Here is a 72089-nt window from a genome sequence, read left to right on the forward strand (position 1 = left end):
TGGAGGTGAATGGCGAAAAGGGGCTTGTGAGTTTGGTGGTCCAAAGTTATGTTGAGGAAAGGGTTCATAGGCATATGGTGGTGGTTGTTGATAGGCCATTGGAGGTGGTTGTTTCCATGAGGATTGATCAAGTCCTTGTGGCTCCTCCCATCTTTGATTGTTCCAACCTTGATGCCTGTTCTCATTGTAATTTCTTCTTCCTGTAACATTATTGTAACCAGACTCATAGCCAAAGGGGTGAGAGTTCATAGTAGAAAATAGAAATTAAAAATAAAAACAAATTGAAATTAAAAAGTTATTTAAATTTTTTATTTGAAAATTAAATTTTAAAATTTTGAAATTTTGAATTTTAAATTTTTGAAATTTGAATTTTTGAAATTTGAAATTTGAAATTTGAAAATTTTTAAATTTAAATTTTGAAAATTTTGAAATTTGAATTTTGAAATTTTGATTTTTGAAATAAGATAAGATAAGATAAAAATTTTAAAAATAAAAATCTGAAATTTTTTTTTCGAAAAAAATTAATTAAAAATATTTTTGAGTTTAATGAGGAAAGAGAAAAACAATAAAATAACACCAAAATTCAAATTTTTAGATCAAAACGAAGAAAACAACTAAGAACAGCTTGAAGGTCAAGATGAACGTGAAGAACAACTTGAAGATCAAGATAAACACTAAGGACAAATTTTTGAAAAATTTTTTTAATAACTAAATAAAAACAAATAACCTCTTAATTTATGGAAAAGCAAAAATAAAAACAAAAATAAAAATAAATAAACAAGCAAAAATAAAAAAAAATATTTACAATAACCAATAATAAGGCACACGTTTGCAATTCCCCGGCAACGACGCCATTTTGATGAGAGGACTTTTGCGTGGTCTAGAAATTTGCGGATAAATCCTCGTTGCAAGTATAGTTTCTAAACCTTTAAAAGCCCTTTCATACAAACGTTTTGGTTGTCACAAGTAACAAACCCCTTTAAAAATTGATAACCGAGTATTCAAACCTCGGGTCGTCTTCTCAAGGAATTGCAGGGAGGTGTTCTTATTATTGATTATGAAAAAGTGTGTTTTTGGGGAATGTTGAGTTTGGGCAATGGGCACAGATATATTTAAATGACAAATAAAATAAATAAATAACTATAAAATAAGCTTTTGGCAAGGTATGAAGACTGGAGGTCCTATCCCAGTTATCCTTATCAATTGTAATGAGAATTGGATTTTTCTCCCGCTTTATTAACCTCTAACTATGAAGGTAAGTTAAGTGGATGAATTAATTCTTGAAGAATTCCAATTCTCAATCAACAATGAGTTTGATAACTCAAGAGTTACCAATTATTTAACCAAAGCCAAAAGGAAGAAAATATGTAAGTTAAATTGAGAGCACTTATAAATAAAGCAAAGCAAAATTAAATCTGAAATTACCTCGAATTGCATTAATAATAGAAGATCAATCTAAACATAAAGAGTTCATAAATTAAATTAGAAAAAAATAAATAAAAATAAAGAACCTGGGATTGAGAGTCACTCCTAAAACTAAGAGAAATCCTAAATCCTAATCCTAAGAGAGAGGAGAGAACCTCTCTCTCTAAAAACTACATCTACTCCTAAAATTATGAATTATGAGAGCCTTATATGAATGGATGCAGTTCCCCACTTTATAGCCTCTAATCTGTGTTTTCTGGGCTGAGAACTGGGTCAGAAACAGCCCAGAATTCGCTGGTCTCGAATTCAACTGCGCTGATTTCCGTCACTGCGATGCGGCCGCATGGATCACGCGGTCGCGTCGCCTAGCGTCAGAGAAACTATAGCATATTATACATCAAATCGAAGCCCCAGACGTTAGCTTTCCAACGCAACTGAAACCGCATCGTTTGGACCTCTGTAGCTAAAGTTATAGTCGTTTGAGTGCAGAGAGGTCAGGCTGGACAGCTTAACAATTTCTTCAACTTCTTGCATTCCTTCCACTTTTGCATGCTTCCTTTCCATCCTCCAAGCCATTCCTGCCTTATAATATCTGAAAATACTTAACACACATATCAAGGCATCTAATGGTAATAAGAGAGGATTAATATTAGCAATTATAAGTCCAAAGAAGCATGTTTTCAATCAAAGCACATAATTAGGAAGGCAAATGTAAAACCATGCAAATAGTATGAATAAGTGGGTAAAGAGTTGATGAAATCCACTCAATTGAGCACAAGATAAACCATAAAATAGTGGTTTATCAAGGACCTCCTCGCAATTCAGTAATATAAACCTCTTTCTCATCTGAATCACTACTATCGGAAAAATAATCAACATATGCAACCTTTTTAGAACCTTTTTTGAAATTTTCTTTTTCTTTTTTAATTTGTTCTATTTGTCTTACTCTTTCAGCTAACTGGGAAAGATCTAAAGTATGTTTATTGACAAGTTTCTTCCTAACTCAAAATTCTAACCCATTAGTAGCCATTTTGACAACTTCAGATTCTGAAATCGGAGTAAAATATTTATTTCTCATGTTTCTAAACCGTGCCAAATAGGTGTCAATGGATTCTCCCTCTGCACGTTTAACAGAGAATAAATCAGTAAGACTAACTTTTAATTCACCTCGAAAAAATTGATCATGAAAATTTGTTTCTAACTGTGCTCAAGAATGAATATAATTTGGTCTCAAGTTGGAAAACCATGTAAATGCATTTTTTATTAAAGAAGAAGGAAAATATCTCATCTTGAGATATTCATTAGAAGCTGCTTCCCCAATTTCAACAGTATATCGAGCAATATGCTCTACTATAGACTCATTTTCTTCTCCAGAAAATTTTGTAAGGGATTTTGGAATTTTCCAACCCCTTGGGAGCTCTGCTTGTTGGACACATTCAGGAAAAGCAGACACAAAATATGGCCTATTTAAGCAACCAACATTAAATCCCAAACGGTTTAAAACTTGTTCAACATTTCTTGCTAGATTATAATGCCCCCCTAAGTTGTTTTGCCTCTGTCTTTCTAACATATCGTCGGAATTTTGACTATGTCTAGGCATATGAACATCATAATTAGGAATTACTCCACCGTTCTGATTGACATTATCAAATCTTAAACCCACGTTGTCATTTTCTTCTAAATTTACCACAGTAGCAATCCTATTGACTTGCCTATTTAATTGTTCAATTCTAGTGTTTGTGTTTTCTAAAAGAGGATTTAAAACTGTCACCATTTGATGAGTTAACATGTTTACTAAATCATGGTGGCTTTCATCCATCTGTTGCCTAATATTTGTTAAAGATCCCACAGTTTGACTAGGTTGATTAACAGGCATTGCTCTTGACATGTCAGGAAATACAGGTCTGGAATTTTCTACCCTAGTGACAGTGGATGTAGTAGAATTAGATGCACTGTTATTTCCTGTATTAATAGAATGTGAAAAATTTTGTTGTGATACGTGTGAACCTGACGCCCCAGAAACAAGTACATTTGACATGCCATATGGATTTTGATAAATAGGATTTTGAAAAGTTGAGTAGAGAGGCACAGGCAATCCTTGTGTCACCATGGAGGGGACATAACCCGGTGGCAAGCCATATGGCAGCCACCCCACGGTATTTATGTGAGTTGTATTTAACCCTGTATGGGCATGGCCAACGCCATCATGCCTCACTGACATCAAGGTAGGCTCTGCGTTTGAAACCACAGGAGAATTTTCGGATTCATTTCCTCTAATCTCATCACTAGAAGTAGAAGAAGATGCTGCAGAAGTATTTGACATGTCAACTGATGCTGATTTTCTTGGCTCTGGACGCACGAACTTACCACTGCGCAACCACATGCAAATTCAAAAACTCTTGCTTTTTCTTTTGACAAACTACAATCTATTGACAATGTCCCACTGGGCGTGCCAATTTGTTTTACTCAAATTTTTGTTCCATTGTTAACAACAAATAAATCAACAATTTTCGAGTTTTGTTTCACAATCTTAATTTAAGGAGCGAAAACGACTCCTTTTGTGGATGTCTCAAGGTCTCACTTGTAGTTTCGAAAGTAAAATTAAAGATGAAAAGAAAACATACAAGGTGCCGGAGGCAAAGTAAAATGCAGAAATTAAAGCAAACAGGAAATTAAAAAGAAGATGAAGGAAGAAACATGAACATAAAAGAGAAAAAGACGTAAAAGTAGAAGAATTTTATTAATAAAAACTGGAAAAAAGCAAAGTACAAGTGTTTGAGTTCAGAGGAATTACTTAAGATTCCCAATTTTACTCTGTGATGACAAGGGGCTGAGAGCGTTTTTTGGGTTTCTAAGCGTTTTCCAAGAAGAACTGAACTAATTACAATATTTTCCTAAAGCTCTATTTATAGACTAACCTAATGTCAGCTATCAGTTACCATTTGTACACCACTTGCAGAAAATTTGAATTTCTTGTAACTGTTCCCGCATATAGCACGTCCTATAATTCAGGCTTACTTCAAATTTTGAATAAAAACTGCTTCTTTGCTAGTGAATTAGAAGCTTCCCCTAATATATTGAATCTGGCTTCATAAGTTAATAATAATTTTATCTTATATTTATTTACTTAAAACAAATTATTTTTTCCTAAGTGATAATAATTTTTTGCCTAACAGATGGCAACGCTTAATGTTTCAAATAGTGCAACTCATGGTGATCGTGTGGTAGACATCAACCCGTTTAAACTAGAATGGTTCGTGATGGTGGGCATTGTTCGACTGTATGAGATTCCGAGTCAGTGGAATCCAGATGAAGTTTTTAGCATCGAGATGATCCTTCAGGATGAATGGGTATGTGTATCATGTATTGATATCGTTATTATTTTAGTGTGATGAAGCCCGTGGGTTTATTTAGGGGTGTTCGCGGTGTGGTTTGGTTTGGTTTTTAAGTGAAAAGTCATCCGATCCGATCGTCTAATTAAACCGTGGTTCGGTTTGGTTCGGTTTTTTATCGAAGCCATCCGAACCAAACCAAACCAATTAAAATCAGTTTGGTTTGGTTCAGTTTGTTCGATTTTTTCAATCAATTAAAAAAAATACTATTATACTACTTCACAAAGTCATAACATTATATATTTGGAATCATTTATTATTTGGAAGGAAAAAATCACTTTTAGACGAATTACCAAACATAGTTGGTATACATCAAAATCAATTCTACAAAAGTTAGAATGCAAACAAAGCTTACCTCTACAATAGGGCCTATTCTAAAAGTACCGATGACCTCTTCTTTAGACACCAATGTAAGAAGTGGAATGAATACAAAAGGAATTTGAATTAACTGAACCACATTGAGCCATTTATTCTTAGTATCCAATGAACTCTCTGATGTATTAAAAACTATAGCAGCTATCATTGTTGGAACAATAGCACAACTTCTAGTAATCAATGACCTTAACCATTTCTTTATATTTAGCTTCAAAATCCCTTCAGTTATGAATTGTCCTGCATATGTTCCTATAATTGTGCTACTTTGTCCTGTAATTGTGCTACTTTGTCCTGCTGCTAGCAAACCAATTCCCCATATATATAGAATTGGAAACAAAAGTAATAAATCATACTAAATTGGAGTAAAATACTGTTAAAATAGAATATCAAATGACCAAACAAAAAAATCAATATGTCAACCAAAAAATGATATAAAATTTGATAAATACCCTCCAGATCTGCTGCAGATACAAAAATAGGTTCCACAGGACTGCACTTTATGTCCAAGACTAAATTATCAAGACTGCTCCATTTTTTCGAATAACAATGAATCAATAACTAGCAATGAATCAAATATATTGAACAAATACTCAATAACAATTTACAAATTTCCAACAAGTCCTCAACAAAAAGTTTCCAACAACAAAATAAAATAGATTGAAAAAATACTCAATAACAATTTCCAAGTTTTGGCAAAAACAAATACTCAACACAAGTTATAACAACATGCAATATCTTGAAATTAGGATCACTCATTGGCATGGATCTCATTTTAATTGGTTACTGACAATTAATTGAGCTTCTTTTATCAAAGCAAATCTAATTTCTAAGAGTACTAAATAAAGAATAAAAGGAAGCCAACAGAAAATAAAGAAGCAAAACACCACTATATTTGATTCACACAAAGTGAAGTTCTTCGATTTGATCAAATCGTTGGTGTTAACTCAATCTTCCATCCCTCCCAATGATAATTATTGTCCTTGTTCACATTGGCCCAGAACAAAAATAGATCAAAACGAATCATCATAACAAATTGAAAATCATCATAATCAGAATTAGAAAATCAGTACCAATTAGAAATCAGAAGGAAAAAAAGTTCAGAAAAAAATCAAGAACCAACACCTAGGGCTCCATTCTAGACGCAGACAAATAGTGCAGGGAGGACGACACGGCGGGGCCAGATAGCGAAAACAGGGACTACGCAGACACGGCGGCTGCTGTGCATGGAGGATGACGACAGCTCCTCGTGCGTTGAGAGACAAGGAGTGGAGGAGCGGCGGCTACTGTGTGTGGAGGACGACGACAAAGGGGGGAAGAGAAAGAAAGGACTGCGCCGGGAAGGGGGAAAAGTGACGAGGAAGGGCCGCCGCGAGGGTTCTGTCTGGCAACGTCAGGAGTTGAGAGGATGACGGCTCTGTGAAAGGTGGGAAGAGGAGTTTTCGGCACTGTTGTGGATTGTGGAGTGATCGAGTGTGGAGAGTGGAGATGGCGGAGAGTTACTGAATGACATAGGGTTTTTGAGTGCGGCTGGCTAGGTCATCTACTTTGGGTTGGGGGTTGGTTTATTTAAGGTTTTTTAAGTAACTCGGTTCGGTTGGTTTGGTTAGACTTTTACTGGAAGAACCGAAAACCAAAAACCGAATCGCAAAAAAATAGCAGTGTCAATTTTTCGATTTTCAGTTTGTTCGGTTTTCAATTTTTTCGGTTCGGTTAGTCGGTTTTGTTCGGTTTTATTCGGTTTTGAACACCCCTAGATTTATTAATGTTTTGAATAAATTTTTCTTACTTTGTTTTTGTGTGGTTGGCTTTTGTTCATAGGGTGATCAAATCCATTGTACTGTACTGAGGAACAGCATTGTGATATTTAGGAGTGTTATCCGCGAGTATGAAATATATTCCATGAAGAATTTTATTGTGCAAGGTTATGGAAAATCAATGAGGACTACACCTCATAAATATAAACTAAGTTTTTATATAAAATGTCTGTGTCTAGACTCACCCCTAACACATTTCTTTTCAACCCGTTTCGATTCACACATTTCTTTTCAACACTTATATATCATGTGTTTGGGCCCAACATGGGCCAGTTTGCAATTTTAAGCCCATCGGCCCACTTTGGACCAAAATCTTTAAAATAAGTGTCCGAGTTTTCGTTCTGAATATTTATTTTTGTCATTTATCTGGATTTTACATATTCTAACAGCCACGTTCTTCATCAAACTCTTGCTTTTTTCTTTCATTCTTTGCGAAGTGGTTTCTTTCCTAATAGCTACACCTTTGTGCCCCTCATTGGTTCCTGTGCTAAACTGGATTGCCTTCAATTTAGGAAGAAGTGTCACGATCAAGTCTTGAAAAATGGGGTTCATGGGGTGCTACTGGTTCAGAACTCTTTGATTCACATGTATGGGGTTGTGGTGATGTTGAAATTGGTTCCACGGGCATGCTTCGCGATGGTGTTATCGCGACGAGAGTTGTGAGTTTGACTGTGTGAGAGAGTAAGAGGGAGGCAAAATGGAGGAGAGAGGCGCGATGATGGAGGTGAGAGGCACGGTGATGGTGAACCGAGGTAAGAGAGTGCCAAATTAAGGAAGAGGAGGAAGAAAAATGGTCAATTGAGAGTTTGCTTAATGAATAGCGTCATTTTGTTACATTTTAGGAGCTAAATCACTTCTTCGGTGAATGAATGGAGGGCCAACTTGAGTCACATCTTAAAATTTTAAAGTATAATTTGAGTCAATAAAAAATTAAAAGGTTAAATTACATCATAATCAAATTTTATCAGGACCATTATTATATATATATATATATATATATATATATATATATATATATATAAAGTTTTATCATGCTAATCAGTATGTATAATATGATCTATATTTGATGCTGGATCATATCTGCCTTCGAATCTAACCAGATAAGATTCGACCGACCCGTGGATTGAATGTAACTTGCAAAATTCAAATCGAAAATTCTGAATAGAGGATTGGACGGATAATGGATGCATGCCTATGCTTGTTTTTTGTTGGACAAATTAAATATGCGGATTGCATACTACCTCCCTACTTTTAAACATGGTCTTGTACGTATTAAGAAGTATGAAACCCAATTTAAGAGCCGCAAAAGATCCCCCAACTTGTTTGACTTTCCAAATTTTAATTCATAGGGTTCATGAGATTTTTCTGTAGGATTCTCATTTTCCACACCTTATTTAAGGACTTAATACAATTGGTAGGAACCCATATTCAATGGTCCCATTCTCGGCTCATACCTAACTCCTATAATTAGGGAAAACGTTCAAGCCACTAATTAACTATAAAAAATATTATTTGTACTTATTTAAATCAACTATAAATATATTTATTTATAAATATATATTATTTAATTATTTTAATATATATATATATATATATATATTTGTATTTTTTGTTGAGATTATTAATATTCTAAATATCAAATTAAATTGGTCGATTCTACCGGATAATTAAAAATCGATTTTCTAAACAATTCGATTGATATTTAAAATTATCCTACAAAAATCGATTAAAAAATAGACTGAACCGACGGTTAATCGATGAACTAATGAAACTGGCTCAATTTTTTAAACTCCCGATTCGATACTCCTTCCTCAAAACGACATCGTTTCGATCTCCAAAAAAAAAAACTCAGCCCAGAACATCCCTTCCCCCTTCAATCTCTCACAAATGCACAAAATCCCAAACTGACTAACCCTAACCCTACAGAACAAAATCAGCAAAGCAAAGCAGCCACCATCACCATTATCAGTGCTGGTGGTGACAACTAGTGGTTGCCATCCTCGCCTCTCGAAGGTCTTCTCTCCTCTTCACGTCATCAATCCTAAGGGTGCCATCAAACCCGGACTTGTCCTCATCGCCGTCGCCAAAAGGTCGTCAAGCCCAGACCTGTCCTCATCGTTGTCGGCTGCCCTGAATTCGTCGTCTCTGTCCTCTTCGTCTAACCCGAGGATGTCGTCGTTGTCGCTAAACGTTTCTGCTGCTCGACATCTCGAACGTCTACTCAGCCCTGTTCTCCTCACCATTGCGAAGGTTCCTGCTTGGTTGTCTTCACCATCACCTCTATTTCATTGCTCGACCATCACTTCCACGCAAAAAATTCTGCTGCTCGCCAGTCTTCTCTTCTCTGGTGGTAAGCACACATCTACAACTTTTACAGTTGTGTTTTTTTTCATGTTAATTTTTATGATTGTTTTATATGTTAGAGAATCATTAGAATCAATTTAGATCAATTAGTATCGTCTATATTTATATAGTATATCTATACATTAATTGTAGGATTATATGTCTTTATTACTTTGATTCATTTAGCACCTATAAATACCCCTTGTATATTGTACCTTTGAACACAACTCAATAATACACTTTTCAGATCACTCTCTCAGTCTCTTGTTTCTAACATGGTATCAAGAGCTTATGTTCCTTTTTTTTTTCAATGAATATTAGTTCATAGCCCCATTATTTTTATTCCTTTCCGGCAGTGTTCTTTGGCTTCTTTTTTCGTTCACTTCTCGACGCTTTGGTTCGTCACCCCCGTAACCATCTTGTTCGCCTTGTCGCCGTGATTCCAACGCAACCAGACCCGCCGCCATCCGCCGTCGGACACGCCGCCACGCGCCGCCGAAAGACGCTGCCACGACCAGGTTGTTCTTCCTTCCAGCTTCCACCCGTGCCTCTTTGCTCTCGATTTTCGCTCTGTTTCTGAAACTTTGGTTCGTCACCTCCAGAATCATCGTGTTCTCCTCTTCGTCGGCTTTCCAACGCCGCCGAGATCGCTGCCATCAGCCACCGGACGCGCCGTCACGCGCCGTCAGAATCCTGCTGCCTGCCTCCCTTGTTTCTCCTTCAGAAGGTTCAGCGGCCGTTGGATCCGAGATCCAATCGGACGATCCTCGCGTTGCCACGTGTCGTGTTGCTGCTCCCTTGACCGACCCGCGCACGCCCGCCCCGACCCGCGCACGCCCGGTCTGACCCACCCGCGCCTCCACCTGGCTGCCAGCGTGTCTTTCTCCCTCCTCTCAGGTGATGCCACGTGTCCTTGTGTTGCTGACGTGGCTGCTGACGTGGCGCTGATGTGGCAGACAGTGGGACCCTCCCTAAGGTTTTTTGGTGAGCTCTTTCCGATTCTGCACTCCGATTTCTCATTTTCTGCTCCGAAATTGCAGTTTTCTCTCCTCTCTTTGATCTTTGTAACTGCTATCATGGAAAAGCCAGATGTTTTTACTGCCACCGACAGAAAGGGTAAATTCTGTCGAAACTGTAACTATTCTGGGCACCTCTTCCCCGACTGTCCTTCTGTTGAATGTCGCACATGCCACCAGAAAGGTCATCTTAGCTACAATTGTTCACAGCTGTTCTGCCGTTACTGCAAGCTCTCGGGACATTTAATTACTGCCTGTCCTACTCGCCCACCACGTCCTAGTCCACTCAACTCGTCTCCTGTCTCTCTTTCTGATATTGCATCTCTTCTTCAGCGTCTTCTCTCTGTTTCTGGTAATGCCCCTGCTGCTTTTTCCACCTCTCCAGGTAATTCTAAATGGTACTTTGACTCGGGTTGCTTTAATCATATGTCTCCGCTGCGTAATATTTTCTCGTCCATGTCTACCACTACAAATGGACCTACTGTCAATACTACAAATGGCTCCCTCTTGCACGCAACACACAAGGGTTCTATATCCCAGTCAACTCTTAATCTTCTTGATACTTATTATGTTCCCAAATTAAACTTCAATCTTATTTCAGTTGGTCAACTTGTTGATCTGAGTTTTGAAGTCACTTTTTCTGTTTCTGGTTGTCGTGTACAGGATCCTCGGACGGGACAAATTATCGGGACTGGACGTAAGGTCGGAAGGTTGTTTGAACTGGAGAATCTTCATATTCCTCCTGTACCAAATCTCTGTGCTGCTTCTTCTCCCTCTACCCTTCACTTATGGCATCAGCGTCTTGCCCACACCTCCTTAGGAAAACTGCGTCCTCTTGTCTCTCAGGGTGTTTTAGGTCAGGTTCCAAATGAATCTTTTGATTGCATTTCTTGTCAAACTGCCAAACAACCTGCTTTATCTTTTTCCAATAATTCATCTCTTGCTTGCTCTCCTTTTGATCTCATTCACTCTGATGTTTGGGGCCCCGCTCCCACTGCCTCTATGGGCGGAGCTCGATACTTTGTCATTTTCATTGATGATTATTCCCGTTTTACTTGGGTTTATTTGATGACTAATCGCCATGAGTTACCTCAGATCTATATCAACTTTGCTACTATGATTAAAACTCAGTTTTCCAAGGTCATTAAGGTTTTCCGACGTGATAATGCTATAGAATACCGTGATTCCAAACTCTTAGCCTTTCTTGCAGAACAGGGTACATTGTCTGAGTTTTCTTGTCCTGGTACATCTCACCAAAATGGTAGAGCTGAACGCAAACACCGTCACATTCTTGACTCCGTCCGTGCAATGCTCCTTTCTTCTTCGTGTCCTGAACGTACTTGGGATGAAGCTGTTCTTACTGCTGTTCATGTTATCAATAGACTCCCTTCTTCTGTTCTTGGTAATGTTACTCCATTTGAGCGTCTTTATCATACCTCCCCAGATTATAGTTCTCTTCGAGTTTTCGGTTGTGTATGTTTTGTTCTTCTTCAGCCTCATGAACATAGTAAACTTGAACCTCGGGCTCGTATGTGTTGTTTTCTTGGTTATGGCACTGAACACAAGGGTTATCGTTGTTGGGATCCTCTCTCTAAACGTATTCGTATATCTCGTCATGTTGTCTTCTGGGAGCACCACATGTTTTCTCGATTCTCATCCTTTGAGTCGATTCCTACTACTCAGTCACCTTTGTTTACTAACCCCAATGTTGATATTTTTCCTAGTGATGATTCTACAGATTCTATCTCGAGTGACCCTCCACATCCTCCTGTTCTTCCGCCTTCTCTATCTCCCGATGATTCCAGACCGGACGATGATCCTGCTCCTACCGTCATGCCTCCTCCTCCCGCTCGTTCTTCTAAGGTAAGGAATCCACCTCCTCATCTTCTTGATTACCATTGCTTTTCTACTATTCTTCATCAACATGAACCTAAGACATTCAGAGAAGCCTCCTCAAACCCAAATTGGCAACAAGCAATGCAAGAAGAATTACAGGCACTTGAAAAATCACACACCTGGGATCTGGTTGATCCTCCTTGTGATCAGGAAGTTGTGGGCAGTAGATGGGTATACAAGATCAAGACTCGCTCTGATGGCTCTATTGACCGTTATAAGGCCCGCTTGGTTGCTCAAGGTTGTACGCAAGAGTATGGTATTGATTATGAAGAGACTTTTGCCCCTGTCGCTCGTCTTACGTCTGTTAGAGCTCTTCTTGCCATTGCGGCAGTTAAAAAATGGTCTCTCAGTCAGATGGATGTGAAGAATGCATTTCTTAATGGGGATTTGAAAAAGAAAGTCTATATGAAGCCACCTCCGGGATATCCTTGTCCTTCTAATAAGGTTTGTCTCCTTCGCAAGGCACTTTATGGACTTAAGCAAGCTCCTCGTGAATGGTTTGACAAGTTCAGCACTACCATATGCAGTCTTGGTTTTACTTCTAGCCCTTATGAGAATGCGCTCTTCATTCGTAAAAGCGAACGTGGAGTTGTTCTTCTACTTTTGTATGTTGATGACATGATCATTACTGGGGATGATGTTGATGGTATCTCTGATCTCATGGCCTCACTTCACCGTACCTTTGAGATGAAAGATCTTGGTTCTCTCAGCTATTTTCTTGGTCTCGAGGTCATCTCCACCGATGATGGCATCTATCTCTCTCAGGCTAAGTATGCTTCAGATCTTCTTGCTCGCACTGGGATTACAGATAGTCGCACTGAGTCTACTCCTCTTGAGCCTAATGTTCGATTTACCCCTATGGATGGCACTGTTTTGGATAATCCGACTCTCTATCGACAGTTAGTTGGCGGTCTCGTCTACTTGACTGTCACCCGACCAGACATCGCCTATCCGGTTCATATACTTAGCCAGTTCTTGTCCACTCCTCGTACTACTCACTATGCAGCAGTTCTACGCATTCTTCGCTACATCAAAGGCACTCTATTTCATGGCCTTTATTTTCCTGCCCATTCCTCTTTGTCTCTTCAGGCTTACTCCGATGCTGATTGGGCTGGTGATCCCACTGATCATCGTTCTACTACTGGTTACTGTTTGTTTCTTGGCGACGCTCTCATTTCTTGGCGTGCTAAGAAGCAAATGTTCACTGCTCGCTCAAGCACAGAAGCTGAGTACCGGGCCCTCGCTGACACCACTGCTGAAGTTATCTCGGTTCGTTGGGTTCTCGAAGATTTGGGTGCTCCTCAGTCGTCCCCTACTGATGTTTTTTGCGATAACCGCAGTGCTATTCAGATCGCCCATAATGATGTGTTTCATAAACGCACCAAACACATTGAGATTGATTGTCACTTCGTTCGGCAACGTATCCTTATTGATGCTGTTCGTCTCATTGCTGTTGGAACACTAGATCAGACTGCTGATATCTTCACAAAAGCTCATCACCCGACTCGTTTCCAGACTTTGTTATCCAAACTCAAGTTGGTATCCTTAGCTCCCACTTGAGTTTGAGGGGGGATGTTAGAGAATCATTAGAATCAATTTAGATCAATTAGTATCGTCTATATTTATATAGTATATCTATACATTAATTGTAGGATTCTATGTCTTTATTACTTTGATTCATTTAGCACCTATAAATACCCCTTGTATATTGTACCTTTGAACACAACTCAATAATACACTTTTCAGATCACTCTCTCAGTCTCTTGTTTCTAACATTATATATTCTGACTCATAAGTTAATTGTATGGATATTGAATTTTGAGTCAGTTTTATGGATATTGGATTTAAACTAGTTTTCTCTTTTGTGCTTATTTTTCAAGTTTATGTTGTTTCAATATCATTAATTGGATTTTTAAGTCTCTTTTGAGTTTTTGAATCTTTTAATTGCTTCGCAATTTAGTCTTCTTTGTTTATTTAATCTTTCTAGTGATTTCATAAAAAATGGTAAGATTTTTTTCTGAGCTGTTGATTCTAGTTCTGATTTTCTGCATTGTTTATGCCATTGTTATTTTTTTTAGTTTTTATAAAACTGAAATAATTGATGGTAGTAGAACATATAGTATGTCTTTGTCATTTACGTGTATTTTGATTTTTGTTAGTTATGAATGTTAATGTTTGAAGTTTTTGTAAATTTTTAGTGGACAATTTATTATGTAAAATTGTAAAAATTTTGAATTTTATTAGTTTAAAATTATCAAATTTAAATATTTAAAAGTATATATTAAATTTTTAATTATTTTATTTTATATTTAATTAAATCGGAGCCTCTGAATTATTGAACTAGCCACACCACTAGTTTATTGGCCGATTTAGTTCTTGCAACTTTAGAGGTTACGAGCTTACGAGATTTCGAGATCCTAAATTGAATAATACTGACACGACAACCTGCAAAGACACTTCGATATTTAAGTTCAGTTAGGGGTGCACAGACCTGGCCCGGCTCGAAGGCCCGATCCGGTCTCGAACACTTTTGGGGCTAATTTGGTGTGATTTCATCGGGTTTAGGGCCGGGTAAGGGTCTCAAAAATAGACCCGGTCATTATTTCGGGTCGGGTCCGGGCCATAGCTCGGGTCACCCGAAGTCGGCCCGGTGACCCGGTCATCATACACAATTAATATTTTGTGTTATTAGTGATGGATCATGACTATTCTTATGTGGAATTTAAGTATTATAAATCTTAATATTTTGTGTTATTAGTCATTATAAAACTATAAGTTAATGTTTTATGTTTAGAATGCATAAGACTTTAGACTAATGCATAATATTGTGTTATTTGTATTGATTTAAATATTTGGTATTATTAGACAATATTAGTATTGATTGTGGTTATACTTTAGTATTGATTGTGGTTATACTTTAATTTTGAAGAATGGTTGGTTCTTGTTATATTTTTCTAAGTGAATTTTACCATGTTAAATAATGGTTAGAGTCTTGGAAATTTGGATATTTTTACATGCTAGCTTACAAGAAGGTATCAACGTAATGTAATGTTAACGGCCCGGTTTTCACCCGATTTTTACCCGATATAATTGTGGCCCGAAAGTGTATTGGTTTCATCGGGTCTAGGGCCGGGTTCGGATCTAATAAATAGACCCGGTGTATATTTCGGGTCGGGCCTGGGTCACATCAAATCCGGCTTCACCCGACCCATGTGCACCCCTAAGTTCGGTAATACTTTTAGTGTGATTGTAGCAAATTTTGTCTTACCTCATGAGTTTTTTTTTTATGTTGCACTTTTTCGATATGAACGTTGAACATTTACTGTATTTAATATGCTTTAATGCTATAATTTGACAGTTTTTTGAGATAATAATTTTATTTACTTTAATAACATATCGATTGACCATTAATGAGCTAGTAATGTGATATTTTTATTTAATCGGATTTTTGGGTCCAGAACAATATATATAATTAAAAGAGTGAATACCTCACTTGATCTCAAACAATTATCTCGAAAGGGCAACGAAACTCTAAAAAAAACACCCAATTCAACTTCTGATCTTTTTTTAGACTGATTAGTCTCTGTGGAAAAAAAAACAACATTAACTTTTTTTGGCATAAGGGTTAATCAGTCCCATAAAAGTAAAACTTAGGGGTCGGATTGGTATTTTTTTTGTCAAGGATCTCGTTGTCTTTTGAGATAATTATCAGGAACTATTTTAAATTTTTTTTTAATTAAAAATATTTGTACATCGAAATCAACCACTAAAATTAGTTGCTAATATATTTATGTATAAATATATGTATAGTTTGATTTATTTTTAATGTATATTTATATTCTAACATATATTTTATACTCTGATTTTAAAATTTAAGTAACATGGTTATATATATATATATATATATATATATATATATATTACTAGTTGAACGCTCAAATCTCTCCAAAACCAGCCACTTTCCATTCCTTTCATATCAAATGTCGTCTTCCTCAGTAAAATCATATTCATCGGCTCTAGACCCTCTCAACAAGGCATGGAAAACTCCACTCCTCTTCCCCACCGTGAAACCCATCAGCTCCCTAATCTCTCTCTTTCTCAAAGCTGGTCTTGCTCTTTCAACAGTCTTCTTCTTCTCCCTTCTCCTCCGCCTCTCCATTTCCCATTACGGCCAACCCTACAACAGCACCACAACCTTCAACCACATGCTCCATACTCAACGAACACAACATGAGCCGACCAACGTCGGCCACATCGTGTTTGGCATTGGCGGCTCAGCCGCCACGTGGCACACTCGGCGCCACTACACCGAGCTCTGGTGGCGTCCAGGAGTTACCAGAGGCTTTGTCTGGCTAGACCAAAATCCGTCAGATACTGACCCGTGGCCAGAGACCTCGCCTCCCTACAAGATCTCTGACAACACGTCATCCTTTAAGTACACGTGCCCATACGGAACGCGGTCTGCGATTCGCATGGCAAGGATAGTGAAGGAGAGCTTCGAGCTGGGTTTGGAGAATGTGAGGTGGTTTGTGATGGGTGATGACGACACGGTTTTCTTCCCCGACAACCTCGCAACGGTTTTATCCAAGTACGATCACAATCAAATGTACTACATTGGTGGGAACTCTGAGAGCGTGGAGCAGGATTTGGTACATTTTTATACCATGGCTTATGGTGGCGGCGGCATCGCCATTAGCTACCCTTTGGCGGAGGAGCTTGTGACGATCTTGGATGGGTGCATTGATCGGTATGCGCATCTTTTTGGGTCTGATCAAAAGATTCAGAGTTGCATCAGCGAGATAGGGGTGGAGATTACCAAAGAACCTGGTTTTCATCAGGTATAGTGGTTTAAACTTTCTTTTAAGAAAATAACGAAATAAATATTGCGATTTTATCAGGATTTTAATGTTATCTACTCCATAAAATTTTAAAAGGGATTTTAAAATTTTAGAAATGTTTGGTAGCGAAAGGAATCAACCAAAAATAGGCAAATAGCCCTAACTTGTTTTATTTAATATTTATTAATTGTTATAACAATTAATAAATATTAAATAATAAGATAAGTTTTGCTTTTTTTTTAATATTATCATAAAATTTGAAATATATAATAAATTGAGTTGTTGTTACCGGAGATTTTTTCGGTGTCCATCAATTTTTTATTTAAATAGTGTAAAAGTAAAAATAGAAGAAAATAAAACTTTCTTTTTATTTTTGAAGTCTATATTTAAAATTTAATCACCATAAAAAGAATTTATTGTTATATGCTAAACTATCTATTGTTTCTTAAAACAAAAAGATTTTGTACAAAAAAAACAAATCAACGACCAAATATTGTTCAACTCATTTTTTAATTTTAATTTTATATTATAATATATATTTATACAAATAACTAAATCTTAATGTACATTGTTGTACTTTAAAATTTATATTGTTCATGAATAAGTATAAAAAATTAACTTTTAATTAATTAATTTAATTTTTTAGTTATAAAATTTTTATTTTTTAGAAGATTTAGTGTTTATAACTTAGAATTTAAAATAAAAATATAATTTTAGAAATAATTGAGGCTTTTTTTGGTCTTGACCGACGCTCTTTAAACTCGATATATATTTTGGCTATTTAGAATTTAATTTAAGAAAACTTAAAACAATACTAAAACAGGATTTAGCAACTAATTCTTTTTAGAAAATAGTTTTATTCACACTTATTCTTACGTGACGTTGTGATCAAATGTCAATATTCTTGTATATAATTCACCGTTTTTGGATATGATTCCACCGGTTTTTAATTTTTGTATATGATTCCATCTTTTTTTTAAAATAAGTGTATATATTTTAATTTTTACTTAGTAGTTGAAAAAAATTCACTTAGTAATTTGAATGTATTAAAGCTACTGAAACTAAAAATGAATTTATAAAATTATCCTTTTAAATTAATACATTAGTAATTTTTTCTATAATTGGTTTATTCATTTATCCTTTATTCCAAGGTTATAAATTTATAATAGCATTGATAAGAGGTATAATTTTTTAAAAAGAAAAATGTTACATTAATTTGTTAATTTGTTAAGTAAATATTTTTAGAATAAAAAGAAAAATTTTAAAACAACACTTATTTAATAAATTTGAGTTAATCAAGTAATTAATTTGTTTAAATAAAATAATTAATTAATCAATAATAAATTTTTAAATAGAATAAAATTACAATGAATTAAGTTTTGATATGTCAGGTTGAAATAAAGTAAAAAATAAAAAAGTACACTAATTTTAGAAGAGAAAAATATTTTTTAACATAGGTCAACGTAATCATTCAAAACGACTAAACCATGGGTAATAATTAATATAGAGGAGTCCTCTTGTTTATTTATTTATCTTTTTCCCTGTTGAAAGTCAATTTAGAGGAATCACTGTGTTAGGCATGCCATGCATTAGCATTAATAAGTTTGAGAGGGACGGCCAAACAAAGAAGATAATGATTTGTTCAAATAATAAAATTAAATTTAAGGGCGGCCGGGTGTCCCTTAATCAAATGAGATAAAAATTCAAATACAATTAACATGTTGATAAAATTATTAAATAAATTAATAGATATAATTAAATTATTATTTAATAATTTTAATTATTAACTTTATATAAAATTAACTGTGCTTAAATTTTTGTTATAGAATAAATTTTTATAAATTTTTTATTTTTAATGTTAATTAATTTTTACTTTTTAGTTAAATTATTAATTTTCTAATGTTTTTATTTTATTCTTTTAATGTATTTTTACTTAACTAATGTTAATAAACTTTTAATTATTGCAAAAAAACTTTTTAAATTCTTATTGTTTAAAACATTTAGAAATTAGAAAATAATTCTAATTTGATTTATTGGTTTTTAGGATATAAGATTAAATTTGTCTCTGAAAAATTACTCGTTTTTTAAATTAGTATCTAAAAGACTTTTTAATTAAATTCGTCGTTCAAAGATTAAAATCGTGTTAATCATTTTATTATTTTTTTGTTGGTTGTGCCAAAATTTGTTAATGTGACACATTAAATGATATTACAACACACGAATTTGGATTCTCTAAATTTTGAATTTCACTTTAGAAGATAAAGTACGATCTATCACCATTTATTTTATAGTCGGATCAAGAGAAAACATGAGAAAAAAATATTTAATGGTGAGAAATATCACTTTATCCTCTAAAATAAAAATCTAAAATTTAGAGGATCCAAATTCAACACATACATAGGAGTTTTAATGGACAATTAGCATGATAGATTTCCGAAATTAGATCAAATTAAGACTTAATTGAAAGGAGAACTTGAGGCATTAAAATTCTTCAATTTGGAGTTGATTTAATCTAATTTCATAAATTTATTATGTTAGCCATTGATGCGTTAGCAACGAAAGTATCAAAAAAATCAAAATGATTAATTTAAAATTTTTTAAGAATGAATTTAATAAAAAAAATTCAAAAATTAATTAAAAAAATTAATAATTTTTTATGTACTCATTTGACTATTTTTTTTTATGTTTTAAGTGACTAAAAATTAATCTTATTAAAATATTCTCAGGTTGATATTCGTGGGAACCCATATGGGTTATTGGCAGCACACCCAGTGGCACCATTGGTGTCACTCCACCACCTTGACTACGTAGATCCAATATTCCCAAACATGAACAGATCCGATTCCATTCAAAAGCTTGTGACAGCATACAAAGCGGATCCAGGCCGGACTCTCCAAAAGAGCTTCTGTTACGACCCACTTCGAAACTGGTCAGTCTCGGTTTCATGGGGATACAGCGTGGAACTTTATCCTTCTTTGGTTACTACCAAGGTTTTGGAAATGGCGTTTGGGACGTTCAAAACTTGGAGTAGTTGGAGAAGTGGGCCTTTTACATTAAATACCCGACCCGTTATCAACGACCCGTGTGAGATGCCCTTGGTGTACTCTTTGGATAGCGTTGGAAACGCCGGTTTCCGAGAGACCCGGTCAAGGTACAGGAAAAACTTGCTAAGAGAGTGTCAGCGCGAGGAGTACAAGGAGGCTCTGGGTGTTCAACACATTGACGTTTTGGCCTCACGGTTTACACCAGAGATGTGGATAAAGGTATGTATATATAAGAGTATCATTAAGAGTTAATAAGCAAATTAATTCCTGTAAAATAAGATATTTTTTAATTATATTTGAAATTTTATTTAATTAAATTGATTCTTTAGAGCGAAGGAGTTATAGCTTAACTAACATAGTTTTTTCATAGGTCGCGAGCTTAAGTCTTTCTATTTTTGGTAAAAAAAATTTAGTTCTTTAAAAGTTATAAATTAAGCATAGTTGTCCTTCACTCATTTCATTAATAATTTTTTTAAAAAAATTTATATGATAAAACGTTAATTAATAATATATAATATCTAATATGTCTAATTAGATATTAACCAAATTAAATATATTTATAAAAATTTATTAATTTAGTCATTTTTTCTAATTATAAAAATTCTATTCCCAATATTGACCTAGTGACTAAATTGATAGATTTTCTTAAATATTTAATTAACCTCCAATTGAATATGTTATGTGTCATATTTGTTATTAGTTAACATTTTAGTGATAAAAATTGTGAATAGAATAACTAAATGACAGATATGATTAATTCGTAATTTTTGAAGGACCAATTTTATTGAAAAAATCTTTTACGAATAAATTTAAAAAATGTCTTATATTTTAAAGACTAATTTGACTATTAATCCGTATAATTAACAGAAAAAATATAAAATTAATTTTTATTCGGTTAATATTAATTATTTTTAAATAATAATTTATGATTAAAAATTTAAAATAAATAAAAGAATTTTAAAGATTGATTGAAAAATATTCCTTGGCACTCTTGGTTGAATTTGTGTATTAAATGGTTGAAGAGAAGAGAGTCTTATATTTTTACATTTAATAATGTGTTTTTGCTTTGTGTCGTATTTTTGTTGACGTGGATGAATGATCAGGCACCACGTAGACAATGTTGCGAGGTAATGAATGATGGAGGTAGCAGAACGAAAGAGTCATTCCAGGTCATGATTAGGGAATGCCATCGATTTGAGAGTGTGACTCCTCCATAAAAAGCGAGAAGAATGATACAAACACAGATTATGATTTAAGAAATAAAAGTGGGTATAATAGCCCTATTACATAAATGTCAATAGCTAGTAGATTTTAGGATAAATTATTGAAATGGTATCTAAAAATTTATATTATTGATAAAAATAATATTAAAAAATATAAATGACAAATAAATTTGTGAAATTTTTAAAAGATAACAAAAATAATTTGATATTAAAATTATATTTAAAAAAAAAATTAAAGACAAGATTTTTATTCTATTTTATACAAGTATTATTAGAAAAATATAATCCTTTTATCTTTAAAAATCGGTCATTTTTATCCTAAGTAATTTTTTTTATTGTTAATCACCAATTATTTTGAAAATTGAAAAAGAATTTAGAGATTAAGTTTTGTTATGATATTTTGTGTATAAATTGTAAATATTTATTCAAATGTTGCTATAAAATATTTGGATTAAATAGATAAACCGTTTTTCACATACAATTTTTTTGTCATTTATAAAAAATATATTTTTTATTAGTTATTTTTGTTGAATTTTTAAAATTTTCAAGAATTTATTTGTCATTGGTATCTTTAATGTTTATTTTTGTCATCGATATAAACTTTAAGATACTATTCTAGTGTAATCAAGCATGCAAGAAATTAGTCAATTGGTATAATTCCTTCTTGAATAATTCTTTTTTATATCCAATATTATACTCCTTAGTCCTTACAATGGTGCTTTCTTAGCCACCATTTTCAATTTCTATAGTGGCTTGCCAGACTCTATTGAAAACAATCTGGTAAAGTTACTACATATTACGACAATTTGAAGTCTTATGCAAAAAGTGTTAATGTAAGTGACCTTGAATTATTCCTTCTTTATTTCATTAGTGGATTAAAAATTCAGATAACTAGAACTTTGTTGAAAGCTTGGTTTAATACAAAGATACATGAAATAAAATTTGAAGATGAGAAACAAACAGATTCAGAATTTCAAGCCAAATTAGAATCAAATATAGAACAATTAGAAAGTTCAAAGTCGGAAATTAAAGATCAAGCGTCTGATCAAGTACAAATTCAAATCTATAGTTCCATATTAGAACTAGCAACAGTATTAGTCCATCCAAAACATTCCAAATTTCAAATAAGCAACAACAATCCAGCAAATCAAGAAATGAAAAATCTAGATCTACAATTGGAGCTTCCAAGTCTAGAACCAACTGACCTAGATGCAGGAACAAGATCTCTGAACGACCACAATCCTAATAAGTGGGGAATAGAACTTGCCGAAGAAGAAGACGACATCCACGGCGACTGAACAACTTTGAGAGAAGAGGAGGCTGAGGCAGAAGTCAAGGCCATAGCATTGAACTTGTCACGACCTCACTATGCAGCAGTAGCGAGCGAAGCACGGGCAGTAGCGGCATCGAGGACAGTGCCTTTGCAAAGAGAAAACGTAAATCGCGATGGCCCTCGTTCATAGCAGCAACAAAGATGAACCAACTTCTGTTCACCTTGATGGAATGACAACGGTTGAAGACGGAGTAACAACAATGAAAGACAGAGATTGCCAAACTCATGGGTTCTATCGCGTCTTTCCGATTGTGACTAACCCACCACCACTCATGGCGCCTGTCTTTGGGATCATGAATGTAAGATTCGAAGTATGAAGCGAGATGAGGTGGCAGTGTCAAGAACGAGTACGAGTGGAAGAAGTGGCGGCCGAGGTGTGTAACATTCCGATATTTTGTATTGAAGAATTTTAGAATTGGCAGTACATCACATTGCTCATCCTTAAACGCTCCTTGCTAAGTATGGAGTGCTGCACACCTTGTGAATTCATTAAATCTGAACTCTTCATTTATTATATTTTATTTGAATGGTCTGGATTTAAGAAGGTAACCTGTTAATAAGGTTAATCATTTTTTTACAAGTTTTAGATTTTTTTGTAAGTTTCAGATATTGGACTGAAGTTCAAAATAAAAAAATAGTATATAAATATTAAAAACAATATGTCTGTACAAAAAAAAAGTTATTGGACTTTATAATTAAAATAATAATACATAAAAAATAAGTTAAAAATTCATGTACTAAATCTAGAAAAAAAGATATATTAGAATCTTAAAAAAATAATATTAAATATATATTATGTATATAATATTAAAATTTAACTAAATTTTGTTTTGTGTGAAATAAAATTATAATATTAAATATAAATACAATGATAAAAAAATTTGTGTTACATATATATTATGTATATAATATTAAAATTTAAATAAATTTTGTTTTATGTGAAATAAAATTATAATATTAAATATAAACACAATGATAAAAAATTTTGTGTTATATATATATATATATATATATATATATATATATATATATATAATTTTATTTTGTGAGAAACAAAATTAAAACATTAAATATGAATAAAATGATAAAAGATTTTGTATTATATTAATTTAATTGAAAAGACATATATACAACGTAAAAAGCAAACAAACATATAATAATTTATTTTGTGTGAAACAAAAATTCATATAATTTTTTATTAACAATTTTTTTATTGAAATATGTCATTTTACTATATTTATAATATATTATTTGGGATAATTATATCATTTTAGTTAATATATATTATTTAAAAAAATATTTAAAATTTATTATTTTGTATTAAGAATATTATTAAAAATATATTATTAATTTTTCTTAAAATAATACTTTCTTTTCTTTGGTTCAAATACTATGACAATAAAAAAATTTTACGTAACTGCGTCTACTCAATAAATATTATATTCATTTATTTTTATATTGTATGTAAAATAAATAATTAATGTTTAAAAAAGTTAATAAAAAAAAAGAAGTATTCTTTTTTTTTACCAACTCTTAGGTGAATATAGAGACTATGTCATTTGAACTATAATTCGTTGACAAAGAAAGAAATACTCTTAATTATATATTAAATAGAATAATTATTTATTAGACTCATTCTTATACAAATAAAAATTTAGTTTTATATCGGTAATATTTTATACCAATTAGCTTCAAAATTTAATTATTTTTTGAATAAATTAATAAAAAAATAATACAAATAATTGTTTAAATATAATTGTATTTTAATTTTTCATTCTATTACGTACACGTTGAGGATAATTTGAAATAAAAAATAATGGACTTGTTGTAACTGTCATGTATTTGCTTTGACTGCGTCGTCATCTGAGAATCATGGCACCTTCATGGAGACCAGGTTCTTCTACAGAATCAGTTTTACGTTTGGGGTTAGCCAACCAGCAGCGGCGACAGACAGCGTCTTTCTTTTCTATGACAGCAATTTTTGGGACTTTGAAGGTCAATATATGGTAGAGGTGAAATGGGGTGGGTTCAAGAGCGTCAAAATATGTGCCTAGACAGAATAATAGTGGAAGAATTCGATCAATTTTTTCTGAGTACTTTTGTGTAAAGATAGTCCTGTGTTAAACGAGCGAATTAGTTTTTTTTGTTAGTGTAGGTTTGTTTGTTCAACCCATGACAAAGAAAAATAACAATAATAAATAAATTTAATTTACCTGATCACTTTTGATAATAGGTTAACTTTTAAAGAGTGCTACACTCCCTACTTTGTCTGGAGTACACTAGCTTTCGCCTACATCACATTGACGACATTAGTACACTCTTTTGTATATGTATTACCTGTCAATAGAAAATTTAAAATTAGTAGTTTTCTAAAAAATTATTTAAAATAATCTATAAACTAAGATTATATTTAGATTTTTTAGAAATTTTGGCAGGATTTTATTTATAACTAGAATGCGCTACAAACTCTATCCATCAACAATTCACTTAAACAATTCACAAATAAATTAATATGAAATTATATGACTTAAGCAGGAACATCTATCAATAATCAAGACTTCTCAAACACTTTTAGTAGTTTAAACCTACTAACTTAAATCGAACCTATCTAAATATACTAACACTAAAAAATTGAGTGTAACTAAATTAAACTAACTAACTAAAATAGTATGTATATAAAGACTTAAAATAGTACTCATTCTGTCAAACCATCAGGCCAAATCGTCATTTGTATGATGAGAGGTGGTGGAGGGGCATCTGGCTGAGATTTGTGAGAGGATTCCGACACAACGGTGTCTATTGCTAGAGGCGTCGTCGTTGAAATAGTAGACTTGTTGAGCGGACGGAGGTGGTGGAGGAGTCCAATCTGGTAAAGCAGCCGGACGACTTCTGGTTGTGGGGGTGACACAGAAGAAGGAGCCACGTAGTTAGGGTTAGGGACCATGATGAACGGCTGATCCTATTTCCTGTGATATCCCAGAGGTAGTCGGAGTAAAGGGCGAGGACCGAGAAGTCCATGGGTACCAATAGACACCCTCCCTCTACCACGATCACGAGGCCGATTCATGACACCTCTGCCTGTCGTCATGTCTATAAAGAGCATACCAATTAAATTCAAATTTACATCTATTAAATTTCACTAAAACTTTTCAAAATATAATTCTTTACTTAGAATTAATCAAATTAAAATTTTATTAGCTTTTATGCAATTTAAATTTTCAACAACGATTCTCATCATTCTTATTTTTCAATTTCATTCAAAATCTTATAAAAATTTCGACGAAACCTCCTTAAAATTTGGGTTTTCCATCCTTCAAGGTTCTATCCAAACCAAATATCTCTCGAGGGTTCTATCCAAACCAAATATCTCTCGACCCTACTCAACTTTTAAAATATCAAACAATTTACTCAATATAAATTTTCTTGGTTTACTGTCTTTAATTGTATTTAAATTATTAAATTTTTTCAATCATTAGGGCAACAAACAAAGGTTCAAATCCTAATCCACCCACCAAAAAGTTTCAAACATTGTTACTAATAAATTTTATTATTAGAGCTATTAATTTTTTTTAATCTTTAATCAAGTTGGACTCAATCATTTAAAAAAATCTCAATATTCAAAATTAGATTAATAAAATCTTTAATGAAGATAATCAAGCTATAAAATATTAATTAACTTAAAAACCTAAATCATAATACTAATTAATAACCAAAATTTAAATTAATCTTAAATCTAACTAAAATAAAAAAAATTAATTAGAAAATAATGATGTTACTAGAAAAAGGAGATTGGTGGCTAGAGGTGATTGTCGGTAGTCACCGAAATATCAACAACTGTTGCTGGAGGCAGAGGGAGCAACGACGGCAGCAGCAACAATGGTGATGGTAGAATGTTGGTGGTGGCTAGTGCTACCGAAGTGGCTGGTAGAGTGGTTGGCGGCAGCATGGGGAAGAGAGAGAGAGAGAGAGAGAGAGAGAGAGAGAGAGAGAGAGAGAGAGAGAGAGAGAGAGAGAGAGAGAGAGAGAGAGAGAGAGAGAGAGAGAGAGAGAGAGAGAGAGAGAGAGATGAATCGATGGACGACGAAAGGGGCCGTCAGAGGGGCTGCCGGAGAGAATGTTGAGGGAGAGATGAGATTAGAGGGTTAGAGAAAGTGGAATGTGAGAGGTTGAGGAGAGAGAGAGTGATTCAAAATGAGGGAAAAAGGATTTGCAGTCCAAATTTAGGGTATGATTATTGTCGAATTTACCGTCGAATTTGATGGTAAAGCTTCACGGGTACTCCAAAATGCAACGTTTCATTAATCAAGATTACCGTCGGATTTATCCGTCTGTAAATCTGACAGTAATGCTCGCACCAATTAATTTTTTCCTGCAAATATTACCGGCGAATTTATCGTTGAAAATTAAAATCTGTCGATAAATCCAACGCTAATATCTGATGATAAATTTGTTGATATTCAACGTTTTTTTTGTAGTGTCTTTCTGACCTTATGTATAATATGGTTATTAATAGATCATGATTGTGTCTTTTATTCGTAGGTTGCTAAATAATCTTCTTATCCACCTCATGATGCATGATGTCAATCTTTCTTGAAATTACAATCATTTACGTTTAAAGTATCACACATTTATGTCCCATATAAATATATAGATATGTATAGACCTGCATAGGTGGATAAATTGGTAACTCCTGGTATTTAACACTATTAAAAGTTGGGATGTTACAAGATGCGTCGTAGAGAATAGCCATCGTGAAAGACTCAAGGAAGAAGATAAGGGAAGCCGTTGGAGATAATTCTATGATAGGAAAAGAGAAATTATTTGGGACAAATGGGGCTTTTTATTGTAGGTTTAGGTTTGGTCTTCCATTAATTTTTGGATGAATTCTAAATTTATGTATCAAATATATTTTGTTTGTAATCAACTTGGGTTGGTCGAGTGGTCAGCTTACTTGTCTGCTTAAGCAAGTGTCGGGAGTTCGAAACCCGCCTTATGCATGCAGCAACCCATTAGTCAGCGGCAGACCTTTAAATGAAAGCTTAGATCCACGATGGATTATTCCTTGATCCACTACAAGAAACGTCGTTAAAATCGACGGCCAAATCGACGGCTAAGCCGTCGATAATATTGAAATTCGACGGCAAAATGGACGGCGGAGATGGTCGCTATTAAGCTTGTCGATTTTTCAAAATCCTATTAAAATCGACGGCTTGCTTAGCTGTCGATAATAACTTAATAAAATCGACAGTGGTTTCGTCTATAATGAGTTTGAGAATTCTACATTGTTACTAAAATCGACAACATAGCCGTCGATATTATTATATAAAATCGACAACATTTTTGTCGATATTATGTTTAATAAAATCGACACACGAGCCGTCGATTTAATTGTTTAGATACCGACAATTGCTTAATAAAATCGACAACATCACCGTCGATATTTCTATATAAAATCGACAGCAATCTTGTCGATATTTGATTTAATAAAAGCGACGAAGGAGCCGTCGATTTAATTACTTAGATACCAACAAATTCTGTGTCTATATTTTGTTTTTATGTCTATTTTAAATTTAAAAAGCGACAATACTACCGTCGATTTTAATAGCTATAATTTTTTTAATTATTTTTTTATTTAAAAATTAGTAGATAATTAATACAAATAAACTTTTAAATATAGAAATAAAATTTATACAAAATATTAGATAAATAAACTTCTAAATATAAAAATAATGAGTTTACAAACTTATCAAAATAATAAATAATCCTCTAACATAAATACTCTAGACAAGATAAATAACTAAACTTAGACTAATATAAGTCTACTTAGACAAAATAATACAAAATATTCAAAGCAAAGTAAATAACCCTACTCATACTCATCTAAATAATCGTCCGAATCATCAAGATCATCAGAATCATCGTCCCTTTGAGAACTCTGTGGTTGTCCTGGTTGTTGCAGAATAGGTGGGAGTTTTGATGTGGGGGCTGCTTCTCAATACTGTATTAGAAGGTAAAACAGAAAATTAAAGAAAACAAATAGTATAAAACAAATAAAAAGATAAATAACTTATAAATATATATAGATAGGAACAATTATCTACAGATTCAATATAACAATAAACACGTTGAGATTGAAAAGGAAATAAATAAATAAATAAATAAATAGAAGGAGGAGCCTATAAAGGAAAAATATAGCGTAGGATTAGGTTAGTCTGTGTTTGAGTTTGTTTCGCTTTCATTTTGTAACTTTAATATTCACATTTTTCATATTATAAGCAATAAATATAAAGAAAGAAAAAGAGGGTGTTATATTGTGTTGGACGCGGTAAGCTGCAACGTACCACATGCATATTTTGTGACTACACTTTCGGGTCAGAGATCTCAGAAGAAGAAGCGTTTTGAATAAATTTGAGAATTATTATCATCTGAAGTAGACAAAGGTAATGCTGAATTTTCAAGATTCAGGCCCCTTATTTCAATTATCAACTACTTCAAACACAGACAATCTCCCAAAGTACCTTCAACGAGTAAAATTTAAACTCTACAGGCATATGGAATTTCTTCCCAGTGCACTCAAAATAACCATTTTAAACATTTCTTGCATAAAAAAAACTAGAGATAAAACATGTCTAAGGATTATGAAAACAAATTTTTTATTCATAAACAGTGTTATGATTTATCTTACTTTGTTTTGTGCTGCTTGGATTTCAATATGCTTTGCCCGGTGAGCAAACTTCAATGTATTATGTGTCTCCTCAGTACTACTTAAGGAAGGAGTCACTGTGCAGATAAGCTGAGTTTTCAATAACAACGAACTATCAGAATTTCCATTTGTGTTTCAACATTTCTACCATGAAGATCTTTATAATAACTTGATGTATTTTTCATGTATATATAAATTCATGACAAATATCTATAGAAGGAAAGCCTTACAGATACACGTCCATGACCACTGAGTGAAGACTGAAGTAGTCTAGTCAGTTTGGAGTCCCTATAAGGTATGTGACTGGGTTTATCTTCGGTTAATTTTGAAATGACCTGTGTTCAACAAAGATAATTACACTTTAATACAGGCACAAACATAGGTCCATAGATAACAACACATACAAAAAGCTTTAAACAATGACAATAAACACCATAAAGAAAGCTTTACACAATGCATGCAATGGTGCTTTAAACAGATAGGTTGGTCTTTAGGACAGTCAGGCCATCCAACCCATTTGACAGTACAAAATAAACCAAATAGAAACAGATAATTTATTTAAATAATGGCAACTAATTTCATGGTAGTCAATCACATTAAAGTTAATAAAAAGAAACAGATATCTCTGCTGGGAATTAGACAGAGACAATATGATATAGTCTTAGAGTCCTACGTACACCAAGAAAAGGTTTGAGACCTCACAGTTCCAAGAGTTAGAAGACTTTTATTGATATAAGATCCTTCTCTCCTTCCCTACATGAAAATAATACTGATAAATCATAACAGAAAGTAAGATCAATAATAAAGGATATTTCTCGTCAAGATGTAAACACAATGGACTAAATATAAAACGTCACTGTAGTATTATAGTTAGAGCACAGTATATAATAATCATGTTAATCAGCTAAAACAATATCATTTGTCTATTTAGCACAAACCCACCAGGGTAAATATTGTATGGCTCCTGCTGCTGAGTAGGTTGAAGTTTGTGGATCCCACATGTTTGTGCTCTGTGATCAAGTAGAAATTTGTCAAGAATAAAAAAATGATTGGGTACTTAAGCTAAATAGCAGAATTCAGTGGGGACCATCAATTAGGACTTTAGAGGATCTCAATTTTCATGAATCATAGAATTCACATAACCACTAAAATAGGTTTATTTAGCTTTCGTATATTTCTTTTTGATAACAGTCCAACCACTATGCAGCTACTTTGTAAGAATCCCATATTAAATTTGTTAATTGATATATGCCTAGCATAAAATTATAAAGCATAGCATAACCTATTTTGCATCAAAAGGAAACAGCTGAGTTAAACCAATTAAAGGAAAGGGATGGGATAATTTATCAGCCCCTTTCTTCATAGGGCTACTAACTCAATTTTAAAACTAGAAAACATCACTAGATAGAAGACAAGTCACAATCAAACAACAGAACTGCCAGATTATTCCGGTATAGCCAGACCATCAAACTAAATAATCCACAAGAAAATGAGCATAGCTGATGCTTTTACCTTCTCCAGCAGCTATCAGGGACAGTGCATGAGCAGGGGAGAGTACAACCTCTTCCTTTATTTCCTCAACGAAGGTTCCCTACACACCATACAAAAGATAAGATTCCTTGATATTCAAAATACTCACAAAGTACTTAAATTATCGATTTCGCAACATATACTTTATATTCTCTTCAAATTTAGAGAACATGATATTACAATTAGGTCAAGTTAACACCTGAAATAGGGGATTTCTGAATAAAACTGAAGTTGGCTTTGGGAAGAGTTCAGTAACAGTCAGAAAACGATACTTGGTTCTTGTGAGCTTGATTGAGAGAGAGCGGAGAAGCACCAAGGTAGGAAAAGCGACGGCGGCAACAGAGAGAAGGAGCGACTGACGGCGCGGCAGCAGCGGAGCGACAGGCGGCGCGAGCAAGAAGAGCACGACAGCAATAGAGCAAGAAGAGCGACAGTGGGGAGTGACAGCGGCACGACAGCAATAGAGCACGACGGCGGCGCGAGCAAGCGGAATGACGGCGGTGCAACCGTGACGCTAGCAATGGAGAATGAAGGTTGGTGAATTTGGGGTAAAATGAGGGTTGATGAGGAATTCTGGGGTAAAATTGTGTTTCTGAACTTGGAGGTGGGAAGCACGCGGGGTTGAAATGTTTTTAGCAATAAAAATCGACGGTAGAGCTGTCGATTTTAATTTGCAAAAAAGCAACGGTTTTTGCGTCAATTTTATATATTAAATCCACACCATTTATCCGATTTTAGAAAGTAATTTAGACCGTTTAAATTTATCGACGTAAATGTTGTCGATATTTTAAATATAAAAATAGACGATTTTTTTGTCGATTTTAAAATAAAAGTATTTTCAACTCTCGGTTCGTCGATAATATGACAATACTTAACAGGGGTTTAATGCAGCATAAAAATATCGACGACAAAGCCGTTGATTTTATTATTTTATTTTTAAATTTTTTTTTAAAAATATCGACAGCAAGCCGTTGAAAAATATCGACGGCAGAGATAGCCGTCGATTTTTTGCATTGAAAAATACGCTTTTTCTAGTAGTGATCTATCGGATTGGGAGATACCGTGAGAAAATAATATATATATATATATATATTGTTTTGGGTTGATGGACCAAAATTTTATCAACAGGGGAATCCTGGTAGTAATTTTTTATTTTTGGAAGTGGATAGAAATAAAATAGAAATATTATTTTAGGATAATTGTAATTAAGATATTCATTGTAAATTTTTTCTTAACTGTGAGGACAAAGTTATTTTTTAAGAAAAAGTAATGTAAGGAATAAAAATAGGTTCAGTAGTCTAATTAGATAATTCTCATTAGTTAGCAGAATTTACTATAAATAGGAATAGTGGTGATGTAATCAAGCAAACAAAAAATTATTTAATTAGTTAATTTCTTCTTTAAAATTTTACTTTTGTAAAATCCTATATGATGCTGAAGTGAATAGTGGTATGAAAAGCTTTTCCACTTTTTTCTCTTTTTTACATATGAATATATACATCATTATTTATCTTTACATATATTATTTATACATACATACATACATGCTTTTATCAGACTCATTAATTGTTCATCACTCTTCTAGAATGAAAATTATACATATTACCCAAGAATTAATCCTAAGTAATGCTAAAAGTGAATAGTGTTATGAAAAGCTTTTTTACGTTTTTTTCTTTTTCACAAATGCATACATACATCATTATTTATCTTTACATATATTATTTATGCATGTGTACATACATGCTTCTATTACAATCAAGCACATATTAATTGCTCATCGCTCTTCTTGAATAAAAATTTTATATATTATCTAAGAATTAATCCTACATAATGCTGAAAGTGAAAGTGGTATGAGAAGCTTTTCCACCTTTTTCTCTTTTTCACTGCTTGTACATACATACATCATTATTTATCTTTACAAATATTATTTATACATACATACATACATGGTTCTATTACAATTAAACATACCACATATGTAAGGGTGGTAAAGCAGGCTGGTCCGCCTCAACTCGCCTAGGCCCACATCATAAACGGGGCGAGCCGGTCCTCGCCTAATCAATAAAAGTGGGTTTAAAATGCTAGCCGTCCTATTTTATAGCGGATTGGCGAGCCAGCGGACTAACCCGCTTGACTCTTTTTTTTTAAAAATAAAATTTAGTAAAATTAACTAAAAAATAATAATTAAAAAATCAAATACAAATAAAAAATAGTTAAATTATAATATAATTTTTTTATTATCTTTTTTTTTTATTTTTAACTTCAATAAAATTGTTCAAAATAATATTTGTCAATAAAATTATCTTTATTTTAAAAAATAAGTTACATAATTTGAGCATACGAAATTGTAAAATAAAATAAATAAAGTTAATAACTAAGAAAAATAAAAACAAAAAATAAAAAAAGTGTTCGAAAATTATATAATTATTAATTTTGAAATAGTAATCACTCTTTTATTTAATAAAAAAAAAAAAAATTTTTGGTCCAGCAGGCCAGTCCGTTCCGCCAAAATTCGCAAATTTGTCAGTGCGAATTTGGTGGATTTTTTTTAATTTGGCGGACTTCGAATCCTAACCCGACCTACCCTTTTTAACCGGTTCGGCAGGTCGCCCCAACGGGTTTGACCCATTTTGCCACCCCTACACATATGCATACCCATGTCATCATTTATCTTTACATACATCACTTATACATACATGCATTTATTACAATCAAACACAAATTAATTGCTCATCTCTCTTCTTGAATAAAAATTATATATATTACTCAAGAACTAATTCTATATAATGCTAAAAGTGAGCATTGATATGAGATACTTTCTCACTTTTTTTCTCTTTTTCCCATACGCATACATATATTATTATGTCTTTACATATATCATTATTTATACATACATACATTTATTATTACAATAAAACTTCCACATATGCATACCTACATAATCATTTATCTTTACATACATCACTTATACATATATGTATTTATTACAATCAAACATACGCATTAATTACTCATGACTCTTCTTAAATGAAGATTATATATATTACTCAAGAATTAATCCTATTATAATGCTAAAAGTGAGTGGTGACATAAGAAGTTTTCCCACATTTTTCTCTTTTTCACATATGTAGATATTGATCATTATTTGTCATTACATACATCATTTATATATTCATGCATTTATTATAATCAAACTTCCATATATACGTACCTACATCATCATTTATCTTTACATACATTACTTATACATACATACATTTAGTACAATTAAATGCATATTGATTGCTCTTCACTCCTTGAATGAAGATTACATTACTAGTGGACATGCCCGTGCGATACATGAAAAGACACTATTGGTAGTGATAGATAAATATTATATGGGGCCTTCTAGTGTACAGATGTGGGTGTACAGATTTTTGTCCTTTTGTGGCTAAAAAGCGTGTCACTAAAAGTGTTGCTTAAAGAGAAAGTGTTACCCTTAATCGTTAACTTGGCTCTGATACCAATTTTTTAACATTCGACTTTCTTTTTCGAAATTAAAATTTTTAAACATTAATTCTACATATTTTACTTCAAATAAGATTATAATTTGTATAGATTCAATTGGCGGTGTAATTTTATAATCTAAAGTATTGATCATTTCTATTATTTTTCTTGTGTGATTATTTATTATTAGTCCTTGATTTATAATTCTGATTTTTATAGTTTTCAATCTTGTTTTAGTTTATAATATTCTTTTTTGCATGGATTATTGTATATAAAATCTTTTATCTGTTTGTCTTTTTCTTTAATATAATTTTTCAAATCCCCAAGAACTTCTTTTATTTCTACACTTTCTGTTGTTTCTAAATATCTTTTTAATTTTTCAACTTCATTCTCCATTTTTTCTTTCAATAGTTTTAGTTCTTTTAAGTCATAATATGGTTTTCCAGGCATTTATAAATTTTTTAAGTTTAATTCCAACTTGTTTATATTTATTCTTATTTCTATCCTTTTTATTATAAGGTCATCAATTTCGATCTGAAGATTATTTAATTCCCTTTTATATTCCTTTATTTTACTTTTTAATTTTTTCGCCCTTTTTCTTTTTATTTTATTTTCTGGTTTTTCAATCTTTTTATACTTCATTATTTATTTTAGAATTTCTGCAAACTCTATTATCGATTCATCACTATTTTCTAGAGATTCTATTAATTTCTCTAGCTCTTCAACTTCTCTTTTCAACTTGTCATAAATTATTTTTAGAGCTTCAAATGCTCTTTGATTTATTTCAGAAAACTGTAAATAATTTAAACGATTTTCTCTTTCAAAGAGCTCTTGTTTCTTGTCTTGATAAGTTACATATATTTCTTCTTTATTTATTGTCATAATTTAGTATTTAGGGTTTCATTTAATTTTTCGACCTTTTTTGTTAATTCTTTTATTTCAGAATCTTCTTCTTTAATCTTTAACTTAGATAAACTTAAGGGACTATTAATTTTAGATTCTCTTATTTGAAAATTTGATGAAACCAATTTCCCTGATGGTTCTTTTAGTAATAGAACTGAGTTTTCAATAGCTTTATATTTTGGTATTTCTGTTTTTACAATTTTCTGAAATAATTCATCGACATAAATTCTTTCTCTATTTTTAAATATTATACTATGATGGCTATTTGTTAAAGCATAATTTATTGCATATGTAATTGAAAATGGTTCATCATCTTGTTCCATTAGATTCTTTCTATGAAATTTATAAGCCAAACTTACAGATCTTCCAAGATTTTCAGTTGATAAAGGTATAGCATATCCAAGATGGACATTAAATTTAACATTTACGTTTGCCAAATTTTCATGAACAATTCCAATTATTTGATCTATTGGGTCATCAGTAATTCTTTTGTCACAGATTGCTAAACTTATTGGTGAATTAATTCCTTTCATATATGTAGATTTAATTAAGACTTGTATAGTACTAATATGAATCCATCCAATTTTAGATCTTTTTTGTTGATCCTTAATTTTCTCAATCTGTTTACTCAATTCTTCATTATTTATCAAAGCTATTTCAAGTTCTCCATTGGCAGATTTTATTTTTATAGGAGCTTCAAGTTGAATTTTTCCATAGTATATTATATTTTTTCTGTTAAAAACTTCTTTTAAAAGATTTTGTTTATTAAAATTTTCATTTGATTTGAGATTTAATTCTGTTTTTAGAACAGCCTGCTTTTCATTATCTAATAAAGCAGTTAATCTATAATAATAAGATTCTTCTGTTAATTCTAAACTTTCTAAATAATTCATAATTGAAAGACTAGAATGAAGATGTACCTTTCTGGAGAAAAACTTCCTTTATTCAGTATATTTTACATAAGGGGTTTTTATCTCCAGAGGGGAGATTGTAGATACTAACTCCAGAGGGGAGTTTAGAACTATTTTTCCCTAAGGGGATTCTTCCTCAGACTATAGAATCGCCTCGGCAGCTTCCTCCTTGCTCTCCTAGCATATGAGTACTCTTAGCCTCCTGCTTCCTATTGTCTGATGCTTTACAATTGCCTAAGCAGCCTATTTATAATAGTTGGGTTTGATGGACAATTTCCATCCTTACCCTTCTTATGACGTCATTGCTTGCGTCATTGTTTGTTCTCTTTCACCAGCTACATTGTTGGTGCTCTATGACCTAAGTGCTTATGTCACTATGTAATAATGTTGAGAGATGCTTCAGATGTGCTGTCCTCTTCTTTTATCATGTGACCGTCAGATGTATTGTCTTCTTCCTTCATCATGTGAGTTGATTCCGTTTCATTATTGCTTTCTTCAGATAACTCTGAGGCACATAGCTGGCACTTGTGGTCTTCTCTATCTTTTATCAAATAGCAGAGATTCCTCTTTATCCCTTCAGGGAGCTTTTCTAAAAATCCAGATAAGTTGTAGAATGCTGATTCAAATTCTACCAAGAGTCTCATCTCTCTTCCTTCAATTTCATTTCTTTTACTGGACACAAGCAGAGTATTTCTACTTTTATAATTAATCCTTGTGTGAGATTCCTTCGTTATTTTTTGAGTTCTTTCAAAGACCCTTGCTAATGTGCTGGCTAGCCTTCCTTCATGACTGTAAATTATTAAATCTTGAATTTGATCAATTGGTTGAAAATTTCTTGGGAAGACAGACATGAATATTACTTGGTGTGCTGGAACCAAGCATTCTTCTTCTTCATTAAAAATAGGTTGACTGTTTGTAAATTTTAGGGATATATCCATTGGATTTACATTGTCAATCATATTTTTAAATCTCTTTACTGCATCAACGAATCCTGCAGGAAACTCACTAATAATTTTTAGATCATTAAAAATTAAGATTGTATCAATTAATCCATACTGGAAAAACTGATAGGTGTCAGATGGGGAAGCATCTGGAAATATAACCAGCTTTGTTAGCTGTTCTTTGGCAACAGGATAATATCCCAAAATTGCCCTTTTTTCTTCAGTCCAATTCAGGACTATGTTAAGGGTTTCTCTGAGATTAAATCTACAGACCCTTTTCTTTTCCTTAATTTCAGCCCTTGTAGGAATGTTTCTTATTATCCCTATTCTCTGGGTTTGAATTGGAGCTTTATCTGCTCTTTTTAGGGTTTGCTCTGGATGGAGAGCTTCATATCCCTTGAAGGATTTCTTTGCCTCTTCCAGTGTTAGGAACCCTCCTTTATGAATTATCTTTGACTGGTGTGTGAATGGTGCTGCTTTTTTCCAGGCATCATATACTCCTTTCATGGGGCCATTATAAATTACATAATATTTTTTATCTTGGGTGGATCTTTTAATGATTTCAGCAATTATTTTATTTTCTGAAATTTTTTCTTCACCTGATTTGTCCACCATGCTTAGCTGGCTGAACTCTGATGTTTTTGCTTGTTGTGTTGATTTCATTGCTTCGATGGCCTTCTTGAGGGATTGGATCTGTGTCCTTATTTGCTGACAATGCTTGCATTTTTCGAGCTCTTGCTCGTATTTTTGAATTTCTTGATCTAATGCGTTGTAGACGAACTCCATTCTCTTGTTAATGTATCTGCAATAATATTTTTGTCACCCTTAATATATTCAATTTTTATTGGATATTGTAACAAAAATAATTGCCATCTTACCAATCGTCCATGATTATAATCAACTTTTAAATTATATCGTATGAAACCTGTTAGGTAGCTTGAATCTGTCCTTAATGTAAATTCTCTTGGTAGTAAATCAATTTTCCATTTCTTAAGAGATTTAATTGCTGCTAGAGTTTCCTTTTCATGAGTGGTATATCTCTGTTCTGTTGGAGTAAAAGTCCCTGAAATATACCTGCAAAGTAATTCCTTTAGGGAATCTTTAGAATCTAGTGATTCTTTTCCTTGTTCCAAACTTTTTATAGCTTTCTTAGCTTTTAGACATCCTGACCAGGTTATGTCTGAAGCATCTGTTTCTACTATTAAGTAGTCATTTTCTTCTGGAATATAAAGTTCTGGAAGTTTTTCACATAATTCTTTAATCCTTTGAATTTGTATACTATCTTTTTCATCCCATTTCCATTCTTTTTTAGTACTTATTTTTGGAAATAAGCTTTTAGTGTATTCTGTTATATTCTTTAAAAATCCTTGATCAGAAATATAATTTATACATCCTAAAAATCTTTGTAATTGTTTTCTATCTTCTATTTTATTAGGAAATAAATTTACCTTTTCTAGGACATTTGGTTGAAGTTTTAGCTTTCCTTGAGTAGATAGAATTAATCCAAGAAACTCTATTTCTTGTTTTGCTATTCTTGCTTTCTTTTTGCTAAGAACTAATCCTTTTTCTTTACATCTTTCTAAAACTATTAATAATTTTTGAAGATGATCTTCTCTATCCTGTTTTGTAAAAATTAGTATATCATCAATATACACTAAAACAAATTCATTTAACTCTTTTAGATTTTCTTCCATAAATCTTTGGTAAATACCTGGGGCTTGTTTTAATCCGAATGATAATACATTCCATTCATAGAGTAACACACTTGTTGATTCTTTTGTTGGGCAAGTAAAAGCAGTTAATTTCTTTGTTTCTTCGTCTAAACGAAGCTGCCAATATCCTGATTTTGCATCAAGAGATGAAAACCAAGTTGCTCCTTTGATTTTTTCTAAAATAGAATCTTTTCTTGGAAGTTTATGAGCATCACCAATAGTTGCTTCATTCATCTTCTTATAGTTAATAACCATTCTTCGTTTTCCCCTTTTAATTTCATTATTGTTTTCGACATAAAAGGCTGGAGCCGCATGAGGACTTTTACTTAATCTTATAATTCCTTTTTCTAAAAGATCTCTACATTCTAATGAAAACTCTTCTCTATCTCTTGCGGAATAAGGAATTTTATTTGGAACATTTATCTCTTTTGTAGGATCTTTTAATTTAATACTTACTAATTCGTTATTTGTATTTTTAACATCTAAAGGATTTTCAGCATAAATTTCATCCAAAAGTTCTTCTATCTTTATTTCAAGACTATTTTTTGGGATATTTATCTGAAAGTATAAATTTAAATAACATGTCTCTAATATAGAAAATATTTTAAATTTTAAGATCTTATCTATAGTGGTAGTTGGTATTTTTATACGTTTTGATTTTTGATTTATTGAAGAATCGTGTGGTGCTTTTAAAACTATATATGTTAATTCTTGAATGAATGGATGATATAGCTTTAAAAAATTATTTCCTATGATAAAATCCATTCCAGAGTCTAACATATATATAAATGGAACAATGAACCTATAATTTTGAATAAAAATTTCAACCATCTCTGCTTTTTGGTTAATTTTATGTATTGATTTGTCAGCTATTCTAACTCTTAATGGTTTCTTTAATTTTTTCCAATCAAGTTTTATGTTTGAACTAGCAAAGCATTGCGTTGCTCCAGAATCTATGAAAGCATTTATAAACTTTTCTGTTATTTTTATAGTAATAAATGTAGCATTATTACTCAGTCTCTGAGTCTGTTTCTGAGACATATTCAAAAATATAGTCTAAGTTATCATCAGATTCTTCTAATGGTTCCATGAAACAGGACTTAGCAATTTCTATTTGTTTAGTAAGATCCTTTTTATCCTTCTTTTTCGGACATTCATTAGCATAGTGTCCTTCTTCTTGGCAATACCAATACTTACAATTTTCTTTTTTATTCGGGCAATAATCACTTTTTTATCTTTTGTTTTTATTGTTATTTCTTTTTCTAAAATACCTCTTTTTTCTCCAGTTTGGATAGTATTTTCTTTTTCTAAATTGATATTTTCTTTTTCTTTGAAAATTTTTATTAAGACCATATTTTTGAGGTATCTCTTCATTATCCTGACAGCAGATTCTAATTATATTTGCAAATCTTTTTTGAGTTGCTTCTTGCATACAACGTTCTTTTATTTCCTCTCTTATTGCAGAGGTTGCTCCACCAAAATTATTTTCAATTGTTCCTCTATTTATTTCTCTTATAAATCTTCCCATAATAAATTCATTAGCAGGATATGGAAGTTTTGTTATATACATACTAAGATAATGATTTTTATCTTCTTCTTTTAATTTGTAATAATGTATTCTATATTCACATATATAAGACTCCACATTACATAGATCATATATCTGAATGTTAGCTAAATGATTTTTTGCTTCTTGATATTCTTTATTATAGACTTCTTGTTTATGATCTATAATATTTTTTCCAAAAATTTTTTTATATAGAATCATCATTATATATAATATCTTATCATAAGCTGTTGTTTTTGTTGCTAATTCTTCTATTATTTGGTTTTCTATTGATGTCATATAATCTCTTATAGCTCCTTTAGTATGAAACCCTATGTAATTCCAAATATCTCTTCCAGATAATTCATTAAGTTTTGGATTAGTAAAGGCTTCTAATAAGAAGGAATTCAACCAGTTTTCGAAAATTTCTTTTTCATTCTTTTTACAGTCTAAATCGAGCATTCTTTCTCCTTCCATTTCCTGGATTTTAGGAACGTATTTTGATGGTGTTTTCGTATATTTTGAATCTTTATTTATAAATCCTTTTTTAAAAGCATAATTATCAAAACCTGTTTCCCATTTAAATTGAGATTGATTATCTCTAGATGTTCCAGCTTCATTTTTTACTTGTATTGGAATTGCTGGTTCTTCGTCACTTGAATAATCTAGAATGTGTTCTTCATTTTCTATATTTTCAGAATTTACTAATTCTTCTTCTATCTGAAATCCCTGTTCCATAATATTATTTTCTTGAGCCATTTTTAATTGTTTAAAAAGCATTGTAACTTCTTCTAATTTTTCTTCAATATTCATAATTTTAGTGGTGGTTTTACTTTTAAATCTGTTATGTTGATTATATTTTGAAAATTTTCTTCTTTGGGATTTTCTTTTTCCTTATTTCTTTGAAATTTTATAGATACTAATATTTCTTCAAGCATATCTACTATAGAATTTAATTGTGGGTTAAAAGTATGATAAAGATGTGGGGAATCATTTCCATGGTAACATTTCTTAGAAATTCCGTGTGAAAAATAAGTTTTTTCAGGTTTTTGAAGTCCTTCAATAAAACTTATAGTAAAATAAAGATTTTGAGAAAAATCATTTTGTATTGATTTTAAGAATTCGGTGTCATTACAGTTAACATTAGTTAAAATCATTAATTTTTGATCTATTAATTTTGATAACTTAACTATTTCTTCTCTTAAATCTTCTAATTTACTTTTTTCCATTAGGTGACATTTTTCTTTGTGAAGAGCTACGGTTTTAAGTGAAAAGTGTGGCTTTAGAAAGTGTGGTTTAAGTAAACAAATCTTTAAATCTGTACAGATTTAGGTCTGTACCATATAATTTTCTATATTATATTTGAATTTATAAAAGAAAGAATGTTGAATAGTGATATCTATAAACAATAGCTAATTTTTTTATAATATATAAGAACTTATATTTTTAAAATGTAATAAAAGTTTTAAAACAAAATGTCTTTTTGATATATCACATATGAAAAGTAACAAATCCACTTGATTAATTTAAGTATAAAAGTTAGTGATTTTATTTTTAACTAATTAGCAAAGCAATAATAATGAAAAGGGTTAACCACAAAAAATATTCTCGAAATATTCTAATATAGACAAAAATGACCCTCAATTTTATTATTGACAAAAATACTCTTAATTTAAAAACATACCAAAAGTGTACACTTATAGAGAAAAACTTTTTCGTTAACACATATCTATTTGTTTTGTCGATTTTTAGTAAATCGATGGTGGTTCGATATCTAGTGGTTTGAGAGCGAAACCTACTCCTCTTTGTAGGAACCAGTTTTCTAAATGTGCATCAAAGCGTCTTCGATTAGACGGGAATTGAGAATAAAGATAAATTAAAATTTATAAGTCAAGGAAAGAAATGAAGTAAAATTTTTGAAAAGGAAATATGCTGAAAACGGAAAGGTTTGCGTTGAAATTGAAAGAAAGCAGTAAAGTGCCTTCGACTGGGTCAAAGGACTTTGACATGAAAATTTAAACTACGGGAATGTAAATTGGACAATGAAGATAAAGAGTACTTGAAAGATAAATTCACTTGAAAAATAAAGTTTACAGAAAGATAAATTAAAAGAATAAAGAGATGGAATGAACCCTACAGAAAAATTACTCGATTGTAGACTCAGGAATTTCCTGGGATGTGAGTGTGCTTGAGTGTTTTTCTGAGTTAAAGTTCCAACCTTTATTCCCTAAAACTTCTTAGCATTTATAATCTACTTTTGGTAACTGACAACTAATGACAATTAATTACAAAATCACAGCCTTGAATGCATATTCCTTGATAATCGTTCCCGCCTTTTGGCTGTACACATTTTCCATGATTTCCTCGCGTGATGAAAGCCTCTAACTTCTCCACTACCATAACCGTTTGGCCTACTTATTCAAACGTCTTATTCGATTACTTGCCTCGAAGACTTTATTCGATTTGGCCTATTCGACTTAATAAAGTAAGTATAATCGAATCCGCATTGATTATCTTCAGCCTACGCTTGCGCGTGTAACTTTTCGAGAACTACTTATGTCTTCAACCTCTTTATCAATTCGAACCATCTTACCTTTGTCGAGAATATTTTTCCGATCAATAAATTGCCCCCTTGGATTAATGTGTTTGCCTTCGATAATATTACTGAAAAACGAAACACTTAATCCAAATTCAAATTTCAAACCCTTAAATCAGTAATAATTACCATTAACTTCCCATTAATACTGATCCACTCGACATGTTGCCCGAAACTTACACTTTTTCTTTCCACCACTTCGCCTTCTTGACGAAGTTACCTCTTTTCGCATTCTTCCTGCAGTAACGGCTACAGTAACACTTTAAATTCATCATTCTCGCCCTTGTTCAATTTTTCTTGAACCCTTGCCCTGTGAATCAATTTCTCTTGCGTTACCCTTAACACCTCAAAATTTCCCTTTTCTTTATTCTAAAATGGCCACTTCCTTTTTTCATGCTGCTGCCCAAGATAAGGGTAAAGGTCACGCTGTAGTACCACCAGCTCTCCATGTGCTGAATCAAGTCAATGATGAAGTCATTGATAATCCTCCACTTCAGATTAACGACACTAGAATCTTGATTCCTTTCATAGTAGACGCAGATACTCATTGTTTCCTTGGGCCTGTCGAATCCCTAGAGAAGGCAAACAAGAAACTTCCTTTCTTTCCTAGTACTGAGGGGGAAGATCTATTAATTAACCAGGCTTTCAACATCTTCTCCTTCATTAATAAAAAACCTTTCAGGAATAATCCAAAGATTAATCCTCGAGGATTCAACTTCACGGCCTGGTATCAACGCCTTGAACCCACAAAAAATGCTGACTGGGGGGCTTTAGGAATACAGGAACTACTAAGGCTCTCCCATTTCTCACCCACAACGCTCCCTTGGATGATTGGAGCTGTGACTTATTTTTGGAACAGGACAACTAACAACTTCCACCTTCCCTGTGGAATGATCAGAATGTATCTCTTAGACGTAGCCGCTATCATAGGGCTTCCGATAAACCCTCCAGACTATACTCCTGACATGCAGTCCAAGCGCCAGTATAATGTCGTCTTAACCAACTCCTATAGTGATTTCATTCTTGCAAAGATTTTGACAATGACCAACTCAATTTCGCTCCTTTTATGCGTCGAAATTGTGGACCTGCCTGGCTTGACCGATTGCTCTTCCCTAACACCAACGAAGAGAATGAGCTTGCAAACCGGAATTGGACAAACCTGTTAGCTGTCCAAGTAATTCCTACAGGGTTGCCTTTACACAAAAAAGAAAGGTTCAAAATAACCCTGTATGCTCCTCATCTAACAGCCAGACAGCTGGGATTTTCCCAAGCAATCCCAACACCACTGCCTCGAAATGGTGACCCATTCTGCCACATTACTTTAACTTCTCAAGAAGACTTCAACACTTGCCTCTTAAAGAATCAGCAACACAGGGAACGTTTCAATTTCCAGATCTATGACCGCAGTTCATACATTACCAAATCCTGCTTCGAATGGTGGACTGCTTACTATTCAAGGTATACTCGTACCTTAGAGGAAATCCAACAGTCTGCTATTCGAATAGCCCTTACTTCGGAAAGTTCTCCAAAAAGAACTCACAAAATAAAAGCTGACACTGCACGACAGCCACCACACAAAAGTCGAAGAACTCCCACCAAAACCTCTAGAAGGGTAATCATTTCTATTTATATCTTTCCCCTTTTAACTCGAAATGTACTAAAAATTGCGGGTTCTTGATAATTCTTAGTTTCGAGTGTTTACCAGTTACGGCTGCAAACATCGAGTGAGAGCTCTGGGGAAAGTGAACAAACCACTAAAGATACCCCTGCTGCTTCCTCTCAATCAGAAGATACAGCTGATTCGGACCCTGGTCCTCGATTGGTTCGAAAGCCAAGATTTGCTCAGGTACCATTATTGTTTCTACATATTCCTTATTTAAGTTAAAATAAATCTTTACTGTGTACCTTTTGTATCAGCCTACTACTACTACTCATTCAATCACTTCTCTTGTGGCTCCTGATCAACCGCTTCTACAGCAACACCTCGACTTGAGGCACCTCTCATGACTCAATTCAAGCTATAGAGTCTGTTGAACCATTATAGGTTGCTTTCCCATGTCCTCCTGGAACACAGGTGATTGATTTGACAAAAGATCCTTCACACCATTCTCCAATACAAACTCAAATCCTTGGACCACCTTCACCAAACAATCAGGGTACACTCTCTTCCGAAAACCAAGTGGCCCCAGACTCTGATTCTGTCTCTCGAGTTGCCAAAACTAGTAACTCGGATTCCCCTAGATCCAGGGTGTTAGAAACTCCTCAAGGGTTCTCTAGTCCTCCTCAACAGGTTGGCTTCCAAACTCCTCCTAGACCAGGATCTGGACATTCGGGCGCATCTACCATACCCACAAGTGCTACATTGGCTAACTTAATATCTGTTTTGAATCAGGTTATCCAAGAAGACGAAGTACCTGTTCCTGTTCCAACACTTCCTAGGCCTTCCTCATCCAGTCCTCTATTCAAATTGGATGTCAACACTCGAGAATAGCTTCGATCCCTTCTTAAACTCTTGGATCACCCACCTGCTGCATGGATCAAAGATACCCCTCTCAACCAGCTTTTATCTGACATTTTGAATTCCACCTTTGGATTTCTGGCTTCTACTCCGTATTTTGCCATAGTCCAACAATTCAAAGAGCTTGCCCACAGTAGTATAGCCTCTCAAAATGAACTTCAAGAGATCGACAATGAAGCAGCGAAGATTAAAATTGAAATAGACAATTGTGCTTCTGCTCTTCAACCGAAAAATACTTCTCGCGAAGAATTCGATCTAAGGATCTCTCATGCTATCTCCATTCAAGCTTTCTATGACAGGGAGGAAACAAGGCTCAAAAGAGAATTGGCTCAAATTAATGAAAAGCTTGCTAAAGTTCGCGAGAAGCGGGCTGAAATAGGCATACCTCTAACCACTGCTCAGCAAGAACAACAACAAATTATTCAAGAAATTATTTCTATTGAAACCAAGAAAGAAGAATACGAGAAACAATTTGAGCAGGTCCAATTCGACAAGTTCAAGCACATTGAAGCACTCTCAACTTTGGACAATAAAAGGGCAAAATTGCGTTCGGACTTGGCAAAACTTCTGGCACCTTGAATTTCTTTGTTTCAAGCTGCTTTTGTAATGACTTCTATCTTTCCTGGACTTATGCATGTTTGACTTTAATTTAGCCAACAACAATATTGCTTTAAATACTTTCTATTAATCGAGTTAATTGCTTTTCTTGACTCGATATCCTTGATTTGATATGCATTTCCAGAATACGACCCTATCACTTGAAAAGGGCATTCCCAAGTCTGGGACCATTTGCCAAAGAATTTCGATTTCTTCTCCATAGGCAAAATAAGTTTTAAAACTAACTCGTCTATATTAAAATGTTTCTCTCTTATTCGATGATTATAACTTTGAGCAACACTTTCTTTTTGTTGAATTATATTATCAAGTGCCAGGACTCACTCTGAGTTTAATTCATTCAACTCATCAAACATTGCATTCCACTAATCATCAACCGGCAAATCATTTTGTTTTGATACTCTCAAAGTATTCAAATTAATTTCTAATGGTAACATTGCATTATGGCCATAGACTAATTTATAAGGCGAAGTTTTTGTTGATCCCCTTGGTGAATTTCGATAAGCCCACAGTACTTGGCTTTAAGTCTCATGCCAAGTTCGAGGTTTATTCCCGATATGCTTCTTTATCAGACTAATCAGTATTTTATTTGCTGCCTCAACCTGCCCATTGGCTTGAGCATAATAAGGAGTTGAGGTAATCATATTGACATTCCTCAAAGCTACAATGTTTTTAATTCGCTGACCAGTAAACATAGTTCCTTGATCAGTACTTAATGTTTGAGAAATTCCGAATCGATGGATAATATGTTCCTCAACAAAGTCTATTATTTCACTTTGACCAACTTCTATTAAGGGAATTGCTTCAACCCATTTTGTAAAATAATCAATCGCCACCAAGATAAACTTGTGTTGTTTTGATGAAGGAGGGTGGATCAATCCAATCAAATCCAAAGCCCAGCCTCTAAATGGCCATGGTTTTATTATCGAATGCAACTCGGATGCAGGGATCTACTGTATCGAACCATGCAATTGACATTCTTGACATGCTTTTGCATAATCGATGCAATCTTTTACCATAGATGTCCAATACACGTGATTGAACATAACACCCATTTCATTTTCTTTCCAGACTGATGGGCACCGCATATCCCATTATGGACTTCCCCTAAAGTGATATTTTGATCATGTTGGCCTAAACATCTTAACAAATTCCCATCGATCCCTTTCTTATACAACTCATCAGCCATTAAGACAAAATTTATTGCTTGCAATTTCATCTTTCTATCGACTGGAATATTAGGATCCTTCAAATACTGAGCAATAGGCTTCCTCCAATCAGTATCTTCCCATTCGTCTATGCACAAAACTTCTCTTTCATTTGCAGGTACTAAAATCTGATGAACACTAGCCAATTTCTTAAGAGTTTCTGGACCGATCTTTGATCTCGAAGCAATTTGGGCTAATTCATTAGCAATTTCATATGAATCCTTGGAATGTGAACCAAAGAAACTTTTTGAAAAGAGGTTAACAATTCCCAAGCAGTTGTTAAATAATTTTGCAACCTCTCATTATTGCATTTAAACTCCTTTGATAAATGCTTCAAAACCAACTGGGAGTCCCATAATATCTGGACTTCCAAAGCCCCTTTACTAACCAATATTTCGAGACCCAAAATCAAGGCTTCGTACTCTGCCACATTATACGAGCAAGGATATTTTAATTTGAATAGAAATTCTGATGGAATCCCTTCTGGTGAAATAATAAGGATTCAAACCCCTACACCATCTTTGTGCTTCGATCCATCAAAATATAACTTCCAATAATCAACTTGAACATCAATTACATTTGTCCTCTGGTCATTCAGATCTTTCAAATTATCCATAAGAAAATCTGCAATGACCTGACCTTTTACAGCCTTGGCTGGGACATATTGTAAATCAAACTCCATTAATGCTAGCATCCATTTTCCTAAATGCCCTCGTAACATTGGAAAACTCAATATATATTTTATGAGATCGGTTTGTGCTATAACCTTTACCGATTTAGCCACCATATAACATTTTAATTTCATACAAGCATAATATAAAGACAGACATAATTTTTCTATGGGGGAATACTCGTCTCAATGGCAGTTAAAACTCGACTAAGGTAATAAACTGCCCGCTCATGCCTGTCCTCATCATCTTGGGCTAACATACACCCAATCGTGTCGCTAGAAGCCGCAATGTATAATTTTAAGGGCTCTTGTGGGTGAACATTCACCATAATCGGAGCCTTGGACAAATAAGCTTTAATCGAATCAAATGCTAATTGATGTTCATTCGTCCATTCGAACTGTGCCTCATTCTTTAGTTTTACTAAAGGTGCAAATATTCGAGTTCGATTGGAAAGATTCTAAATGAACCTTCGAAGATAATTTACTTTACCTAAAAAAAATTGCACTTCCTTTTTCGATTTAGGCACAGATAGTGCTAATATTGCATCTGCCTTATTTTCATCGATTGCAATACCCTTTTTGTGAACAATAAAACCCAAGAAATTATCAGCCGATACCCCAAAAGCACACTTTAAAGGGTTCATTTTCAATCCCTTCTTCCTCATGGTAGTAAATGCCTTTCTCAAATGGTCAATGTGCTAATTTATTGAAATCGATTTAACCATAACATCATCAATATACACGTCCATAAATTTCCCAATAAACTCATAGAAAATAGCATTCATTGCCCTCTGATACGTTGCACCAAAATTCTCCAAACCAAATGACATAACCACCCATTCATAAGTGCCTAATGCCCCAAAACAATGAAAAGTAGTTTTAGACACGTCATCTTCTGCAATGAAAATTTGGTTGTATCTTGAATAACCATCCATAAAACTAAGGATTTCATTTCCTGCTGCAGAATCAATTAACATATCTGCAATTGGCATAAAATATTCATCTTTTGGAGTAGCGTTATTCAAATCTCGAAAATCAATGATACTCTCAACTTCCCGTTTTTCTTCATCACTGGGACAATATTCGAAACCCACTCAACATAGCGTGCAGTCCGAATAAACTTTGCCTTAATCAGGTGTTCTATTTCTTCTTTAATTTTTTCATTGATTTCTGGAGCAAAACGTCTTGGAGTTTGCTTCAAAGGTCTAGCATTCGGTTTTAATGCTAATCGATGTTCCACAAGTGAACGATCGAGACCAGGCATCTCATGATAATCCGAAGCAAATCAATCCTTAAACTCATATAAAAGATTAAAGAGTTCAGTTCAAAATGGATCAACCAGATCTTTACATATATATATATATAATTCGAACATCATCAAGAGTCCCTAGATTAACTTCTTCTAAAGGATCTTGAGATTCAAACCCTTTATAATGATCATCATCTTTTACCGAATATTTCTCAAAACCCAAAGGTTCTAGATCATAGATGCAATCAAAAGTGAAGTCAATAATATTAGAAATAGAATGAACTGAATCATTCACTTCATTAACATTACTTCGATTTTCAATACAATGCGCTTCTGCTATTAAGTCAGCCATTGGATTCGTAGCATTACTTTCATTACATATATTTGAAATATCTAAATCAGAACAAGACTCGACTGAAGAAATCGAGCTGATACAATGATAATTAGAAAAACTACTAACCTTATGTGATTCGACTTCATCAAAAGAACCATCTTTATTTTCTACAAGATGAAAATTACTTAAATAATTACGTAAAGTTACCAAGTAATCGGAAACTTCTTCAACCTGGTCTATAGGGCAACCATTCAAGAGATCTTCAAGACAGACAGTCCCAACCAGTCAGAGCAAACTCCAACTCTGGGTAACGCAACTTTACCGAGAGGCCTTCCGAAGATAAGTAGCAACCTTCACAATTATAAGAATTCAGTGTTCGGTCGACATTCAAAGGTTTCAATTTAGGATTGTACATCCAGAAATCAACGTACAGTTGTTCGACATAAAGGTTCGAATCTACCTTGATGACTTCAGGTTTGCCATCCTTTGACCACAGAAGAACACTCTGATGCACAGTAAAAGGTACGGCCCCCACACCATGGATCCAGTCTCGCCCCAACAAAGCATTATAACTCGCCTTGGATGGAACCACCACGAACACAGTGTTTCGTTTGGCTGAACCAACCTTTACGGTCAAAGTGACCAATCCTTTTGATGGAGTCGAAGTCCTACTAAAGTCTATCACAGCTACATTTGTGGGGACCAAATCATCAGGATGCTTTCCCACTTTCATTAACATCCTCTCAGGCAAAAGGCTAATTGCCGCTCCACCATCAATCAATACCTTGTTTACCTTGATCCCACTCAAGGTGGTGGTTATATGAAGTGGGCGGAGATGGGACATCTGTTTTTCATTTGGCCGAAAGAAATACCCCGGTTCATTCTCTAGTCGAATGAAAGAAAAAGCTTCCTCATCCTCCATGTCATAATCTTCCTCTGGGTCACCTTCATACTCACCCAGATATTCTATTGGAATGATCGAAATCATTCCAATCATTTCATCATATCCTTCATCAAAATATTCTTCATCAACATCGACTTCTTTGTTTTTGTCGACTCCTGATGATTGGGCTATCGCCTTGCCTTTTTCCATCTTAGCGGGAGATGGAATTCCTTTTGGACAAGTCTCTCCATCAGAAGGAAAGACAATTCGAGAATGCACAGAAGGAGTTGCCCCCTTGCTTACTTTTACTTGAGGCTTTTTATTTTGATTGAAACTTTGCCTGCCTCCCCTGCTTCTCGGATACCCTCTGGCTCGACCACGCTAATAAGGATACTGATTTTGAGGAGGTCCTCGATGTCCCATTGCGAGTTACATCGATACAAAGGATCCCTTTTTTGGAACTCTTGGCAGTTTCGAATCCACTGAACACCTATGTCCTAAGATCGGCTTAAAGGCGCAACTGTACTTTGCTGAGGGGTCTTAGAACTCTGACCTTCAAAATGCCAAATTGGTTGCCCCTGCTCTTCTCTATGAGCCAATTCTTTCTTCATCCTCTCCTTCTCGAAGATTGCTGCTGCATCAGCATTAAAAATTGCATTGCACCGTGGACACAGGGATACGTCCCGGTCTTTAATCTTTTGTTGAACCAGAAAATCCAACAAACCATCCCCTGCCCTGGGATATACAGATCTAATTTGTGACTCAAAATCATTAAGAGCCACATCAAAATCATAGGACATGCCAACCATGTTTACTCCAAAACATGGCTCGACAAAGCTGGCATCTGCTTCGAAGGGATCAGTATCAACCTTCATCTCCTTCTTGCTATCATCAAATTTCAACCGTCCCTCCATTATTGCTTCCTGAATTAAGTCCCTGAAATGAACGCAACTGTTAGCCGAATGACTTGTTGCTTGGTGAAACTTACAATAAGGTTTTCCTTTCAAATCTTTCACCGAAAGTAAAGTTCTACCCTCAGGAAGAATTAATTGTTTATCTTTAAGCAACACATCAAAAATTTGATCAAATTTCAAAATATCAAAACTATATTTCTTTCCACTTTTCAGTTTTGAATCATTCGACTTTTCATTCATAGGAAGTTTTTTGAGTAAATAACAGACATATGGAGGGCCTTTCTTAAGTTCGGCCAAATCAACCTCTGTTTCGAAATGGATTTCTTCCTTAGTCACATAAGCAACTTTTTCTTTTCGAGTAAACGGTTTACTCTTCGATCGTTGCTCACTCCTATACTTCTCATTCTCCTTTTTCATAAGTTTGGTCTGACGAACCTTTTCGGCCAAATGGGCTAAATCAGAGATATGAACATTGAGCAACTTTCTGCGCATATAGAATCCTAACCCCATGGTTGCTATTTTCACCACTTCACTCTCAGGTAATGAAACATAGCATCTGCTCCTAGCATTCTTGAAACGTATCATGTAATCATCAATAGTTTCACCATCTTCGCGTTTCAAGGCTACTAGATCAGTAACTGCCACATTCATTTTCCTTCGATAGAACTGAGCGTGAAAAGCAGTTTCTAACTGATTCCATGTTGTTACCGAATTTGGTCTAAAATTCGAAAACCAAGTAAATGCATTCTTCGTTAACGAAGAGGGAAAAAACTTCATTTTCAAATTTTTATCATTGGCTAAATTTTCAATCTCAACCAAATATCGAGCAACATGTTCAGTAGTTGATTCTCCGACTTCCCCAGCAAATTTTGTGATTATCTTTGGATTTTTCACCCCTCTTGGAACTTCAGCCATTTGGACAACTTGGGGAAAGCAGACATAAAATGGGGTCGATTTATAAAACCAACATTCAAACTAACTCTATTCAGTACTTCTTCCACAATTCTGGTAACTTGATAACGTTCACCGCCATGATTATTACGTAATCTGGCTAGAAAGTCATCAGCATTTTGACCTCGGGGAACTATGTAAAGATTTTCTCTATTAACAACATCATTTTTATTTTGAAATATATTTTTGAATCCCTCATTATTTCCCCTGGCATTATGCCTTTCACCTTCCTCATAATCTACGATTTGAGCAATACGATCGACTTACCTGGCAAGATGTTCGAATTTTGATTCGTGATTAGCCATCATTGGATTGAGAATTGTAGTCATTTGTTGAGTCAATAAATTGACTAAGTCATGATGACTTTTCTCTACTTGTTGTCGATATACTGCCATTGAATTTGCAGCATTCGAAGTAGAGGCTACATTATGATCACGAGAATACTCGGAATGTTGTTGTGGGTTTTGAGAGTTATTCCCTTTGTTTACACTCCCGAATTGGACAGGAGGAATAAAATTACCCATTGGTGGAGTATAACCAGGAGGAAGACCATAAGGAGGCCAACCAATGTAACACCCTAATTAGCCTAAGCTTTACCTCGCATCGTAAAGCAAAGGTTAATCAGAGATTACGATAGTTCTAGGCTCATACATAATATATATATATATATATATATATATATATATATATATATATATATATATATATATATATATATATATATATATATATAGAAAGAATAGGATAATCTAGAAGCCCAATGAAGTATATAGCTCAAAAACAGGATTTCAAAAGCATAAAACGTACTAACAAAGCTACTATCTTAAGGCACAAGAAACAGATAAGATACAACAAAAGATAAGTATATAATATCATAGAAAACTAGCCACAGCTCGCAGAGTTTAAGCCGTCTAGCCATATACAAGTATACAGAACCATACAGAAACCTGACAGTTTAAAAACAGCTTATACTAGTGTTTCTCTCATAATACAAGCCTCTAGGCAAGGACGAAATACAAAAAGAGAGATGTATAAACAAGATAAACCAAAAAGACTCCAAAAGAATCCAAGATCCTCCGCTTCTGTCACCATCCAAAGCAACTCACCGAGGTGGGTTGTGACCTGCATTTGAAAAACACAACAGAGATATGGTATGTGAACCGGAGGTTCTTAGTATGGTAACAGTGCCCAGTGATGTAGGATATAAGACCTCGGGATGCCAAAGGCAATCCTAGACTCCATATCCATCACAAAAATTCAAGTTTAAAGCATTCTAAACCGAATAAGCATAATATGTAAAACCTTAACAAAACTTAAGCCGTAGCACCAAAAAGGGTAATCTATCATAGAGGATTTCTACTCTAATCAACCACCGCTGTCCCACAGCCTTCACCAACCGATCTGCCATGCGATCCCATTGCCACCGCCTTCCGAACCTCCTCAATCACAGTAAAAGCACAAGTATATACAGTACAAGTAAAACACACATAGAAGCATATATAGCAATTAATACAAATAGCAATTAGACATGTTATACAAATAGGGAAAACAATATCAAGTCAACAAAGCATACAAACAGGTAGAAAATGCATATGATGAATGCCTGCCCTACTGGCTGTGATATCACATCATCAGTTCAACTGCCAACCCGACACATCTCTATGGAGATGTTGCCCTTCGGATTCATGGTGTGGGAACCCCCGAGATATAGTGCTCGGATCACTATCCAGGGTTTTGCGCCTGTACGCTCTGATGATCCAAAGGGATGCGAGCGGGATCTATTGCCACCGACCTCACATCTAAGCACAAGCGGGACGAATCACCGCCCTTATGCCGCCGCCGCTACCTCGACAGGCGGGATCCAACGTCGGCCCCTGCCAGGCGCATAGCGTCTCATAATCTCAATGAAAAGTAGTGCAGTGGTTTTCAAAAACATTTTCAATACAAGATGGATCCATCACTTCATTCAGAGTCCACGACTCATCTCAGCCACTTCCCATTCATAACTCAGTTTCCAAATATCAACAGTTCATCATTCCTCATCTCATGTATCAATCATCCTTCACCTAATGTCAAACTATTCTCAGCACGCCAGAAACATAGGCTTCCATTTTCTAATTTATCATAAAATCATGTACTAGAACCCTTAAGTTATATCCCATGTTCTAATACTCAAAACTAGGCCTAAAAGTCTTAAAATAGTGTTATAGAAGCTTACAACCTTGTTGGGAAGGTAGAATAGTTGAAAAATAAGTAAAATTTGAGAAATAGGACATGTGCGTCCGTACAGGGGTGTGCGTGCGCATGCCTAGGAAAAATTTTGAAAGTGTGCGTACGCACAGGGTGTGCGTACGCACAGGGTGTGCGTACGCACAGGGTGTGCGTACGCACAGGGTGTGCGTACGCACAGGTGTCAAAACTTAAAAGGTCTGTTCACTCGCACAACCTGTGCCAGCGCCCCCAATAGACTGGCCTTCCCGACGTGTGCGTCCGCACAGGTTGAAATTCTTCCTTAGATATGCGCGCGCACAAGTTGTGCTAGCACTGCAAACAGAATGCATTTCCCTGCCTGTGCATGCGCACAGGTCAAAATTTTCGCAGGGTGTGCGCTCGCACATATCAGAAATCTTGAAATTCTGCAACCTTGCAGAATTTCGGATTTTTTAACACCAACTTTGAATGATCATAACTTCCTCTACAAAATTCCAAATTTCACAAACTTTATATCGATTTAAAGAATTTTCAAAGATCTTTAATTCTAGACAAATTCCATCAGATTTTGAAAACTAAGGCAAAAGTCATGATCAGACAAAGTTCACCAAAAATCCACTTTTACCAAATAACCCAAATTACCAAATTTTCTAACTTTCATATCTCAACCCAACCAAAACAATACCAAACCAATTAAAGTCACTCCAAAAATCCATTTTTTTCACCTAATACTATCCTCTTGGGTCATAAACCACAATTTATACCAATCTCTCATCATACCTCATCATTTTCAACATCAATATCATCATGTTACAATTATCAACAACTTTTCACCAACACACCCATTATTCATCATTATATCAACATCAATTTTCTATCGTCAAACTCATTCATGGTTCTAAACCATAAACAACAATAGTCATTCACCCCAGTTTATCATACATCCTAATCTCAATATCATTATTTCTCAACATAACAATACTAATTCAACATACAATATCAACCAACCATCATCAACAACCACATAAATTCAACCCTATCCTACGGGTCACTAGCCTAAGTGTACATGAATATTATATACTACATAGAAGAAATCAAAACCATACCTTGGCCGATTCCCAATACGTCCAAAACTCAAAATTGAGCACCAATGAGCTTTCCAACCACAATCCAAGCTTCTAACAATCACCAACAAGCTCCAAACTCACAATAATCAAACTATATATGCATAAACCATCACAAATCAACCTAGGGTTTTAATTAAACATAAATTCACAAGGATTTAATGGCTCATACCTTTTCCAATAGATTTAATAGCAAAAATCCAAGGCTAAGCAAGGATTAGAGCAAACCTAAACATCTAAAATCACAAAAAACTCACTTAATCACAAACCCTATGAACCAAAATTTTGGAGAGAAGAATAGAAACGATTTTGTGATTACCTCTCTAGTTTCTTGTATGGGTTTTGTAAAGCTCTTCACGAGAAACGTGTAGCCGCAAACAGTGCGGCGGTTGGAGCTCTCTAACTCAAGATATGAGCTTTGGAAGATTGAGATGAATAGTAACCATGGGGTTTCTCTCTTCTTCTCTTTTTAGCATGTATGAGTGATGAGCGGATAATTTATATGCTTTTTGGCATTGTTTTTAGTATGTTTTTAGTATATTTTAATTAGTTTTCATTATATTTTTACTAGTTTTTAGATAAAAATCATATTTCTAAACTTTACTATGAGTTTGTGTATTTTTCTGTGATTTCAGATATTTTCTGGCTGAAATTGAGGGACCTGAGCAAAAATCTGATTCAGAGGCTGAAAAAGGACTGCAGATGTTGTTGGATTCTGACCTCCCTGCACGCAAAGTGGATTTTCTGGAGCTGCAGAAGCCCAATTGGCGCGTTCTCAATTGCGTTGGAAAGTAGACATCCTGGGCTTTCCAGAAATATATAATAGTCCATACTTTGCCCAATATTTGATGGCCCAAATAGGCGTTCCAAGTCAGCTCAAGAATTCTGGCGTTTAACTCCAAAATTGGCACAAAAGCTGGAGTTAAACGCCCTAACTGGCACAAAAGCTGGCGTTTAACTCCAAGAAAAGTCTCTACACGTGGAAGCTTCAATGCTCAGCCCAAGCACACACCAAGTGGGCCCGGAAGAAGATTTCTGCATTAATTACTGATTTCTGTAAACCCTAGGCTACTAGTTCTCTATAAATAGGACCTTTTGCTATTGTATTTTCATACTTTTGATCTTTGAGAAGTCTTATGCTATCTTAGACACGTTTGGAGGCTGGCCATTCGGCCATGCCTTGACCTTGTTCTTATGTATTTTCAATGGTGGAGTTTCTACACACCATAGATTAAGGTGTGGAGCTCTGCTGTTCTTCCTGAATTAATACAAAGTACTATTGTTTTTCTATTCAACTCAAGTCTATTTCTTCTCCAAGATATTCACTCGTTCTTCAACTTGATGAATGTGATGATCCGTGACACTCATCATCATTCTCACCTATGAACATGTGCCTGACAACCACCTCTGTTCTACTAGCAATGGCTTGAATGCGTATCTCTTGGGTTTCTAATCTAAGATTGGAACCTTCGTGGTATAGGCTAGAATTATTGGCGGCCATTCCTGAGATCTGGAACGTCTAAACCTTGTCTGTGATATTCTAAGTAGGATCTGGGAAGGGATGACTGTGACGAGCTTCAAACTCGCGATTGTTGGGCGTGTGACAGGCGCAAAAGGATCAATGGATCCTATTCCGACATGATCGAGAACCGACAGATGATTAGCCGCGCGGTGACAGCGCATTTGGAACGTTTTCACTGAGAGGACGGGAAGTAGCCATTGACAGCGGTGATGCCCAACATAAAGCTTGCTATGGAAAGGAGTATGAATGATTGGAAGAAGGCAATAGGAAAACAGAGGTTCAGGAGGAACAAAGCATCTTCATACGCTTATCTGAAATTCCAACCAAAGAATTACATAAGTATCTCTATCTTTATTTTATGTTTTATTCATCTTTTAATTATCAATTCTCCATCACCATCTGAATTCACCTGACTGAGATTTACAAGGTGACCATAGCTTGCTTCAAGCCGACAGTCTCTGTGGGATCGACCCTTACTCACGTAAGGTATTACTTGGACGAGCCAGTGCACTTGCTGGTTAGTTGTGCAGAGTTGTGACAAAGAGTTGAGATTACAATTGTGCATACCAAGTTGTTGGCGCCATTGATGATCACAATTTCGTGCACCAAGTTTTTGGTGCCGTTGCCGGGGATTGTTCGAGTTTGGACAACTGACGGTTCATCTTGTTGCTTAGATTAGGTACTTTTCAGAATTTTTAAGAATGAATTCTAGAGTTTCAAGGTGATGTTTTTATCATCACAAAAGCTGATTGATTCTCATCAATTTAGCTACTGAATGTAATGTCCTGCTGAAGCTTAGCCAAACATGTCTAATCTTTTTAGACTGAAGCTTTAGACTAACATTGCATGATTCCTGGAATTCTTATTAAAAGTTTTGAATCTCTTTATTTTCTTTTCTATATAAGTTTCGAAAATCATAAAAAAAAATTTTTAAAACCATAAAAATCAAAAATATTTTATGTTTCTTGTTTGAGTCTAGTATCAGTTTTTAAGTTTGGTGTCAATTGCATGACTTTCTTCTTCTTGCATTTTTCGAATTTATACATATTGTTCTTCATTGATCTTCAAGTTGTTCTTGATGATTTCATTGCTCTGATCTTTAAATTCTCTTGTTTTGTGTGTTTTGTTGTTTCTTACATGCATTTTCAATTTGTTGTAGTCCTTAGTATACAAATTTTTAAGTTTGGTGTCTTGCTTGCATTGTTCATTTGATCTTAGTTGCATTTTTATTGTTTATCATCATTAAAAATTCAAAAAAATTTCTCAAAACTGTCTTTTCAAGTCAATAATACAGAGAATTGAAGATTCAGAACATTCAGTAGAGGAATCAAACAGAAAAGGATGGGCGTTCAAAACGCCTAGTGAAGAAGGAAAACTGGCGTTTAAACGCCAGCTAGGGTACCTGGCTGGGTGTTTAACGCCCAAAAAGGTAGAGTTTTGGGCGTTAAACGCCACATTCTGGGCGTCTAACGCCAGGATGACACTAGAATTATTTATTACTATTATTCCATCTTTTTATTTATTACTATTTTCGAAAATCCTTGCTATGATTAATGATTTACTTCAAATTTTCAAGTTGTTACTTGCCTATTAAGAAAGGATCAAATTTTAAATTTTAAGAATCATATCTTTTAATTTCTTGTTAGTCAAGTAATCAACTTTAATTTTAAAAAACTTTCTTTTTCTAAATTGATTTTCAATCATATCTTCTCAATCATATCTTTTCAATCATATCTTCTTCAAAATTAACTTTCAATCATATCTTTTTAATTTCTAATTCCAAAATCTTTTTCAAAAATCACTTTATTTCTTTCCCAATCTTAGTTTTCGAAAATCATCAATCAAATTTTCAAATTTCTTTTAATTATTTCAAAATCTTTTTAATTTATTTTCGAAAATTCTTCCCCTCTTCTCACATCCTTCTATTTAAAGGACTAACACTCCTCCTCAAGGTACAATTCGAACTCCCTCCTTCTTTATATGTTCAAATTCTCTTCCATCTACCTCCTCCTTCTATTCTTATTTTCCTCTGACACATCAAGGAATCTTTATACTGTGACATAGAAGATTCCCTACTTTCTTGTTCTCTTCTCTTTCATATGAGCAGGAACAAAGATAAAGGCATACTTGTTCAAGCTGATCTTGAACCTGAAAGGACCTTGAAGAGAAAGCTAAGAGAAGCTAAAGAACAATTCTCTTTAGAGGGCCTAACAGAGCTTTTCAAGGAAGAAGAAACCATGGTAGCCGAAAACAACAATGCCAACAATGCAAGGAAGGTGCTTGGTGACTTTACTGCACCTACTCCCGACTTCTATGGGAGAAGCATCTCAATCCCTGCCATTGGAGCAAACATCTTTGAGCTTAAGCCTCAATTAGTTTCTCTAATGCAACAGAATTGCAAGTTTCATGGACTTCCATTGGAAGATCCTCATCAGTTCTTAGCTGAATTCTTACAAATCTGTGACACTGTCAAGACCAATGGGGTTGACCCTGAAGTCTATAGACTTATGCTTTTTCCTTTTGCTGTAAGAGACAGAGCTAAGAAATGGTTGGATTCACAACCTAAAGAAAGCCTAAACTCTTGGGAAAAGCTAGTCAATGCTTTGTTGGCAAAGTTCTTTCCACCTCAAAAATTAAGCAAGCTTAGAGTGGAAGTCCAAACCTTCAGACAGAAGGAAGGAGAATCCCTCTATGAAGCTTGGAAAAGATACAAGCAATTGATCAGAAGATGTCCTTCTGACATGCTTTCTGAATGGAGCATCATAGGTATTTTCTATGATGGTCTGTCTGAACTATCCAAGATGTCATTGGATAGCTTTGCTGGAGGATCTCTTCATCTGAAGAAGACGCCTGTAGAAGCTCAGGAACTCATTGAGATGGTTGCAAATAACCAATTCATGTACACTTCTGAAAGGAATCCTGTGAATAATGGGATAGCTCAAAAGAAAGGAGTTTTTGAGATTGATACTCTGAATGCCATATTGGCTCAGAATAAAATATTGACCCAACAAGTCAATATGATTTCTCAGAGTCTGTCTGAAGAAGAAGCTTATGATCCTGAGAACCCAGCAATGGAAGAGGTGAATTACATGGGAGAACCCTATGGAAATACCTATAACCCTTCATGGAGAAATCATCCAAATCTCTCATGGAAGGATCATCAGAGACCTCAGCAAGGTTTCAACAACAATAATGGTGGAAGAAACAGGTTTAGCAATAGCAAACCTTTTCCATCATCTTCTCAGCAACAAACAGAGAATTCTAAACAGAGCCACTCTGATTTAGCAACCATTGTCTCTAATCTAATCAAAACCACTCAAAGTTTCATGACTGAAACAAGATCCTCCATTAGAAATTTGGAGGCACAAGTGGGTCAACTGAGTAAGAAAATTACTGAACTCCCTCCTAGTACTCTCCCAAGCAATACAGAAGAGAATCCAAAGAGAGAGTGCAAGGCCATAAACACGTCTCACATGGCCGAAATTGGAGAGGAGGAAGAGGCAGTGATCCCCATTGAGGAAGACCTCAATGGACGCCCACTAGCCTCCATGGAGTTCCCTAATGAGGAACCATGGGAATCTGAGGCTCAGACTGAGACCATAGAGATTCCATTAAATTTACTTTTGCCATTCATGAGCTCTGATGAGTATTCTTCCTCTGAAGAGGATGAAGATGTCACTGAAGAGCAAGTTGCTAAGTACCTTGGAGCAATCACGAAGCTAAATGCCAAGCTGTTTGGTAATGAGACTTGGGAGGATGAACCTCCATTGCTCATCAAAGAACTGGATGACTTGACTAGGCAGAGATTACCTCTGAAGATACAAGATCCTGGAAAGTTCTCAATACCTTGTACCATAGGCACCATGACCTTTGAGAAGGCTCTGTGTGACCTGGGATCAAGTATAAACCTTATGCCTCTCTCTGTAATGGAGAAGCTAGGGATCATTGAGGTACAAGCTGCAAGAATCTCACTGGAGATGGCAGACAATTCAAAGAAACATGCTTATGGACTTGTAGAGGATGTCTTGGTAAAGGTTAAAAACCATTACATTCCTGCTGATTTTATAATCCTAGAGACTGGGAAGTGTATGAATGAATCCATCATCCTTGGCAGACCCTTCCTAGCCACAACAAAAGCTGTAATTGATGTTGACAGAGGAGAATTGATCATTCAAGTGAATGAAGACTCCCTTGTGTTTAAAGCTCAAGGATATCCCTCTGTCACCATGGAGAAGAAGCATGAAGAGCTTCTCTCAATACAGAGTCAAACAGAGCCCTCACAGTCAAACTCTAAGTTTGGTGTTGGGAGGTTCCAACATTGCTCTGAACATCTGTGAGGCTCCATGAGAACAACTGTCAAGCTATTGACATTAAAGAAGTGCTTGTTAGGAGGCAACCCAATTTTTACTTATCTATGTTAAATTTCTATTTTCTTTTGTTATTTTATGTTTTATATAGGTTGATGATCATGTGAAGTCACAAAAATAATTAAAAAAGCAAAAACAGAAGGAAAAACAGAATGAAAAATAGAACACCTTGGAGGAGAAACTTACTGGCATTTAAACACCAGTAAGGGTAGCAGAATAGGCGTTAAACGGCCAGTCTGGCACCATTCTAGGCGTTTAACGCCAGAAATGGGCACCAGACTGGCGTTTAACGCTAGGAATGGGCAAGAAGCTGGCGTTAAACGCCAGAAATCGGCAGTAGCCTGGCGTTTAACGCCAGGATTGGCAGCAAGGGGCGTTTTACACGCCACATGGTGTAGGGATGAGAAATCCTTAACACCTCAGGATCTGTGGACCCCACAGGATCCCCACCTACCCCACCTCTCTCCCACTTCTTCACCCATTCATCAATCACCTCAATACCTCTTCCCCAAAAAACCCCTCACCTATCAAATCCCATCATTCTCTTCACCACTCACATCCATCCTTCATAACACCCCACCTACCTCACCATTCAAACCACTTTCCCACCCAAACCCACCCATAATGGCCGAACCATACCCCCTCTCCACTCCTATATAAACCCATCTTCACTCCTTCATTTTCACACAACATACACCCTACCCACCCCCTTGGCCGAAACACAAAGCCCCCTCCATCTCCTCTATTTCTTCTTCTTCTACTCTCTTCTTTCTTCTTTTGCTCGAGAACGAGCAACCTTCTAAGTTTGGTGTGGTAAAGGCTAAAGCTTTTTTTATTTTTTTCATAACCATTAATGACACCAAAGGCCAGAGAAACCTCTAGAAAGAGGAAAGGGAAGGCACAAGCTTCCACCTCCGAGTCATGGGAGATGGAGAGATTCCTCTCAAGGGTGCATCAAGACCACTTCTATGAAATTGTGGCCAAGAAGAAGGTGATCCCCGAGGTCCCTTTTAAGCTCAAAAAGGGCGAATATTCAGAGATCCGACATGAGATTCGAAGAAGAGGTTGGGAAGTTCTCACCAACCCCATTCAACAAGTCGGAATCTTAATGGTTCAAGAGTTCTATGCCAATGCATGGATCACCAAGAACCATGATCAAAGTATGAACCCGGACCCTAAGAATTAGCTTACAATGGTCCGAGGGAAATACTTAGATTTTAGTTCGGAAAATGTAAGGTTGGCGTTCAACTTGCCCATGATGCAAGGAGATGCACACCCATAAACTAGAAGGGTCAACTTTGATCAAAGGTTAGACCAAGTCCTCATGGACATCTGTAAAGAGGGTGCTCAATGGAAGAGAGATTCAAGAGGGAAGCCGGTTCAACTAAGAAGGCATGACCTCAAGCCTGTGGCTAGGGGATGGTTGGAGTTCATCCAACGCTCATTCATTCCCACTAGCAACCGGTCTGAAGTTACTATAGACCGGGCTATCATGATTCATAGAATCATGATTAGAGAGGAAGTAGAAGTTCATGAAGTTATATCCCAAGAACTCTACAAAGTGGCGGACAAGTCCTCCACTGTGGCAATGTTAGCCTTCCCTCATCTAATTTGTCACCTCTGCAATTCAGCCGGAATTGACATAGAGGAAGACATCCTCATTGATGAGGACAAGCCCATCACTAAGGTGGACCCGTTCTTTAATTTCCTTGTTCTTTATTTTTTTTCGAAAATTATGCTTTATGTTTATTTATGTTTGTGTCATGATCATTAGTGTCTTAGTGTCTATGCCTTAAAGCTATGAAAATGGATCCATCACCTTTCTTAAATAAAAAATATTTTTAATTGAAAAAGAAAAAGAAGTGCATGAATTTCAAATTTTAAAACAGTTTAATTATTTTGATGTGGTGGCAATACTATTGTTTTTCTGAATGAATGCTTGAACAGTGCATATTTTTGAAGTTGATTGTTTATGAATGTTAAAATTGTTGGCTCTTGAAAGAATGATGGGAAAAGGAGAAATGTTATCTGATGATCTGAAAAATCATAAAATTGATTCTTGAAGCAAGAAAAAGCAGTGAAAAGCTTGCAGAAAAAAAAGAGGAGAAAAGAAAAAAAAAAGAAGAAAAAAGAAAGAAAAAAGAAAGAAAAAAGAAAAGCAAGCAGAAAAAGCCAATACCCCTTTAAACCAAAAGGCAAGGGTGATAAAAAGGATCCAAGGCTTTGAGCATCAGTGGATAGGAGGGCCCACAGGATTAAAATCCTGGCCTAAGCGGCTAAACCAAGCTGTCCCTAACCATGTGCTTGTAGCGTGAAGGTGTCAAGTGAAAACTTGAGACTGAGCGGTTAAAGTCGAGGTCCAAAGCAAAAAGAAAAGTGTGCTTAAGAACCCTGGACACCTCTAATTGGGGACTCTAGCAAAGCTGAGTCACAATCTAAAAAGGTTCACCCAGTTATGTGTCTGTGGCATTTATGTATCTGGTAGTAATACTGGAAAACAAAGTGCTTAGGGCCACGGCCAAGACTCATAAAGTAGCTGTGTTCAAGAATCAACATACTTAACTAGGATAATCAATAACACTATCTGGATTCTGAGTTCCTATAGATGCCAATCATTCTGAACTTCAAAGGATAAAGTGAGATGCCAAAACTGTTCAGAGGCAAAAAGCTAAAAGCTCCGCTCATCTAATTAATACTGATCTTTATAGATGTTTTTGGAATTCATTGTATATTCTCTTATTTTTATCCCATTTGATTTTTAGTTGCTTGGGGACAAGCAACAATTTAAGTTTGGTGTTGTGATGAGCGGATAATTTATACGCTTTTTGGCATTGTTTTTAGTATATTTTAATTAGTTTTCATTATATTTTTACTAGTTTTTAAATAAAAATTATATTTCTGGACTTTACTATGAGTTTGTTTGTTTTTCTGTGATTTCAGGTATTTTCTGGCTGAAATTGAGGGACCTGAGCAAAAATCTGATTCAGAGGCTGAAAAAGGACTGCAGATGCTGTTGGATTCTGACCTCCCTGCACTCAAAGTGGATTTCCTGGAGCTACAGATACCCAATTGGCGCGTTCTCAATTGCGTTGGAAAGTAGACATCCTGGGCTTTCCAGAAATATATAATAGTCCATACTTTGCCTAAGATTTAATGGCCCAAACAGGCGTTCCAAGTCAGCTCAAGAATTCTGGCGTTTAACTCCAAAACTGGCACAAAAGCTGGAGTTAAACGCCCAAACTGGCACAAAAGCTGGCGTTTAACTCCAAGAAAAGTCTCTACACGTGGAAGCTTCAATGCTCAGCCCAAACACACACCAAGTGGGCCCGGAAGAAGATTTCTGCATTAATTACTGATTTCTGTAAACCCTAGGCTACTAGTTCTCTATAAATAGGACCTTTTGCTATTGTATTTTCATAATTTTGATCTTTGAGAAGTCTTATGATATCTTAGACACGTTTGGAGGCTGGCCATTCAGCCATGCCTAGACCTTGTTCTTATGTATTTTCAACGGTGGAGTTTCTACATACCATAGATTAAGGTGTGGAGCTCTGCTATTCTTCATGAATTAATACAAAGTACTATTGTTTTTCTATTCAACTCAAGTCTATTTCTTCTCCAAGATATTCATTTGTTCTTCAACTTGATGAATGTGATGATCCGTGACACTCATCATCATTCTCACCTATGAACATGTGCCTGACAACCACCTCTGTTCCACTAGCAATGGCTTGAATGCGTATCTCTTGGGTTTCTAATCTAAGATTGGAACCTTCGTGGTATAGGCTAGAATTATTGGCGGCCATTCCTGAGATCCAGAACGTCTAAACCTTGTGTATGATATTCTGAGTAGGATCTGGGAAGGGATGACTTTGACGAGCTTCAAACTCGCGATTGTTGGGCGTGTGACAGACGCAAAAGGATCAATGGATCCTATTCCGACATGATCGAGAACCGACAGATGATTAGCCGTACGGTGACAGCGCATTTGGAACGTTTTCACTGAGAGGACGGGAAGTAGCCATTGACAACGGTGATGCCCAACATAAAGCTTACCATGGAAAGGAGTATGAATGATTGGAAGAAGGCAATAGGAAAGCAGAGGTTCAGGAGGAACAAAGCATCTTCATACGCTTATCTGAAATTCCAACCAAAGAACTACATAAGTATCTCTATCTTTATTTTATGTTTTATTCATCTTTTAATTATCAATTCTCCATCACCATCTGAATTCGCCTGACTGAGATTTACAAGGTGACCATAGCTTGCTTCAAGCCGACAGTCTCCGTGGGATCGACCCTTACTCACGTAAGGTATTACTTGGACGACCCAGTGCACTTGCTGGTTAGTTGTGCGGAGTTGTGACAAAGAGTTGAGATTACAATTGTGCGTACCAAGTTGTTGGCGCCATTGATGATCACAATTTCGTGCACCAGCGAGTGTGTTTGTTTGTGTGTTATGCTGAAATGGGTTCACTTATGAACCCTTTTATATGTTGGGCTTGGGCCCAACTTGGGCCCGGTCCAACCCGTTAGTGTTTTTAGCCCGTTTGGCCCAACTTCAGGCCAAACCTTTAAAATTAACGCCCGATTTTCCATTTCTAGTGTTTTTCTAAGGTTTTTGACTATTTCAACTTTTTCATATGCAGCACTGGGCAGACTTGAATAGGTTCAACCTGTTCGACTGCCGGTTCGCGGTTTTTCGCATAAAACACATTTTCTGACTCAGAAAGACCCACTAAGTCCAAAAATGATGTTTAAAACCTCAAAATTTCACCTTAACTTTTCGGAATCTCATTTGGGCAACATAATCACTTAATTAACTGGTTCGATTAATTGCGGTTCTTATATTCTCCCCACCAAATAAGAAATTTTACCCTCAAAATTTGAATTACCTGAGAAAAGCTCGGGATAATCCTTTCGCATCTCAGACTCCAATTCTCAAGTATGCTCTTCAACTCCTGCTCGCTCCCAAGCAACCTTAACCAAAGAAACTTCCTTCGCTCGCAGCTTCTTTACACTTGTGTCGTCAATTCTCACCGGTGTCACTTGGAAAGTCAAGTTCTCCCTCAACTCAACCGACTCAGGCTCCAACACATGAGCCGTATCCGACGTGTACTTATGGAGTTGTGACACGTAGAATACGTCATGTAGGTTAGATAGGTGAGTTGGCAAGGCCACTTGATATGCCACCGGCCTGAATCGCCTTAGAATCTCAAACGGTCATATATGCCTCGGATTCAACTTCTTGGTCTTGATTGCTCTTCCAATCCCGGTTGTGGGTGTAACTCGTAGAAACACATGCTCTCCCACTTCAAACTCCAAAGGTTTCCTTCTCTGATCTGCATAGCTCTTCTGTCGACTCTGAGCAGTTAAAATCCTTTCCCGTATCTTCTTAATTTTCTCCTTAGTCTCTGCTACCAAGTCTGGACCAACACATTTACTTCACCCGATTCATACCAACATAGTGGAGACTGGCACTTCCATCCATACAAAGCCTCATACGGAGCCATCCCAATGCTCGCATGAAAGCTGTTGTTGTACGTAAACTCCACCAATGGCACGTAACGGTCCCAACTTCCAGGTTGATCCAAAACACATGCTCTCAGCATGTAACTGTCCATCCGTCTATGGATGATATGCCTTACTAAGACATAGTCTCATACCGAAAGCCTTTTAAAAAGCTCCCCAAAACCTTGATGTGAATCGGGGATCACGGTCCGATACTATGATCGACGGCATACCATGCAACCTTACTATCTCCTTAATATACAATCTTGCTAGCTCTTCCATAGAGCAGTTTACTCGAATAGGTAGAAAATGAGCAGACTTGGTTAAGCAATCCACGATCACCCAAATCGCATCAAATCCGACCTAGTCCTCGGTAAACCGGTCACAAAATCCATTGCAATTCCTTCCCACTTCCACTGAGGAATTTCAAGTGGCTGTAGCATCCCCGACGGTCTCTGATGTTCTATCTTCACCTTCTGACACGTCAGGCACTTTGATACATGTTCTGCCCCATCCTTCTTCATACCAGGCAACCAGAACATAGTCTTCAGATCATGGTACATCTTAGTACTTCCAGGGTGAATAGAAAATCCGCTCTTGTGCGCTTCTCTCAATATATCTTGCCGCAACGTCCCAACATCCGCCACAATGATCCTACCCTTGAATCTCCACTATCCATCTTGAACCCATGACACTCTCCATTGCTTCCCTTATTCAATAGCTGGCAACACCTTTGGAAACACGTTATCGTTTTGATGAGCCTTTAAGAGTTCAGATTTAAAGTCACTTGAGATTTGTAACTAATTTAAGCAAGCTCTTCCGGCATCTTCACCAATATCCAACTTAAGATCTACAAACTTCTCCACTAGCTCCTCTTCCTTGATTCTCATCCAAGCTATTGTCAAGGACTTCCGACTCAAAGCGTCTGCTACCACATTCGCCTTTCCAGGGTGATAACTCAACTCGAAATCATAATCTTTAAGCAACTCCATCCACCTTCTCTGGCACATATTAAGCTCTTTCTGATCAAAGATGTACTTGAGACTCTTATGATCAGAAAAGACGCTAAATCTCACCCCGTACAAGTGGTGCCTCCATATCTTCAATGCAAACACAATCGCCACTAATTCCAAGTCATGAGTTGGGTAGCTCACCTCATGCGGTCTCAGTTGACGCGATGCATAAGCCACCACATTCCGGTGTTGCATCAACATGCAACCCAAACCCTTCAGAGAAGCATCACAATACACTTCCAAGATTCATGCGGTTCCGGTAAGATCAAAACAGGTGCTGAAGTTAGATTCTGCTTCAAGGTCTGAAAACTTCTTTCACACTCCAACGTCCAAACAAAAGGCACTTCTTTTCTTGTCAACTTGGTCATCGGTAGTGCAATCCGGGAAAATCCTTCGATAAATCGCCAGTAATATCCAGCTAACCCCAAGAAACTCCTAACTTCTGTTACCGTCGTCGGTCTTTCCCATTTCATCACTGCTTCTACCTTAGAAAGATCTACCGCTATACCTCTCTTGCTCACTACATGACCTAGAAATTTCACTTCCTCCTTCAAGAACTCACACTTTGACAACTTAGCATACAATTTCCGCTCTTTCAGGATTTGCAGAACAATCCTAAAATGCTCTTCATGTTCCTTTGCCGTCTTGGAGTAAACTAAGATGTCGTCTATGAAGACTACCACGAACTTGTCCAGAAAGGGACGAAAGACTCTGTTCATGTAATCCATGAAAACAGCATGTGCGTTCGTTAACCCAAAGGACATCACCGCAAACTCGTAGTGTCCATAACGCGTCCTAAACGCAGTCTTAGGAATATCATCCTCCTTCAACCTTATCTGATGGTAACCGGATCTCAAGTCAATCTTGGAAAATACTCCAGCTCCTTGCAGTTGATCCATCAAGTCATTTATTCTTGGCAGCGGGTACTTATTCTTCACAGTTACTTTGTTTAGTTGTCGGTAATCCACACACAGTTGCATTCCTCCATCCTTCTTCTTTACCAATAAAACCGGTGCTCCCACGGTGACACACTCGATCGAATGAACCTCTTGTTCAGAAGCTCTTCCAACTGAGTCTTTAACTCGGCCATCTCTATCGGAGCCATCCTATAAGGAGCAATTGACACTGGTCCGGCTCCCGGCACCAATTCAATCACAAACTTAATTTCCCATTGAGGTGAGAACTCAGGGATATCTTCCGGAAATACCTCTGGAAAATCCTTGACTACCGGTATTTGTTCTAAGTCTCGGGTATCGCTCGAAGCATTAGTAGTTAACAAGATGTAACCTTGACACTCTTCCGCACTACAGTGCACTATTACAGAGTTTAGGTAGTATTCCGCGGCTATCGCTGCTCCACTCTCTCCTTCTGGCATAAATTGAATTGTCCGTTCAAAGCAATCCAACAAAACCCGATTCTTCGACAACTAATCAAATTCCAAAATCATCTCCAACCCAACCATTGGTAAATAGATCAAATCATGCACAAAATCTCTACCCTCAAGTTTGAAACCTACTTGTCTACAACCTGATCTAGTCATAACTGTCTGATGCGGAGTATGTACATGCAGGTCAAAAGGTAACTCTGACACTTTCAAGCCTAATTCCTCAACTTTAGCAAACGAGATAAACGAATGCAATACTCTAGTATCATATAATGCAATTAAAGTCTTATTACCAATTAAACAAATACCTATCATCAAAGGATCCGCCTTAGAAGCATCCTTGGCATTCACAGCAAAAACTCGCCCCTGGTGCTGACTCTGACCCGCATTCGGGTTCTTCCCACGAGTGCAATCCCTCGCGATATGACCAGGCAAGCCACAGTTGAAACAACCACTCTGACTTCCTCTCCCTTTACCACGCTGAAACTAATCCTGAGTGTTCTTTCTGAAGCCTCCTGGACCTTGATGTGCATATCTTCCTCTCTTAAAGCTTTGACCCCTCGGATGGTAATACTTGCTACGTCCCTTGCTAGTATTTCCTCCAAGGGTGTCCTTGAATGCCGCTACGGTCTTGGCATACTCCTCAACCACCCTTGCTTTGTTCACCAATAGAATGAAATTAATATAATTAATATTACTTTTATTATAATATGATATTAATAGTAGCAACACAAATAAATATAGATATAAAAGATTGAATAAGATCAAAATATAAAATCAATAATGGAAGATAGAAAATGAAACCAAATACTAATTTTATCCTAAAGTACTGAAGATGAAAAAAAAAAAGAAAGAAAAAACCAAGTAGATCTTACTGGTTCACATGAATTACTTTTGAAGAGCAGGTGGTATACAAATTGAATATTGTTACATTAAATTTTTTTTAGGTTCAAGGCAATTTATATCCTAAACGTTTTTTGAAAATGTTACCTTGTGTAGCATATCAGAAATGTTTATTGACACATCTTGTTATATGTTTTTTTTTGTTGGTCACACCTATTAGTAACCTATAACATAATATAATCAGTTAAATACCACTATAGGTATGTAATACCAAAATTTTAAATAATACAAAAACAAACCATTAGAGGACAAGTTAACAACATAAGAACTACAACTATTGAGTAAGAAAACATCACATACCGTGTACAGAAGAATCTTCTTCACTATAACACCTGCTTTACAGACAGCATAAAATTTTCTCCCAAGATATTAGCACGTTATTAGAACATATTAGCTATGTCAAAGTTGCCAAAATTATATTACATAATTATTGTGAATGTATTCGAAATATATTACGCGTAGTTGTATATTTATTTGAAGTAGCCATTTGTCCCTATGATATGTTTGCTTCTAATATCCCTCTACACAGGTGTTAGTTGAAGAAGGTGCCATCTTTATGATTTCACCCATTTTCTTTTATTAAAACCCACCAATTCTTTATAGGAAGCTTTGCTTCCTAATTAGTTATCCTACCGACTACATCCATCTAGAAGAATAAAACATGGAAAAATGAATAACAATTATTTAGAAAAAATAACTTAAGTTTCCTCTCCTTTGCTATTTCCAACTGCTACCTATTTCTTTTGAGAAAAAATGCTTTGCCGACTCAAAAATTTTTCACAAAGTTCGTATTTTGGTATTGAAAGAGGTAAACTAATGAATTTGTGTAAATTAATTTCTGCTTATGATGTAATTACTATCTTCTACACATTGATTAAGATTTATTAAAAGCATTAATCTCTTTTTATTTTGTAACGCCCTTATTATTAAGATATCATGCTTAAGTTATGATATCGTTAATAACAAAAGTATTATGTATATACCTTGTATTACTTACTTATATATATAGAAGCCTTTAAGAACGAAACTTAAAACTAAAGACATATCTTTTTTATACATACATACATTTCATATTCCAATTATTACAAAGTAATCAATAATTACTACAACTCAAGCAGCTATATTTATTCTCATGAATAAAATACATTAACTATATTTTTATATTCATATTAGTATGTATATATAAAACAAATAATTTTTATCCCTCAGTACAAAAATTTATAAAAATATTAAAGGCGAGGGAACATCTAAGAAAACAAATAAAGCACGGTCGTATTCTGCTAAATCCTTGAGGCTTTTTTGTTCGTTCCCTGAAAAATATTGGGATGTAAGGGGTGAAAACCAAACTACACGATCTTAATTAGTAGAGATTTTAGAATTGTCATAAGAAAATATAAAACATAAATTGCCTTATGACAGTTAATCAGTTCTTGTCTTATAAATCTTTCTCTTGGAAATTCCTTATCTTCCAACTTTTAGAATTCAACTGCTTCTCTCTCATAACTCATTCCTTAATATCATTTTCTTTTCTAAACTATCCTTTTCCTTATAATTAACCAATTTAATTTCTCCGTTATTTACTTTTCATACTTTCGATCACGGGTTATTCACTTTTTATTTCTTTTTAGATTTATCATCCAGTTAATCTCTTTCTTTAAAGACTACTATCATTTATTTTGATTCCAA

The 72089-nt window shown here is 35.0% G+C and overlaps 3 protein-coding genes and 1 long non-coding RNA gene across 4 annotated transcripts; 1 reads left to right on the forward strand and 3 right to left on the reverse strand.

Annotated features, from left to right (window-relative positions):
- Positions 1-5024: 5024 nt before the first annotated feature.
- Positions 5025-6723, reverse strand: LOC148568618 (uncharacterized). Its single transcript, XR_015881095.1, has 2 exons — positions 5642-6723; positions 5025-5486 (listed from the first exon to the last, which is right to left on the reverse strand). It is a non-coding gene; the product is annotated as an uncharacterized LOC148568618 (long non-coding RNA).
- Positions 6724-16225: 9502 nt separating this feature from the next.
- LOC107637915 (glycosyltransferase (DUF604)) lies at positions 16226-21383 on the forward strand. Its single transcript, XM_016341161.3, has 3 exons — positions 16226-17099; positions 19826-20362; positions 21247-21383. Exons 1-3 carry the CDS (start codon positions 16242-16244, stop codon positions 21358-21360), a joined length of 1509 nt encoding a protein of 502 aa, XP_016196647.2. The 5' UTR covers positions 16226-16241; the 3' UTR covers positions 21361-21383.
- Positions 21384-28419: 7036 nt separating this feature from the next.
- Positions 28420-43302, reverse strand: LOC107637914 (uncharacterized). The gene is made up of 9 exons (XM_088484731.1): positions 43208-43302; positions 42957-43095; positions 31132-31446; positions 30915-30993; positions 30345-30412; positions 30105-30155; positions 29633-29737; positions 29385-29492; positions 28420-28697 (listed from the first exon to the last, which is right to left on the reverse strand). Exons 1-9 carry the CDS (start codon positions 43300-43302, stop codon positions 28692-28694), a joined length of 966 nt encoding a protein of 321 aa, XP_088340857.1. The 3' UTR covers positions 28420-28691.
- A 5434-nt stretch (positions 43303-48736) lies between these two features.
- Positions 48737-50714, reverse strand: LOC107636740 (uncharacterized). Its single transcript, XM_016340233.1, has 3 exons — positions 49895-50714; positions 49464-49701; positions 48737-49109 (listed from the first exon to the last, which is right to left on the reverse strand). Exons 1-3 carry the CDS (start codon positions 50712-50714, stop codon positions 48737-48739), a joined length of 1431 nt encoding a protein of 476 aa, XP_016195719.1.
- Between the last annotated feature and the right edge of the window lie 21375 nt (positions 50715-72089).

This window comes from Arachis ipaensis, chromosome B4 (assembly GCF_059453495.1).
Source record: "Arachis ipaensis isolate K30076 ecotype BB chromosome B4, ASM5945349v1, whole genome shotgun sequence".
Lineage (NCBI taxonomy): Eukaryota > Viridiplantae > Streptophyta > Magnoliopsida > Fabales > Fabaceae > Arachis > Arachis ipaensis.

What these genes read in the sequence shown, in the direction of transcription:
- LOC107637915 (XM_016341161.3), top strand. Translation starts at nt 16,242, where the DNA reads ATGTCGTCTTCCTCAGTAAAATCATATTCATCGGCTCTAGACCCTCTC. An exon ending in AAGAACCTGGTTTTCATCAG is followed by an intron (nt 17,100 to 19,825) that starts GTATAGTGGTTT and finishes AAATATTCTCAG; the next exon opens with GTTGATATTCGTGGGAACCC. An exon ending in CACCAGAGATGTGGATAAAG is followed by an intron (nt 20,363 to 21,246) that starts GTATGTATATAT and finishes ATGAATGATCAG; the next exon opens with GCACCACGTAGACAATGTTG.
- LOC107637914 (XM_088484731.1), bottom strand. Translation starts at nt 43,302, where the DNA reads ATGATGAATTTAAAGTGTTACTGTAGCCGTTACTGCAGGAAGAATGCG. An exon ending in AAGTGGTGGAAAGAAAAAGT is followed by an intron (nt 43,096 to 43,207) that starts GTAAGTTTCGGG and finishes TTCGTTTTTCAG; the next exon opens with TAATATTATCGAAGGCAAAC. An exon ending in GTCTTCTAACTCTTGGAACT is followed by an intron (nt 29,738 to 30,104) that starts GTGAGGTCTCAA and finishes TGTTGAACACAG; the next exon opens with GTCATTTCAAAATTAACCGA.
- LOC107636740 (XM_016340233.1), bottom strand. Translation starts at nt 50,714, where the DNA reads ATGGAAAAAGGCAAGGCGATAGCCCAATCATCAGGAGTCGACAAAAAC. An exon ending in TGCTCTGACTGGTTGGGACT is followed by an intron (nt 49,702 to 49,894) that starts GTCTGTCTTGAA and finishes CGATTTCTTCAG; the next exon opens with TCGAGTCTTGTTCTGATTTA. An exon ending in GATGATGATCATTATAAAGG is followed by an intron (nt 49,110 to 49,463) that starts GTTTGAATCTCA and finishes ATATTGTCCCAG; the next exon opens with TGATGAAGAAAAACGGGAAG.